Below are 72,089 nucleotides of genomic sequence, written 5' to 3' on the forward strand. Positions count from 1 at the left end.
TCGTAGCTCGTGACGTGGTCAATGTCGGCTTGATGAAGTGACCGTGCGTTGATGCCGGTGTGCTCGCTCCGTGTAATCCGTGGGGCGGCGATGTTGGTGATGATTTATCCTTCGTGATGCCCAACTCTTGTTCGGCTCGCAGAGATTATGATCCGAAGAAGTTGTGCTCGGCTCAACAAAGCGATGACGTGTCTAGCGCAGGTCGGCAGCCGCACAGCAATATTGCCGGACTGATTTGACATCAGCTTGATGGTGAAGAGTACCTCAGAGAAGGCTTAAAATTGTATGGGCACATGTTTAAGAACAACGCGCAATACCCTAGAAGAAAATTCCTTTAAAAAGGTTGTCCAATACCCCATTCATGAAGAAAGATGAATTCGGGTCGGATTCGTATTCGCGCAGAAAACAGATCCGAAAGTGATGCACTAATCGGAAGGTTCCCGGAGTTTGGACGATCGGATCAAGCTAAAATTTTGAGAGGTGGTACATATAGGAATTCCACAGCCGATCAACGGTTGGATCTCCAAAGGACGTCCGAGCTAGATGCTGGACACCACGCTCCAAACTCGTCCAAATTCCCGTCCAGATTCGACATGGCTCCAGTATATCGGAGATCGGCGGAGATTGCTCCATTGGAACGCGACGAAATTTTACAGTGTTGTTGTAGACTCAATTCCGCACAATTCCACCGAAGGAGTCGTCAAAACGATGCTCGAGGAGGTGGTGGTAGCGGATACAAATCCGCTGTTCGAAAAAACAGCACGGTCGCCCGAGGGCAATGTTGACGTTGAGCCCCCGAGCTCCATGGATGATTCCTCCATGATCATGATAGATATCATAGTTGATGTTGATGAAAGCCCTCGTCTGAACATGACGATTGGAGGCAGGGCACAATTCTTGCTCCAGCCAAGGTGACCAGTCGAGCCGGCGACGAAGACGCCGACGTCGCAGGCGAGCCATTGATCTTTTGCCGATTACACAACGAAACTCTCAATGAAAGCACCATTGCCGGTGTCAAAACCAGCATATCTCGGGTAGGGGTCCCAAGCTGTGTGTCATGGATCGATGGGTAACAGGAGACAGGGACACGATGTTTACCCAGGTTCGGGCCCTCTTAATGGAGGTAATACCCTACTTCCTGCTTGATTGATCTTGATGAATATAGAGATTACAAGAGTTGACCTACCCTGAGATCATATGTTGTGGTCTAAACCCTAAGGGTATGATGATTAATGTCATAATGGTCTATCGACTAGCCTGGCCTTGGCTTATATAATGCACCAGAGGCCTAGGATAACAAGAGTCCTAGCCGAATACGTTGGTGGAGAGGAGTCCTTGTCTTGATCACCAAGTCTTGTGGAATACTCCTTGTATGCGGCATGGGCTGCCCGCCCATGAGTGAACCGCCATGGGGGTCCTCGGCCCGATCCACCTGGTCAGGAGACGATGTGGTGAGTACCCCTAGTCCAGGACACCGTCACCCCCAAGGGCAACACTGGGTCTAGGCGAGAGCAGAGGCTATCCAGCCACCGTGCAACTCAAGCACCGGGCACAACCATCTTCCAGCCAACTAGCTCCACCGAACCGGGTTTCGGCATGCGGACATCGCCTGCGTCCTCACCTGAGTCTCAAGAGAGAGCCATTGCCATATTCAATAACCAAGTTGGGTTTTTACCTGGTAACCTGGCCGCCACCCTCAGCCTCCAGGATGAATAATGTCTTAGCTGGTCGTTCCCAAGGAGTTGGCGCCGAGAGGGCACAATGTCGCATGCACTTCCATGAGCCTGTATTCCTCGGGAAGCATGGGACATGCAATACATCAGCCTTATTAATTCCCTGTTGCATGCATAGGTTTACACTCATCTCTTATCTTCGGCAACCAGCGGCAGTTTTCTCAAAGAACCCTCTTCTTAATCATCTCCATCATCTCAGGACGTACAACACTTCCATTCCTCTCATGCTGCTCCAAAATCCATGGAGTCTCAAATATCTAAGATCTCCATGGAATACAAGGTTCGAATGATCACTAGCGATGAGTTCAAGGTCGACTACACCGGCAATGCTGCGAAGGTGCAAGAATGCCATTGCCGCATAAGTTCCATGTGCAAGAAGAGCGGCTCTAGGGAGTTTCCATGTTCAAGAAGAGCGGCTCTAGGGAGTTTTCATGTTCAAGAAGAGCGGCTTTAGGGAGTTATACATGATAGTTGGGTTCAATCTTGCAAGTAATTTATCACTATGATAAAGTGGAAAAGGCTTGGGACTGTAATACTCTGAAAGGAGGGAAAAATAATTGATAAATTTAAGAAAGAATTAGAAAGCTAAGAAGGGGGCCTATGTCGTGGCTTTGTTATGGCATATGCCCTTGTGAAAGGACTTAGGTGCGAGGTCATGGCAACGGTGATTAGCTTAAAGGGTTTGAGCAGGACGAGAGACACGAGTTTACCCTGGTTCGGCCCCTAACTGACGAGGTAAAAGCCTACTTCCTGCTTTGTGTTGTATTGATTGAGTATCGATTACAAGGGAGCGGAATCGCTTAACCTAGCTCTCGATTGATTGTAACTTCAGTTTACCCGCCGCAGTGTCTCACCTTTATATACATAGGTCGAGGCCCTGGGCTTACAAGAGTACAAGTCGGATCATTCAACGTGACCGACCCGAGTTCTAAGTCACCTTTGCCTTTCTAGGCAAGTCGCCATCGGGCGGCTCACACCTCCGGGGTATGATGCCATGTCCGGGTTTTGGGCCTTCAACAGGCCCGCCTTGTAAGCCGCCTCCAGTCTTCATATCTTATCCTTCCTGGGCCTACTTAGGCTTTCATTTATGAGTCGCAAAAAGTGTAACGCGGCCTCTCCTGGGCGGGTCACACCGCGGGGTTATATCCCCAACATTAGGCCCCAGATTGATTTGAACTTGTTCATGTCAATCTTCATCCTCTAGTTGGCGAGTCTTCTTCAATTCTTCTAAACTAGCGGGTCCACCCGCGCAATTGCGTGGCTAGAGTTGATTTTTTTAATGAATAATATGTTTTTGCTATTTTTCTTAGTAGTCTCTTAGTCAACAGAGACTTTGTTATTTCTCAGTGAATGTTATATACGTGCAGTTTTACATTGAGATCCGTTCAAAATTTTCTTTTTAGTTTTTCTTTTTTACATGTTATGTCACTTGACTAAGACTTGGTTAAGTCTTAGTCGAGGGAGACCTAGCCACAACCTTTTGTTAATCATATTGACTTGCATTTATCATTTTTTGACATTGTACAAAAGTTTATAATTATTGTCAGTTGAACACCTCCATATGCATTGTCCTCTTCATACCATTCTTTGGGTTTAAGTTACCTCCGTCTATTATTTTAGTTCTCTAAGCATTTATTTGTCTATTCCGGGACATGGCATCGCTTAACCTAGCTCTCGATTGATTGTAACTTCAGTTTACCCGCCGCAGTGTCTCACCTTTATATACACAGGTCGAGGCCCTGGGCTTACAAGAGTACAAGTCGGATCATTCAACGTGACCGACCCGAGTTCTAAGTCGCCTTTGCCTTGCTAGGCAAGTCGCCATCGGGCGGCTCACACATCCGGGGTATGATGCCATGTCCGGAATACTGGATTGTGTAGGTTTTTGTACGAAAAATCCTAGATTTAATTTTCTGAATATATTATGCGCTAACTCCATCCCTAAATATATAAGACGTTTTCGCGTTCAAACACAAAGTTAGTAGCAAAGGGCATCTTCAAAGGAGACGCTCAAAGCTCGGATATATGTCCGGATTATAGTTTCCGGGCCGTTTATGTCAACTTTAATTTGTTATCCAATGGGGACCTCATCAGTCCGCGAAGTGGTCCGGACGTCCGTTTTCTGACAAATCAGAGACAAACGTGTGGAGCTATACGGTGTCTGGACATGCACTTGACCAACAAAAAGCCACCACATGATCCTACTCTCTTTTATCTCTCTGCACATGCATGATCCCCTTTTAATTTTTAGAAAAAATTATGGCTCTCTCCCGCATCATGTCTGCGGACCACGTTCAAATATAAAATCGGACATATACCGGAGCCATTGAGATGCCCTAATAGCCTATTGTGTTAGAAATGAAAATCTAGTCTAGGATTGAAAAATCTATTTTGCATCTGTACGGCTCTAGTACCATTTATCCCTTTCACTACAGGAATCAGCTACTTTGCCGTCTGCCACGGCAGACGGCAAAGGCAAGTATGGCGGACGGCAAAGGCCTTTGCCGTCTGCCGCGGACGGCAAAAGGCTCCGGCAAAGTAGGCTACGGTAAAGAGCTTCTTTGCCGTCTGCTTTCTGAAGCGGACGGCAAAGGGGCCTTTGCCATCGGCGGCTGACGGCAAAGAAAGCCGACGGCAATAAATGTGCTGTTAGTCCGTTAGGCGGCTAACGACAGCCTTTGCCGTCCGCCGCTGATGGCAAAGACTGCAGGCTCTTTGCCATCTGCTGGCAGATGGCAAAGAGACCAAATAGGCATTAATTCTGTTTCTTCTTATATCCATACATTTTCACAGAAAATCAAACACACACACACACACACACACACACACATATATATATATATATATATATGACCAATATAGGATATCCAACACATGTTACCAATAGTAGCAAGTTTCATCCATACATATACATAGTTTCATCAATATTACACAGTTTCATCCATAGGTACCAAGTTTCACAAAGTCAAAACAAAAACTAAAGACAAGCACTCCATATCTGAAATTACAAGAAATGACCTAAAACTAAATATCTACTTTAATAAAAACTATCTTATTACTAAGATCTTCTCTGGATCTTCTTCTTTTCTTCCAACCTGCATAACAAAAACACTAAGAAAAGGAGAATGGGTTAGGAGTAGAAATGTAGCATTTCACTTGGAGAAAATTTCATTTCAGAAACATTATTACTAATTAAAAGTCAGTATAAGTCTTCATAATTTGTCTACGATAATTGTATCAGTCAAACATGCAACAAATTACTGGGAGGGGCGCTATAGCAAGGAAATCAGACACCACCATCATTATCGGTATTTTTCTACAAAATTTTAGTACGTGTATTTAGGAAATAAATGTTAAATATAGATATATACCAACCCTTATTATAAACAGAATCACATGCACGCGGATCAAAATAGGTTGCGCTCTAACTTTAAATTTCCAGCTTACTGTCCATTAGCTGTACTTGAACTTTCACCTCGCACAAATAAGTTCAATATTCCATCGTCCAACCAGGCATATGCAACATATATATAGAAAGTGAGTACATATTTTTCAAATGAAAATAGTTGCACATCATGAAAAATTGTCTACTCAGCATTTCAAGTTACAGCAAGAAATCAATGGAAATATCACCATAAGATACAAATCTAATTTATCTAATTAATTATTTCGTGAATGTTTTGAATATTCTATGTATCCTAGAATTGGCAGTGGCGGGTTCCCATAGCATATATTAATATAAAAATCACAACTTCTTCATGTACCTATACATGTTATTACATAATATTGCTAGTCTGACATAAGATTGATACTAAGCACAAACTCTCCAAGGGAAATTGAGAAACTCCACTATGTCATGTTGATATATCAGTGGAGATGGTAAAATTAGTAGTGATGAAAAAATTGGGATCTCCCTCATGCATCACCGGTCCTTAAGATTACAGTATGTGTATCTAGGAAATAACAAAAAAACATAACATAGGAGAAGTCTAGATGGATCAGTAGAAATTATGTATGAATTAGCTACCGTGTGTCGAGGCACCAACTATCAGTTCGTTGTTTTTTTGGGTGCAGTATTGAGTGTTCTAACAGTAAGCGCAGTAATTTGACAAACATGTAAAACACATCTAAAACCTCATAATCAGATAAATGTGTTTACTGTGAAGTAATAGGATGCTGTCGCTGCTGTTACAGGGAAAGCTGTAGACGTACATATTAGTAAGAAAAAAATTATCTAGCTACCATTACAGAATGTCTTCAAGGGCTGTAGACGTACTTTAAATCAGAGAAACAAATACAGGCAGTTCACAACCCAAACTCTGATGGACTAAAGAACACACAGTGGGATAGCTCTGCTCAGGATACACCTACGCATCAACTGTCAGATCAAAAACCATGCACAATTAAGCCCCATGGGTGGTGATGCATCCTAGCCGGCCGCCATTCGGTGCAGGAAAGACATCTTTGTTCATGGCGTCCATTGACCCAGATGCCATTTTTTTGGTTTCTGAATCTAGGGGATGAGTGACGATGTACCTTTTTTTTCGAGGCAACTGTCGTGCTCGCGGCAGCACGCATCGAGGTCGTCGTAGGGGTCCTCCCCTTGCACCTGCTCCACCCCACGCCGCAGAACTTGCCGTACCGGATCCCCACCGCTGCCACCCATCCATGGTCAGAGCATGCTCAGATCAGAAAGAAATCGACCGGATCAGGGGAGGACGAGGAAAGGAGGCTCACAGTCGCAGTTGAGCATCGCGCACGACCGGCTGCACGGCGGCGGCGGCGGCAGCTTGGCCGCGCACGCGGAGCCCCGGCGAGCAGGAGGAGCACGACCAAGACCGAAACCCTAGCAAGACATAACTGAAGGGGGCGACCACAAGGAGCAGAGGAAAATAAATCGATGCGGAGGAATAGACAGAGCTCATCGAGGAGCAGCCGTAGGTGTGCTGGGCGGCGCTAGAGCTCACCGGAGCGGCCGGAATCGGCCAGCGTCTGTGGCGGCGGCGCAAGGGGATCGAGAGGACCAGACATGAGCGAGAGAGATGGGCGCGTGCGTTTGTTCTAGTCTAGCCCAGCCAACGTACGTGTGTGATTTATGTGTTAGGCTAAGTCCTACCTGCAAAAAAAAAGATAGCCTCACCTCTTTGCCGTCTGCCAGAAGATGGCAAAGAGGTGGGGCTGGTGCACCGTTACACCATTGGACCCCTCCCACCTCTTTGCCGTCTGCCAGCTGATGGCAAAGATTCTTTGCCATCTGCTGGCAGACGGCAAAGAATTGGCTGATGGCAACCAGGTTCTTTGCCGTCTGTCAGTTCTTTGCCATCTGTTTTTTGTAAGCAGACGGCAAAGACCTTCTTTGCCGTCCGCTAGCCGACGGCAAAGAGTTGACAGACGGCAAAATCTCTGATTCCAGTAGTGAATTTCCCCATTCTCATTCTCCTCCGGTTCCTTTTTCTCTGTTCATGTCCTAATTGCTAGATTCTGCAAACAAAAGAGGAAGATGAGAGAAGTGGGATTTGGAGCGGAGTGCGGTGGCTGCAGGCTCCCGACGGCGGCAGGTCGTCCAGCTCGACCACACGTGCCTGCTGCTCGCCGCCGTCGTTGATTGGATGGCCATGGAGTTGGGTCCACTTGAACCTGAGCGGTGGCACTCCTCCAGGTAATCGCTCCTCTTCCTCTCCTTCTCCTTCCTTCCCAGATCTTGGTCTGCTAACCTCCAGCAATGGCATGGATTATGGAGATTTGCTATGGCTATGAGAAGGAGATGCTTATGGTCTCCTGACCTTTCTCTGTCTTTTCCGGTGTAGAATTTTTCTGTTGGAGAGAAGGATTTTGCGCCCCCAAGCAGCAGGGCTGCGAGGCAAAGCGGTCCCTGGGGAGGCCACTGAATAAAATGAGAGATTCGTTTCCCTGAGTGGCATTACTCTCTTGTTCGTGGCACTGGCCGAGAGTTGTGGCGTCGGGTTGGGCCCCCATGTTCTTCAGTGTTCTAGGATATAACTTATAGATATGTGACTTGCCATTGGTGTGCCTTGCGTTGTTTTAGGGAATTTAACCTCTATTTTTTTAGTTGACATTCTACCCAACTTTGATTATCGTCTCTTCAACACGTCCGTACTAATTACACGAATTTTCCTATAGAAAAAAGTGTTCAATATTTGTTGGATAAAAGGTGTATTATTTCTATTTATTGTTACCATATATTAGCAAGTTATATTAATAAAGATGTACCTAAGACAAAGGAAGAAGGCTTGCACGTATTAACTGAATTTGGCTCATATGTGTTAGTTGTTATGCAATACTGTAGATTTTAGTTTTTTCACATGTGTTGTAGGAGATGTCTATAACATTGAAGATTTCTCATTGTTCTCTTCAACTGAAAAGGCTGTAGGATAGAAGGTTTGTTTCCAAGAACATAAAACTCACAAAAGTGCATGTATGAATGTATTTTGAATAATTACAATTTGACATGCTTCTCATAGTACTGACTTTTGACCCTTATCTAATAACTGCCCCCCTTAGACTAATCCATGTCAAGCATTATTTCTCTATCTCAGTGAACATAAATGGTTGGCGTGGTGCTTCTCAGATCCTCCCATCCAATAAGTTTAGCAATTTTTACATACCACTGTTATTAGTGCAGAGTACATATAATATGAAAGTTCTCATTCAAATTAGCAAAATATGCTTGCCAGGTGTTATGATTTCTAGATATGTACCACAATTTTCGCAGTAACACTTTCCACTTTCCTTTGTAGTTAGTTTGTGTCAATCAGAATTGGAAAACAAAATCATAAAAAAATCACCCAAAAACTTAAAAGGTAGCATCCCGAAGAAGTTGATAGACTAATAATTCAGATATGATGATTCTATTATAACTGATATGACTCGATTGTTAGAAAAGCACTACAGGTCTGATAGTCTCGTTTTCCTCAAGAACTGGTGATATCATATCGTAGAAGAAGTTTGATCCATCGCCTGGCTTGTCTGGTTTTTATGCCTCATTCCAGTAAGTTCTTGTAATGCTCTCCTTCTGTAAAATATTTCTACGCTCCTTGTTTATTGCTATCCATCTCAATCATTTTTGGTATACTTTCTTCTCTTCCATATGTGGAGTTAGTCAAGTAAAATTGTTATGTTATATTGGTGAATAAACATGAGTCACGATTCATTTGGATAAATAATAGAAGATATTTAGATTTATCTAGTACGGCTCGAAATCTTGATCAAGCGGTATATAGATTTTACCATAAATGATTTTTTTGTCTTTACTGTTTATCAAGGCTCAAGTATATCCGGTGTTCAGATAGGTTGGCGCTTGGTTTTTTGTACTGTGCCTCATACCAATGTCTATTTTTCTGCCCGTTAAGTTCAACATGTCTGTCCGTCAGAATTAGATGCAAGTGCATGCATGTACACATGGGATGTGTTTGGCGGCTATACTTTTTAATATACTTCCCAGTAAATTGAACGATTTAGGCGTGCCTTTTGTTTTTCTTCGAAGGACCTACCCATGTTTTCTAAAGTGTGTAGATGATCTGATTTTGTACTCCTAGTAGATTGAATTACTTAGGGGTATCTTTTTTCTCGCTCAAAAGGACATGCCCACGTTTTCCTAATTTGTATGGGGGGGGGCTCGCTTTGTACGTGCCCATACTGAAATATGTCTATACGTGAATGACTATTTCCTAGTAGATTGAATTACTTAGGCTTGTACATGAATTACTTAGACCTTTTTCGTGCCTGTTTCTATTTCAGCTGTGTAGATCTGTATATATTCTTCTAGCGCTGGTTGACTTTAGGCACAACCCTATTAAATCAATCACAAATCTATTAGATTTGTTTGTAACATCATTGGACTTACTGTATGAATTTTTGCAATAATTAAATTCTAATTTGAAAAATAAGCAAACATTCCAAATAGTCTAGTTCTGGTTTCATGACCCCTAAAGGGGGCTGAGCTGAAAAAGTCTTAATCTTAGCCGCAATGGTGGAAGTCCAATTAAAATTTCAGTAATGGACATGCATTATGCACTGCTCTGTTATTAGAAGCAGTCTTTGTGGTAATATGAAGTTTGTAAAATCCTTTTTGTTATTCTTGATTCCTTTTTTTGCGGGGATTGTTATTGTTGATTCCACATGCTTCATTTGGGTGAATAATCCAATGTCATGCAAATTTGCGTATTAATTTCTTCACGGCTAGAAATATTAATTAGATTATTTAAAAGTGTAGAGTATAGACATATGTGAGCATTGCTTAACTTTATCTCCCTGTTTTGTATCGTGTCCTTGGTGGCAAACTCGGAATTGTAATCTAGACAACATTCTAATGGTCCTTTCACCTTTACCTATACATTGTATGAAGAAATAAATTAATTTCATTTCTCAATGGGCGATACTTTGTGGATTCCACAAACCTAAAAGTATTATATGCATACCCGTAAAAAAGTGTTATATGCATACATAGAATTATCATTTTCTTTCATTATTATAAGTGTATCAAATTCCTCCAGATAATAGCATGATGCTTTTAGGGGGTGTTTGGTTCCAGGGACTTTTTTGTGTTGGGACTAGAAAAAGTCCCTAGTAAACCAAACAGGGTGGGACTTTTTTGGGACTTTTTGCTAAAAGTCCTTAGAAGCACCTCCTTGAGAGTCTTTTTCAAAAAGTCCTAGGGACTAGAAAAAGTCCTAGGACTAGAGAACCAAACACCACCTTAATGTTGATAGTAACATGAACCGTCTCGCCATGTGAATGCAAACAAAATATAATTAGCATTTGCTTGTTTTAAATTGTTGATCTGTTGTATGATTGAGGTAATCCCACATTCTCTATACTTTTACTTGAATGTTCTAGTTTGTCCTGTTGTTGGTAAGCGCTAAGCTTCTTCAACACCATAGTTTTTTGGATATGAAAAGATTCTGAAATTTTTAGTCAGCTATCTATGCAACTTTTATTCTGAAAACTGAATTAATTAATTCATAATATTTGCGAACCTGATTCAGGTGAGAGGCAACTCAGAAGACCTGTCCTGACTTCATCGGGCATTGAGATGCAGTCACATCTGAGTTTTGGCATTTTTTGTCTTCAATTGAGTCGGATAGCAGATTTGTTCTGTAGTCTTCGATTCTGTTGGTGATGCTCTTGCCGGCTTTTAATCTCAACCATTATTATTCAAATCTAACGGTTCAAATAATACTAACATATGTGGATAAACGTGATAGCTTATTTGTCTTCTGTTTTAAGTATATAATAGATAGATAGATAGATAGATCTTGACCTTGAACACACCTTCATGACCTGCCACAAGAAAAGATGACGTCACATTATTAATTTCAGGAAAGTTCTCATGACGTCACGACTGATCTTTGCGTTAACCAGCCATTCCGAAAGTCGATGCACCCCTTATGTCATCATAATTATCATGCCTCCTCGATCTTCGCACATGTCGTTTCACTGTTTCACTTTCCCTTATAAATAGGCACGAGGACCTGCCTTTTCACCTTTTACCCCCATCGCCTCTGCCTCTTTCTTCTTCCTCACGACCTCAGCTGCGACCGGAGCTCTGCTGCGCCAAGCGAACCTCGCCGATCACTCCATCAAGGCCGCTTCATCGACCTGTTGGGACCAGAGATCTTGGATGCACCCGCGCTCTTCATCAACACCGTCAGGTATCATTCTTTTCCTTTTCCAGATACACATTAGGGCATCATTCTTTTCCTTTTCCAGATACACATTAGGGCATTCAAGTTCATAGAGTTCATCGCCGTTCGTTCAAGTTCATCCTAGTTCATGCATCATCTGCCTAGAAGTCGTATTTAATCCGAAAATAGAGTAGGACCAGAGCAGCAGCAGTTTTAATCTGTATTTACATCTTAGATAGATCTACTTTTTCCTCAGAATGAATATATAGTATGCTAGTTCTTCTGTCGCCGCATGTTAGTTCTAGCATTTATCCTCCTTTTTTGAGCTGTCGTAGATCCGAAAATATAGCTGTAGATTGTGAAAATGGTTTAACCCATACTTAGCAATTTTTTTAGCAAATGTATATCCATGGAAAATGGGCCCGCCCTTCACTTTATGGCGGCTTAATATTGAACTTGTATCCTACCAACATGCTGTCGGCTTAAATTGTCACAATTTAACCTGCTATACCTCAATCAATCTGAGAGTCGCCATATCCTTGACTAGGGCGGCTTATAATATCTCCATGATCCATTGTAATAATTATTCTTTGTCGGTGGAAACGACACCTATGGGATCACTTGGATCCCTTCTACGGTCAGCGGGCGCGGGGTCGTGAGAAGAGGAGGTTTAGGAGCTAGCACACAGGTCGTTTACCCAGGTTCGGGTCGCGAGGATGCGTAAAACCCTAGTCCTGCTTTGGTGGATGTATTGAGTGTTCTTGAGCTTTCGAACTAGCTATGGTGGCTGTGTAGTTCCAAAAAGCCGAATCCCTCTCCTGGTTGCCTCGAGCCTCCTTTTATAGGAAAAAGGGGTTGCCACAGTGGCACACAGGAGGTGAAAAGGCCTACAGTGCGCGAGCCTATCGCACGGCATTACGGGACAAAGTGCATTAAATGCGCTACTTAGGTGTCCATTAGCTTTATCGAGGACGGGAACGAGGCCCATCCCGTTCGTCGCCGCTCCGCCTCGCTTCGACACGCGCCCAGGCCAACGATGGATGCAGCGCCATGTAGGCAGACAGGCAGCTGAGGTGGTGCGGTGGTAGGGCCTTCACGAAGATCTGCATGCCACCATGCAGGTGCTTGCTGAGTTGGCCTGGAAGCTGCATGTTGCCACGCAGGTGCCTGCCCAGCTGGTTGGGCTGGCAGCTGCATGCGAATGGCGGCGGAGTCTTGGTTGGTGTGGGCCTAGCTGTGGCCCCGCTGACGCCCTCAGCAAGGGTCTTGCCGGGGGGCCCGGCAAGGGCCTTGCCGTGGTGTTGCTGTCGTCCCCGGCGAGGCGCTTGCCGGGGGTCTTTGTGGATTCCCTCGGCTGGGATCCTGCCGAGGGTCGCCGTCTTCTGGTCCTCATCTGATCTCACATGTTTATGATCTTGACGAAGATCTGCATGCCACCACAGAGGTGCCTCCAGAGCCCTGGGTCCAACGTAGTTAACGACGGCGTTTGGAACCCTTGGGCTCAAGGGTGGCTCACTCTGCTGGCATTGGGCAAGCTGCCCCGGCAAGGCTCTTGCCGGGGCCGCGGAGGCCATCCCGGCAAGGGTCTTGCCGGGGGAGTCCATCTCGCCCCTTTGCTTTCTTGCGTTTCTTGTCTTGGCGTTGCCTTGTTTGTCTTGTGCCTTCGGCTCCTCTCCTCTGCCCTGCTTAGTGTGGCCGTGGGCGCGGCTCCAACTGTCCGTGCACAAGTAAAGGGGTAAAAAGGAGCGCCACTACTTTTGTACACCGACAGGAGCCCCCGGGCCTGGGCCACACATAAGCGCGACACATTGTTGGGCCAGGCCCAAAAACGATGCGCGGGCAGTCGGGGCGGGAATTTACCGTAGCAATTTTTCGTCCGCCGTGCTTCCCCATTGACCCCGCATTGAACACGCGACGTGGAGGGTCGTGCGTGACGTGGGGGTCAGCGTGGGGCGGTTCCCGCACGCATGCGTCACATCGTAGTTAATAGGAAAAGAGGTGGCCCGCGCCTTCCCCGTAAAAAGGAATAACCGTGGGCGCGCTACTCATTTACCCTCCGTCCTTTCCCCAATCTTGGAACCGCCGTCCCCTTCTCCTTTCTTTGCAAGCTTTCGCCTTCGCCCGCTGCCTCCACACCTCCGCCATCCCCCATTCCTCACTTCCCGCAGCCGCCATGGCACCCAAGACCAGTAGAGGTAAGGGAGTGGCCAAGGACCACTACTAGGGAAAAGCCTAACAGCAGCGTGGGTTTTAGGCCTATCAGTAGCGCGGGCAGGAGCGCTACTGGTACGGTGCTACAGCTAAAGGTTAGCAGTAGCGTTGGTCAACCCACACTACTGCTACACCGACTTAGTAGTAGCGCTTTCTCCATGCGGCGCTACTGGTAATTACTAGTAGCTCTTCTCCCAGCCCGCGCTACTACTATTATTCCGTATTTTTTTTTATTTCATGTTGTATTCATACACCTCTATACAAGTTTTCATACAACAGCAATTTAGAGATTGTTTTTACATCATAATGAGTTATTACATCACTGGGTGAAAGAACCGTGGACTAGTTTCAAGTGGATGGACATCCACTTGAAACTAATCCGCGGTTCTTTCACGCAATGATATAATAAATATCATCATCATCATCATATCATTAACAACTTATCATCATAATACTTCATTGTCATATAACACCTCCTCATGATCATCGTTTTCATCGATGAGACATCACATAGCAAGTTGTGTTGGGGAACGTAGCAATAATTCAAAATTTTCTACGTGTCACCAAGATCAATCTAGGAGATGCTAGCAACGAGAGAGAGGGAGTGCATCTTCATACCCTTGAAGATCGCTAAGCGGAAGCGTTACAAGAACGCGGTTGATGGAGTCGTACTCGTGGCGATTCAAATCGCGGAAAATCCGATCTACCGCCGAATGGACGGCGCCTCCGCGTTCAACACACGTACAGCCCGGGGACGTCTCCTCCTTCTTGATCCAGCAAGGGGAGAGGAGAAGTTGAGGGAGAACTCCAGCAGCACGACGACATGGTGGCAATGGAGCTCGTGGTTCTCCGGCAGAGCTTCGCTAAGCACTACGGAGGAGAAGGAGGAGGTGTATGAGGAGGGAGGGCTGCGCCAGGAAAGAGGTGCGGCTGCCCTCCCACCCCTCCACTATATATAGGGGCAAGGGGAGAGGGGGAGGCGCCCTAGGGTTTCCCCTAGGGGGCGGCGGCCAAGCAGATTGGATCTCCCTAGGGAAAATCCTAGGGAGACTTGCCCCCAAGCCAGGTGGAGGCTCCCCACCTCCCCAAGTAACGTGGGAAAGGGTGTGGGGGCGCACCACCCCTTAGTGGGCTGGTTTGCCCCTTCCCCTTTGGCCCATGAGGCCCTCCAACACTTGCCGGGGCTCCCGAAATACCTTTCGGTCATGCTGGCCATAGCCTGGTACCCCCGGAACACTTTTGGACTCCAATACCCTCCGTCCAATATATCGATCTTCACCGGCGGACCATTCCGGAACTCCTCGTGATGTCCGGGATCTCATCCGGAACTCCGAACAACCTTCGGTAACCACATACTATTTCCCATAACAACTCTAGCGTCACCGAACCTTAAGTGTGTAGACCCTACGGGTTCGGGAACCATGCAGACATGACCGAGACACCTCTCCAGCCAATAACCAATAGCGGGATCTGGATACCCATATTGGCTCCCACATGTTCCACGATGATCTCATCGGATAAAACACGATGTCGGGGATTCAATCAATCCCGTATACAATTTTCTTTGTCTATCGGTATGTTACTTGCCCGAGATTCGATCGTCGGTATCCCAATACCTCGTTCAATCTCGTTACCGGCAAGTCACTTTACTCGTTCTGTAACGCATGATCCCGTGGCTAACTCATTAGTCACATTGAGCTCATTAGGATGATGCATTCCCGAGTGGGCCCAGAGATACATCTCCGTCATACGGAGTGACAATCCCAGTCTCGATTCGTGCCAACCCAACAGACACTTTCGGAGATACCTGTAGTGCATCATTATAGCCACCCAGTTACGTTGTGACGTTTGGTACACCCAAAGCATTCCTACGGTATCCGGGAGTTGCACAATCTCATGGTCTAAGGAAACGATACTTGACATTAGAAAAGCTCTTAGCAAATGAACTACACGATCTTGTGCTATGCTTATGATTGGATTGTCCATCACATCATTCTCCTAATGATGTGATCCCGTTATCAATGACATCCAATGTCCATGGTCAGGAAACCATAACCATCTATTGATCAACGAGCTAGTCAACTAGAGGCTTACTAGGGACATGTTGTGGTCTATGTATTCACACATGTATTACGGTTTCCAGTTAATACAATTATAGCATGAACAATAGAAAATCATCATGAATAAGGAAATACAATAATAACCATTTTATTATTGCCTCTAGGGCATATTTCCAACAGTCTCCCACTTGCACTAGAGTCAATAATCTAGTTCACATCACTATATGATTGTAATGAATCCAACACCCATGGGGTTTGTTCATATCTCACTTGTGAGAGGTTATTAGTCAACGGGTCTGAACCTTTTAGATCCGTGTGTGCTTTACAAATCTCTATGTCATCTTGTAGATGTACCTATCACGCGCTACTTGGAGCTATTCCAAATAACTGCTCTACTATACGAATCCGGTTTACTACTCAGAGTCATCCGGATTAGTGTCAAAGTTTGCATCGACGTAACCCTTTACGACGAACTCTTTTACCACCTCCATAATCGAGAAAATTCCTTAGTCCACTAGTTACTAAGGATAAGTTCGACCGCTGTCATGTGATACATTCCTGGATCACTATTGTACCCCTTGACTAACTCATGGCAAGGCACACTTCAGGTGCGGTACACAGCATAGCATATTGTAGAGCCTACGTCTAAAGCATAGTGGACGACCTTCGTCCTTTCTCTCTCTCCTGCCGTGGTCAGGTCTTGAGTCTTACTCAATACTCACACCTTGTAACACAGCCAAGAACTCCTTTGCTGATCTATTTTGAACTCCTTCAAAATCCTGTCACGGTATGCATTCATTTGAAAGTACTATTAAGCGTTTTCGATCTATCCTTATAGATCTTGATGCTCAATGTTCAAGTAGCTTAATCCAGGTTTTCCATTAAAAAACACTTTTCAAATAACCCTGTATGCTTTTCAGAAATTCTACATCATTTCTGATCAACAATATGTTAACAACATATATTCATCAAAAATTCTATAGTGCTCCCACTCACTTCTTTGAAAATATAAGTTTCTCATAAACTTTGTATAAACCCAAAATCTTTGATCATCTCATCAAAGCGTATATTCCAACTCCGAGATGCTTACTCCAGTCCTTAGAAGGATTGCTGGAGCTTTGCATACTTGTTAGCATCTTTCAGGATTGACAAAACCTTCTAGTTGTATCACATACAACCTTTCCTCAAGAAAATCGTCGAGGAAACAATGTTTTTTGACATCCTATCTGCAAGATTTCATAAATAATGCAGTAACTGCTAATATAATTCCAACAGACTCTTAGCATCGCTACGAGTGAGAAAATCTCATCGTAGTCAACTCCTTGAACTTGTCGGAAAACATCTTAACGACAAGTCGAGCTTTCTTAATGGTGACACTTACCATCATTGTCCGTCTTCCTTTTAAAATCCATCTTCACCCAACAGCCTTACGACCATCAAGTAGTTCTTCCAAAGTCTATACTTTATTTTATACATGGATCCTCTCTCGGATTTTATGGCCTCGAGCCATTCGTCGGAATCTGGGCCCACCATCGTTTCTCCATAGCTTGTAGGTTCATTGTTGTTTAGCAACATGACTTCCAAGACAGGATTACGTACCACTCTGTGGTAGTACGCATCCTTGTCGTCCTACGAGGTTTGGTAGTGACTTGATCCGATGTTTCATGATCACGGTCATAAGCTTCCACTTCAATTGCTGTAGGTGCCACAGGAACAACTTCTTGTGCCCTGCTACACACTAGTTGAAGTGACGGTTCAATAACCTCATCAAGTCTCCACCATCCTCCCACTCAATTCTTTCGAGAGAAACTTTTCCTCGAGAAAGGACCCGTTTATAGAAACAATCACTTTTGCTTCCGGATCTAAAATAGGAGGTATACCCAACTGTTTTGGGTATTATATGAAGATGCATTTATCCGCTTTGGGTTCGAGCTTATCAGCCTGAAACTTTTTCACATAAGCGTCGCAGCCCCAAACTTTCAAGAAACGACAGCTTAGGTTTCTCTAAACCATAGTTCATACGGTGTCGTCTCAACGGAATTGCGTGGTGCCCTATTTAAAGTGAATGCGGTTGTCTCTAATGCCTAACCCATAAACGATAGTGATAATTCGATAAGAGACATCATGGTATGCACCATATCCAATAGGGTGCAGTTATGATGTTCGGACACACCATCACACTATGGTGTTCCAGGCGGTATTAGTTGTGAAACAATTTCCACAATGTCTTAATTGTGTGCCAAACTCGTAACTCAGATATCTCTATGATCATATCATAGACATTTCATCCTCTTGTCATGACGATCTTCAACTTCACTCTGAAATTACTTGAACCTTTCAATAATTCAGACTTTAGTTTCATCAAGTAAATATTCAGCATCTAATCAAATCATCTGTGAAGTAATAACATAACGATATCCACTGCGTGCCTCAGCACTCATTGGACTGCACACATCAAATGTATTACTTCCAACAAGTTGCTCTCTTGATTCATCTTACTGAAAACGAGGCCTTTCAGTCATCTTGCCCATGTGGTATGATTTGCATGTCTCAAGTGATTCAAAATCAAGCGAGTCCAAACGATCCATCTGTATGGAGTTTCTTCATGCATATCTACCAATAGACATGGTTCGCATGTCTCAATCTTTTCAAAAATGAGTGAGTCCAAAGATCCATCAACATGGAGCTTCTTCATGCGTTTTATACCAATATGACTCAAATGGCAGTGCCACAAGTATGTGGTACTATCATTACTATGAACATGTGTATCACCACGATCGAGATTCAATAAATCATTCATTTTAGGTGCAAGACCATTGAAGGTATTACTCAAATAAACAGAGTAACCATTATTCTCCTTAAATGAATTACCGTATTGCGATAAACATAATCCAATCATGTCTATGCTCAACGCAAACACAAAATAACAATTATTTAGGTTTAACACCAATCTCGATGGTAGAGGGAGCGTGCGATGTTTGATCACATCAACCTTGGAAACACTTCGAACACATATCGTCATCTCACCTTTAGCTAGTCTCCGTTTATTCCGTAGCCTTTTATTTCGAGTTACCAACACTTAGCAACCGAACCGGTATCTAATACCCTGGTGCTACTAGGGGTACTAGTAAAGTACACATTAATATAATGTATATCCAATATACTTCTGTCGACCTTGCCTGCCTTCTCATCTACCAAGTATCTAGGGTAGTTCTGCTTCAGCGACCGTTCCCCTCATTACAGAAGCACTTAGTCTCGGGTTTGGGTTCAACCTTGGGTTTCTTCACTAGAGCAGCAACTGATTTGTCGTTTCATGAAGTATCCCTTCTTTCCCTTGCCCTTCTTAAAACTAGTGGTTCTACTAACCATCAACAATTGATGCTCCTGCTTGATTTCTACTTTCACGGTGTCAAGCATCGCGAGTTGCTCAAGGATCATCATGTCTATCCCTGATATGTTATAGTTCATCACGAAGCTCTAATAGCTTGGTGGCAGTAACTATGGAGAACCATCACTATCTCATCTGGAAGATTAACTCCCACTCGATTCAAGCGATTGTAGTACTCAAACAATCTGAGCACATGCTCAACGATTGAGCTTTTCTCCCTTACTTTGCAGGCTTAAGAAACTTGTCAGAGGTCTCATACCTCTTGACGTGGGCACTAGTCTAAAATCCCAATTTCAGTCTTTGGAACATCTCATATGTTCTACAACGTTTCAAAAACGTCTTTGGCGCCTCAATTCTAAACCGTTAGCATTACGCATTGAACTATCACGTAGTCATGAAAACGTGTATGTCAGATGTTCGCAACATCTACAGACGACGCTCGAGGTTCACACACCGAGCGGTGCATTAAGGACATAAGCCTTTTGTGCAGCAATGAGGACAATCCCCAGTATACGGACCCAGTCCGCATAATTGCTACTGTCAACTTTCAACTAAATTTTCTCTAGGAACATATCTTAAACAGTAGAACTAAAGCGTAAGCTATGACATAATTTGCAAAGACCTTTTGACTATGTTCATGACAATTAAGTTCATCTGATTATTTAATGAACTCCCACTTAGATAGACATCCCTCTAGTCATCTAAGTGATACATGATCCGAATCGACTAGACCGTGTCCGATCATCACATGAGACGGACTAGTCATCAACGGTGAACATCTCCATGTTGATCGTATCTACTATATGACTCATGTTCGACCTTTCAGTCTCTTGTGTTCCGAGGCCATGTCTGTACATGCTAGGCTCGTCAAGTCAACCTAAGTGTTTCGCGTGTGTAAATCAGGCTTACACCCATTGTATGCGAACGTTAGAATCTATCACACCCGATCATCACGTGGTGCTTCGAAACAATGAACCTTCGCAACGGTGCACAGTTAGGGGGAACACATCTCTTGAAATTTTAGTGAGGGATCATCTTATTTATGCTACCGTCGTTCTAAGCAAATAAGATGTAAACATGAGAAACATCACATGCAAATCATAAAGTGACATGATATGGCCAATATCATCTAGCGCCTTTGATCTCCATCTTCGAGGCGCGGCATGATCACCTTCGTCACCGGCATGACACCATGATCTCCATCATTGTGTCTTCATGAAGTTGTCTCGCCAACTATTACTTCTACTACTAGGGCTAACGATTAGCAATAAAGTAAAGTAATTACATGGCGTTTTTCATTGACACGCAGGTCATACAATAAATTAAGACAACTCCTATGGCTCCTGCCGGTTGTCATACTCATCGACATGCAAGTCGTGATTCCTATTACAAGAACATGATCAATCTCATACATCACATATATATAATTCATCACATCCTTTTGGCCATATCACATCACATAGCATACCCTGCAAAAACAAGTTAGACGTCCTCTAATTGTTGTTGCATGTTTTACGTGGCTGCTATGGGTTTCTAGCAAGAACGTTTCTTACCTACGCAAAAGCCACCACGGTGATATGCCAATTGCTATTTACCCTTCATAAGGACCCTCTTCATCGAATCCGATCCGACTAAAGTGGGAGAGACAGACACCCGTTAGCCACCTTATGCATCAAGTGCATGTCAGTCGGTGGAACCTGTCTCACGTAAGAGTACGTGTAAGGTCGGTCCGGGCCGCTTCATCCCACAATGCCGCCGAATCAAGATAAGACTAGTAACGGCAAGCAAATTGAACAAATCATCGCCCACAACTACTTTGTGTTCTACTCGTGCATAGAATCTACGCATAAATCTGGCTCTGATACCACTGTTGGGGAACGTAGCAATAATTTAAAATTTTCTACGTGTCACCAAGATCAATCTAGGAGATGCTAGCAACGAGAGAGAGGGAGTGCATCTTCATACCCTTGAAGATCGCTAAGCGGAAGCGTTACAAGAACGCGGTTGATGGAGTCGTACTCGCGGCGATTCAAATCGCGGAAGATCCGATCTAACGCCGAACGGACGGCACCTCCGCGTTCAACACACGTACAACCCGGGGACGTCTCCTCGTTCTTGATCGAGCAAGGGAAGAGGAGAAGTTGAGGGAGAACTCCAGCAGCACGACGGCATGGTGGCAATGGAGCTCGTGGTTCTTCGGCAGAGCTTCGCTAAGCACTACGGAGGAGGAGGAGGTGTATGAGGAGGGAGGGCTGCGCCAGGGAAGAGGTGCGGCTGCCCTCCCACCCCTCCACTATATATAGGGGCAAGGGGAGAGGGGGAGGCGCCCTAGGGTTTCCCCTAGGGGGCGGCGGCCAAGCAGATTGGATCTCCCTAGGGAAAATCCTAGGGAGACTTGCCCCCCAAGCCAAGCAGGTAGAGGCTTGTCTCCCAAGCCAGGTGGAGGCGCCCCACCTCCCCAAGTAACGTGGGAAAGGGTGTGGGGGGCGCACCACCCCTTAGTGGGCTGGTTTGCCCCTCCCCTTTGGCCCATGAGGCCCTCCAACACTTGCCGGGGCTCCCGAAACACCTTTCGGTCATGCTGGCCATAGCCTGGTACCCCCGGAACACTTCCGGACTCCAATACCCTTCGTCCAATATATCGATCTTCACCGCCGGACCATTCCGGAACTCCTTGTGATGTCCGGGATCTCATCCGGAACTCCGAACAACCTTCGGTAACCACATACTATTTCCCATAACAACTCTAGCGTCACCGAACCTTAAGTGTGTAGACCCTACGGGTTCGGGAACCATGCAGACATGACCGAGACACCTCTCCGGCCAATAACCAATAGCGGGATCTGGATACCCATATTGGCTCCCACATGTTCCACGATGATCTCATCGGATGAACCACGATGTCGGGGATTCAATCAATCCCGTATACAATTCCCTTTGTCTATCGGTATGTTACTTGCCCGAGATTCGATCGTCGGTATCCCAATACCTCGTTCAATCTCGTTACCAGCAAGTCACTTTACTCGTTCTGTAACGCATGATCCCGTGGCTAACTCATTAGTCACATTGAGCTCATTATGATGATGCATTACCGAGTGGGCCCAGAGATACATCTCCGTCATACGGAGTGACAAATCCCAGTCTCGATTCGTGCCAACCCAACAGACACTTTCAGAGATACCTGTAGTGCACCTTTATAGCCACCCAGTTACGTTGTGACGTTTCGTACACCCAAAGCATTCCTACGGTATCCGGGAGTTGCACAATCTCATGGTCTAAGGAAACGATACTTGACATTAGAAAAGCTCTTAGCAAACGAACTACACGATCTTGTGCTATGCTTAGGATTGGGTCTTGTCCATCACATCATTCTCCTAATGATGTGATCCCGTTATCAATGACATCCGATGTCCATGGTCAGGAAACCATAACCATCTATTGATCAACGAGCTAGTCAACTAGAGGCTTACTAGGGACATGTTGTGGTCTATGTATTCACACATGTATTACGGTTTCTAGTTAATACAATTATAGCATGAACAATAGACAATCATCATGAACAAGGAAATACAATAATAACCGTTTTATTATTGCCTCTAGGGCATATTTCCAACAAGCTGGTCACTAGTCATAATCACAACTACTCCTCATCATCAACTCTAACACATTGTACCACATAATAAACTTATTGTACCTCATAGGACCTACTACATTCTCTTAGGACCTACTATATTCTCTAAGGTAAAATAGCAAAAAACAAGATAGCCCTTGGCTCTCCATTATGGAGAATGGAGATTATCCTGTCTCCAATTCTTGCCTTTCGCTTAATGTTGCTTCCAAGAACCTCCTTACGAATGTCCAAACATTATTCCATTCTTTGATTAGCATGTGTTCACCGGTTTCAGAAATCCAATATGCACAGGTGAGATCCGTAGGATGACCTGGCTGTATGTTCAGAACTTCAAGGCGACCATTCTGATACATCAGATGAGGCACACAATCCATTGGGATTTTCTGTTGAAAAACATAGTAATAACTTCGTAGTTAGCAATGATGTACTAGTTTTAGAAGTATGCAAAAGATGCACGGATGTCGTAATAGTAAAAAATCTTACCAGGGTATCTCCATAGAAGTTATCGTGGTTCAACACGTGCACTAGTGGCACGTATTCACCATAATTTGGAGGAGTTCGATAATAGGTTTGTAATTCTCAAAGAAAGTACAAAATGCGATCAGATGATTTTTCTCCTTATAAGTTAATTCGGACCCATCGGTGTAGTGGGTTTTGTCTACCATCTTCCGCACATTCTTTGAAGAATGAAAATAAGCTGTCAACTATTTTGAAATAAACAATATAAATTAGTTAATAACTATGTTTGAGAAACTCACATAGCGGTAGAATCGAAAGCGTATCAACAAGGACCCAAATGTCCATATTGTTTTGCTCGGTGTCAGGATCACCAAGATCCATGGTGACAATCATACCCTCATAAAAACCATACATTTTGCAAAGTGCTTCCCAATTTTGGCAACCAAAATGGGTTACGCTCTGAGAATTGTACAGGTTTACTTCAAAATCCATATCATGATGGGTCCTTAGGTGTATTTTCTTTGTTTCAAAATTTTCATGGTCTTCAAAACCCATCCTCTCCAAGAGATAGCGTCTTGCATGGCATGGGATAAGCTAGTCGAATTGTAAAAGATGAAAATTAGACGTTGAAATAGTTGAAGTCGTGCTTAATTAGGAAAAAAACACTTGTCATCGTTGGGTACCGGTTCAACGTCGAAGGTCTCCTCGAGCTTAATGCTGAAGCGCCGATCTTCGTCCAGGTGAGGGCACCTATCGCACAGACCTCGATCGTCGTGGCACCAGCTGCACTCCCCCGGGAGACTTTCGTCATCCGAGTACGACATTTCCTACGTTCATAATTCAAAGATTAAACTTGTACAATTAAATATATGTACTAAAAAACCTAAATTAGATCATTATTTTTCGAGAAAATCCAGGCCACTCGATATTTCCTAAATATTCTAGCACAAGTCATGCCAGAATTCATGGAAAAATCCGGCATGACCTTTGCTAAAAAAGGACATATCGAGCGCCTGAAATTTGCCGGAACGGAAATTAATCAACACTCCGGAAAAACATAGGCCACTCGGAGGTGTAACCTGAACATGAAAGGCCACTTGGGCAACGACATATCCTATTTGAGCAACACAGTAATACATGTTTTTATCTACATCATATATATCTTATAGGACTCATATTGACATGGAGATTTGGCTGGCCTCACCTCGAGGTCGGAGGGGGTCGGCGACGGGGACGACGGCGGGGATGATGGAGGGGCTCCTTGATTTCTGCAAAAGCAAAAACTCTATAAGTTATCACTAATTCATCCCGAATAATTGCTTAAACTAAAAAAACAACAACAAATATGACATGTTCAACTAGTTCTATTAATCCAACTAGTTCTTACTAAATATAAACTTACTATAAATAGAAAAAAACTAGTTCTTTCTAAAAACAAAGTAGTTCAACTAGTTATATTAATTTTCTTACTAAAAATACATTAGTTCTATTAATTCAACTAGTTCAACTAGTTTATTAATTTACTGACTAAACTAGTTCAACTAAAACTAAACTAGTTCAACTACTACTAAAAATCAATATCTATGAACCCTAAATTAACATCTACTACTACTAAAAAACATCTACTAAGTAGAGAGAGGGGGTGGGGGGCTTACAGAGAGGGGAGAGACGGTGGTGGGGAGGTGCTCCGCGATGGAGGTAGGGGCGGCGAGGGCGGGCTCGGGATCGGGAGGCGGCGGTCCTGGGCGGGCTCGGGCGGCGGCGGTAAGGTCGAGGGCGGAGGCGGTGAGGTCGAGGGTGGCGACGGTGAGGTCGAAAGCGGCGGCGGGCGGTGGCGGTGAGGTTGAGGGCGGCCTCGGGCGGCGGCGGTGAGGGCAGGCTTGGGCTCGGGCGGCGGCGACAGAGGAGTAGGGGAACAGGGAGAGAAAGGAGGGACTTAGCAAAATTTTGTGCCCGCGCCGGTGGTTAAGTCGAACTAGCAGTAGCGCTCATTAGGAAACGCGCTATAGCTAATTTAGCTATAGCGCGTTTCAAAGAAAAACGCTACTGCTAATGGAAGCAGTTATTTTTTAAGAGAAAAACGCTATAATTCTAAGCAATGTAAAAACATCAAAAATATACATTGGTCATCATTGATCTTTTTGTGTAGAATCTAAATAGTCAACATGAATCCTCACAGTACCTGTATAGGTACAGCCGAGGATTCATATTGCAGCCACAAGTCCTACACATATAGTTCAATGAAGACTAAGTGCTCGAGATAGTTTAGAAGTAACATATTTAAGGTGGTAAACACCTTGTTCGCTTAGCAGTATGGGACTAAACTTAATTAGTTGCAGTGATACTTAGCAACAGCGAGTTTTGAAGAAAAACGCTGCTACTAAGTACTTTAGCAGCAGCGCGTTCAGGATAAGGGCGCTGCTACTATATCTAGCCTGGAGGCAACGCCATGGCAACTATAGTAGTAGCGCTCGTTTCACCTAGAGCGCTACTGCTACTCAGCTATTAGTAGCGCGGTTTCCTGAAGCTTGCTACTGCTAAGTAGCAGTAGCGTTTGTTTTTGAACCACGATGCTGCTAAGATTTTGTGTATAAGGTTTTCCCTAGTAGTGGACACCGGGGAGAAGGAGCCACCGGACAGCGAGTTGGCGGTGCGGCGGACGCAACACGCCTACTTCCCGTCGACGGTCGACGCGGTCGAACTCCGGAACTACTTCAAGCACCTGTGGGGGTACAAGACGGGAAGCGAGACGACGGGGCACCAGGCCACGCGCGTCATCCCCGTCGCCTTCGCCGAAGCCGGCCCAAATCGGTACCCGTTCTTCGTCGACTACTTCTCCTGCGGCCTCTGCCCCTCTTTCTCTGATTTCTTCAATGATATCATGCACACCTACGGCTTTCATCTTCTGGATTTTACGCCAAATGTCGTGGCATGCATGGCTCTCTTTGCGCACCTCTGTGAGGGCTTTGTCGGGGTGCATCCCAACACGGCGCTATTCCGCCACTACTTCTTCCCTCGGATCCAGAAGGGAGGCGCCATCTCCGGCTGTGTCGCCTGGATCCCAAGATCCAAGGGGACATACCCGGAGGGCGCCCAGAAGGAAAGGTGGGAAGAATGGCGGGGCTGGTGGTGCTGGATCGAGGAGGACGACCCCCAGGAGTTCTCCCAAGTTCGCTAGGCACCGCCGGTCCGCAGAAACAACTGGAGCAATGTCGGTGCTGACGACACGAAGTTCACAGTCGCCACCACCAGGATTCTTCGCCTCACCGAGGTCGGGCTCACCCTTGAGATGATCAGGGCGGATTTGATCCGCCGCCGAATCAATCCGCTGCACAACAAGGGGAGGCCAGCCTGGCTCTTCACGAATGCGGCCGACATCATGAGGCTTTGCCCCGGCCTTGACCACAACCTCACGGTGATGGGGCACGCCCAATTTTGCTAGCGGCTTTTCCAGCTCGACGTGAACCGCGACGGCGAGGTTGAGCGGTCCGGCAAGGCCACAAAGGCTGCCGCGTAGGCCGGCAGGGCCACCAGGGGGCCCTTGTTTAAGCTGCCGGCGGGGGTGGTCGCGCTGAGCAATAACTCGCGTCGCAACGACATCATCGCCATGATGCTGGAGTTCAACGCGCACGGCCTCGTCCCAAATTGGGCCGAGCCGGCGGAGGATCAGGTGCAGGAGTTTTTTGACACCTTGGAGGAGAAATACGTCAGCGCCGAGCCGCGGCTCGTCCAGGACACTACCCAGGCGGAGCTGGACTACATCGCCGCCAGGGCGGTGGAGGCGGAGCTCGCCAGGGAGGCCGGGAGCGCCGGCGGCGTGGAGGACAAGGCCGCGGCGGAGGCGGAGGAAAAAGAGCTCGCCCAGTGGGCGGAGTCCGCTGGGGAAGCCAGCAGCGCCGGCACCGGGGCCCCTCTCGTCGAAGATGTGGTCGATGAGTCGTTGGAAGAGGAGGCCGAGGCTGTCGACCCTCCGATCACGGGGAGAGGGCGAGTCCTGCGGCAGCCCATCTCTGGTGAGCCGGTCCGGCCTGGCAGGGCCGTACAACTGCGGCAAGCCCAGGAGACGTCCGCGCGCCAGACGAGGGCCGCGGCGGTGAAGAAAGTGGTGAAGGCCGCGGTGGCGAAGAAGAAAGCATCCGCTTCTTCTTCGTCCAAACGCGCTCAGACCCCACCTCCTTCCCCTCGTTCGGCGGACGTCGACGCGGAGGTCGTCTTCGACTTCGGGTCCCTCAGCCCACGGAGGAAGAGGAAGGCAGCAGAGGAGGAGGTGGAGGAGGAGGAGTAAGCTTCTTGTTCCCTTCCCCATTTTTGTCATCTCCGTTTCCTCAGACTGTGCCGCTTATCTTGAATTATTTCCATTTTTGCAGGGACGTGGAGACGATGACCCAGAGGGTGAAGAGGGCCAGGACCTCGACGGGGGGCCAGCCCCCGGCAGACGCTTCCGGCACACTGCTGGTGGTGTTGAGCAGTTCGGACAACAGCCCCCGTCCCAACCCCCAGCGTAAGTTCATCACTCGCCCTTTGCCAATGTGTGTTGGGGGTACGATCACTTGGTGCTGACCTTGCCGTGATTGCAGGAGGAGGACAGCAGCAGGAGGAGCCACAGAGGGCTACCCCCAACACGCCGCTCCGAGGGACGTTCCCGGCAAGGGCGCCAAGCACCGAGCCCATGCACACGGAGGAGGAGGAGGCCAACTCAGGCGCTGGTGGCTTTGCCTCGGCGCCAAATGTTGGTGGGGAGGGGACCTCTGCTTCCCAGCCCGGCACGGGTAAGCCACTGGCCTTCCGTCCCTGTTTGCTTTTTCTTCTTTCTGACCCCTGGTCTTGGCCTCGCCTCATCCCCTTCTCGGTATCTAGATCCCCCTTCGGTGGACCTAGAGGACATCGGCACCGTCATCAAGGATCTCGACAAGGATGCCGCGGTGGAGGCCAAGAAGATCGCCGCCAAAGAGGCCGCCAAGGGCGCTGCTGAGGACGCCGCAAAGGGGTCTGCCGGGGAGCCCGGCAAAGGGCCTGCCGAGGAGGCCGGCAAGGGGCCTGCCGGGGAGGCCGGCAAGTCCGCCGCCGAGGAGGAGGTGGTTGATGACCAGCCTTCCTCCTCCATTGCCTCTGGCTTCGGCAGGTATCTGAAGGTGAGCGACGACCTTTTCATCCACCTCCCAGGAACGTCGAGCTCCGGGGCACCCATCGAGGGAGAGGTGTTCGACGAGGAGGTGCTTGCCGCCGCCGGGCTCAAGGTTGTTGACGAGCCGAACACCGGTGGCGACGGTTCCCAGGAGGAGCGGCTTCTCCAGGCCATGGGCGCCAACTTTCGGAAGCTTCAGGCGCTCCACCGCGCCCGCCTGGACAAGGCCAAGTCCAGGATGGCAACGGTGGACAAAGCGGAGGCGGACCTCAAGGGACGCGTCGCCGAGACGCAAACTTGGTTCCACCAGGCTTGTGAGGAGCTGAAAGCCGCCCAGGGCGAGCTGGCCAAGCGCGACGTGGAGCTCACCATGAAGCAGGCCGACATCGAGAAGGCCCAGGAGACGGCGAAGAACCTGGCCGCCGCAGCCGAGGCCACTCGAGCCCAGCACCAGGCCACGATGAACTCCCAGGAGGAGGACCTTGCCGCTCGCGAGGAGAAGCTTGCCGCAACCCTCCGCGGCAAGGATGAGGAGCTGGAGAAGCTCGTCGTGCAGCGAACCCGGGAGCTGGAGCAGAGGCACTGGGAGGCACTCGATGCTCAGGCTCTGGTTCACGCTGGCAAGGTGAAAGAGCTGGAGGTGGAGCGGGACGGGTTGAGGGACCAGGCCCAGAAGCTGGCCAAGGAGAAGGACACGCTCAACGATGCCCTGATTGAGGCGCAGGGCGCGGTCCTCAGTAGGGCCGGGGAGCTCTCCGAGGCCAACAACTCCATTAAGGACCTCAAACTGAAGCTGGAGGGTCTCGAGGGGATGTTGTTGGAGAGGAAAGCCCGGGAGGAGACCCTGAGCAAGGATGTGGAGAACGAGAAGCAGCTGCGGAAGAATGAGACCACCGACCACAAAGACTTTGTGGAGGGTGAGAATCGCTGGATTGGCCGCCTTAAAGACGTCGCCGGCAGGATGACCATGTAGCTGGCCACCATGGGGATGCTAACTGTGAGGTACGCTCCGGATCGCAGCACAACTCCGAACGCCAGGCTGACCCTGTTCTTTGAGGGTGTTCTTGGAGCCCTGGAGCATTCCCGCTCCACCAGGGTGACTTTCCTGGCCAATGAGGCCCGGAGGCTTTGCCGGGGTGCCATGACCAAGGTTCTCACCAAGGTGGCATACTGGAATCCCAACCTCGACTTCGATGGTGCACTGGAGTGCTTGCCGGAGGGTGTGGACCTCGCGCCACTCAAGGAGCGTATCGAGCCCATCATCAGCGGCATCGACGGAATCCAGAGGGTAGAGGGCCAGCGCCGGGACTAGGCACCCCGGTTCTTATCGTCGCTGCAGGTTCAGTACCAAGACAATTTCTATCTTTAGTTAGAACCGCAGCAACAATTGATGTAAGATAACTCTGCAGTACTTTTGAATTGGTGCATGTTATTTTCCTGTTCAATCTTTCTCTCTGTATGTCCACCCTACGTTAATCGGGTAGGCTTGCCGGTGCATAACCCAGGGCACGGCGCCTCGAGGACGGATCCTCGATAGCCTGCCGGGTGTGCTTGCTGCCGGGCGAACCACCTTACCGCCCTCAACGCGGCCGCTCGAACTGTCAAGCTTGACTCGAGTCAGAATCGAGAGCGTTGCCAGTTGCGGAAGGCTACCCTGCCACTCTCGACGCGGCCGCTTGAGCTGTTGAGCGGACTCAAAACAGAACAAGGCGTTGCCGATCACGGGAGGGCCCCTTGGCGTGCAGGTTTTCCATACAACGAACGAGATCTCTGAGGGGAATAACCTTATATAGAAAAGAAATATTTAAAGTTCGGCATGACTTAGCTTTCCTGTCGCCGCACCGACGTCCTTCGTGCTTGCAGGTGGTGCCGTCCTCTTGGCCGTCTTCTTCCTTAGAAACCATGGCCACGAGGAACTGCTAAGCTGGTTTCTAAACCAGATTCTCACAACTGCGCCCCTACCTGGCGCGCCAAAGATGTCGGTGGGAACGACACCTATGGGATCACTGGGATCCCTTCTACGGTTGGCGGGCGCGGGGTCGTGAGAAGAGCAGGTTTAGGAGCTAGCACACGGGTCATTTACCCAGGTTCGGGCCGCGAGGATGCGTAAAACCCTAGTCCTGCTTTGGTGGATGTATTGAGTGTTCTTGAGCTTTCGAACTAGCTACGGTGGCTGTGTAGTTCCAAAAAGCCGAATCCCTCTCCTGGTCGCCTCGGGCCTCCTTTTATAGGAAAAAGGGGTTGCCACAGTGGCACACAGGAGGTGGAAAGGCCTACAGTGCGCGAGCCTACCGCACGGCATTACAGGACAAAGTGCATTAAATGCGCTACTTAGGTGTCCATTAGCTTTATCGAGGATGGGAACGAGGCCCGTCCCGTCCGTCGCCGCTCCGCCTCGCTTCGACACACGCCCAGGCCAGCGATGCATGCAGCGCCATGTAGGCAGGCAGGCAGCTGAGGTGGCGCGGTGGTAGGCCCTTCACGAAGATCTGCATGCCACCACGCAGGTGCTTGTTGAGTTGGCCTGGAAGCTGCATGTTGCCACGCAGGTGCCTGCCCAGCTGGTTGGCCTGGCAGTTGCATGCGAACGGCGGCGGAGTCTTGGTTGGTGTGGGCATGGCTGTGGCCCCGCTGACGCCCTCGGCAAGGGTCTTGCCGGGGGGCTCGGCAAGGGCCTTGCGGGGCGTTGCAGTCGTCCCCGGCAAGGCGCTTGCCGGCGGTCTTTGTGGATTCCCTCGGCTGGGATCCTGCCGAGGGTCGCCGCCTTCTGGTCCTCATCTGATGTCACATGTTTATGATCTTGACGAAGATCTGCATGCCACCACAGAGGTGCCTCCCGAGCCCTGGGTCCAACGTAGTTTTCGATTGCGTTTGGAACCCTTGGGCTCAAGGGTGGCTCACTCTGCTGGCATTGGGCAAGCTGCCCCGGCAAGGCTCTTGCCGGGGCCGTGGAGGCCGCCCCGGCAAGGGTCTTGCCGGGGGAGTCCACCTCGCCCCTTTGCTGTCTTGCGTTTCTTGTCTTGGCGTTGCCTTGTTTGTCTTGTGCCTTCGGCTCTTCTCCTCTGCCCTGCTTAGTGTGGCCGTGGGCGCGGCTCCGACTGTCCGTGCACAAGTAAAGGGGTAAAAAGGAGCGCCCCTACTTTTGTACACCGACATTCTTATAACCATAATCGGCTTGCTGTTGCTGAAACATCATTACAATCACTCAGGCGGCTTAACATCATAATATTAACCCGCCGTTCCTTTATTCCTTGGTCACAACTTTCTAACCCGGCCAACCATGACTAAGACTCCCACTTCCTGCGACTGGGTTGCTTCTAGAGTCTCCGAGCTCTCACTGAATGAGGATGTGGACATGGGAGTCCTGCTAGCCAAGGATGTAATCCACTGGTGGGTTCCAGGTGTTGAAACTACCCCTCAACCAAAAGAGGGTGAAGTTGTCATCTTTGTGGATCACCTTCTCCGCGGTTTTTCGCCGCCCGTGTCAAAGTTCTTTTGAGATGCTCTGCACTTTTACAACCTTCACCCCAAGATATTGGGCCCAATTCTGTCTCAAATATATGCCACTTCCAAGTGTTCTGCGAAGTGTATCTTCAAGAGGAGCCCACAGTTGACCTCTATCAAGATTACTTTTACATCAACCGCCAGACTGAGATGTCAGATGGGCCCAGCCTTGAACTCGGAGGTGTTTCTATTCAAAGGCGGAGGGATGTAACCTTTCCTTCTGCCGCACTGCCTAGCCACCCCAAGGACTTTAATTACACTTGGTTCTATTGCAGAGACACATCCCCAGCTGTAGAGAACCCCCTACCGGGTTACCGCCCTTACCGGCTCACCACCAATGGTGTGCTTCCAGCTCGATTGACTGCCGCAGAATACAGTCAATATGCCTCTACTTTTTCAAAGGTAAGAGCTTTGGTCGCCAACGTCCTAACTGGAGTTGACCTAGTCCGCTGCTGGGTTGCATGGAGGATTTTACCCCTGGGCCTACACGGCGGCTTAATGTGCGAATACGCTGGTGACACAAAGGACCCATAGCGTTTCAACCCAACACAACTAACTGACAAAGAGATCAACGACACTCTTAAGTCGTAGCTTGGAGAGTCACTGGAAAACTGCAGCAAAGCGGGTTTGAACCCTTACTGCGCTGTTAACCCGGCTCCTCCTGTAAGTTTTCAAAAACTTCACCTTGTTTATCTCTCTTGTTCCTCATATCCTTTCAACCATTACTTATGTTCATATGTATATAGGCCGACTCTCCTTTCTGGAGGAAGAAGATAAACACTTCTCAGCCCACCAAGAAGATTGTGACAGCTTTTATAGGATACGTACCACCTCGTGGTGAGATGAGCTTTTGGGGAGCAACAGTAATTACAAGTTTAGCTAGTGCCATACCAGTAGTAGGAGATACCATAGTGACTTGGCTTTGGGGTGGTTTCTCCGTGGACAATGCCACCTTAAATCGTTTTTTAGTCTCCATCATTTACTCCGCCTTATTTTAGTAGGCGCCAGTCTTCTTCATCTGGCCGCATTGCATCAATATGGATCAAATAATCCATTGGGTGTAGGGAAGCTAAGTCTCGGGGCATGAATCGCCACAAGAAAGCAACAACACAATCGCTTTTTGAGCTAGATGAGTCAGAGGTAGAACTTGACTCCCTTGGCCTTTTCTTTATGCAATTTATTGATGTTGATTCTTCTCAGGACGAGGTAGAGACAAGCCACGCTGGCGCAGTAGAGGTAATTCGTGTCTCCTCCGACTCAGAACCTTTGACAAGAAAGAAAACACAAAGGGTCATCCGGAAAGTAAGATTTTCTCATCCTCTTGCTCATTTGGACCCCAACTTTCTTTTGAAGGCACAACAACATGAGTCCAAGTGCTTGACCCGGAGCGGCGGCTCTGAAGATCTTATGGTTGGCTTATCCAACACACCGGCTCCTCGCAAGCGTCGCAATTAGGTGCCTCATAGTCCGAATCTATCCCTTGCAAAGGCTGGTCTCATGCGTCAGGCTCTGACTCCTTATAATTCCAACTATCAGGGAACACCACCATCATCTGGCGACTCAAGTGGAACCCAGATGCATGGCTTCATTGTTGCCCATGGGTAAGTATTTTCATTTGTTAATAAAGGGCTTGTTGTGATATACTTATAAACTCTGCTATTTTTTGTCATAGAGCCAAAGCCAAGACTGGCAAGAAACAGAAGGTGTGCGACTCTTCCAAAGCCCCTGAAGTATCTAAGCTGGAGAAGCAAACGATGGAAATCGCTGAGGCCCCCATCCAAGACCCCGAAGAGCCTGTCGCAACACCACAAACATACGTAGATCTAGGCCATAAAAAGTGTGTACATTGTTGGAGGGAGAAAAAAGTAGATCTAGAACATAAAGAAAGCTTTCCCCTTACTTACCTATCAAAAAAAGGAAATTTAACCACTTAATTTGGGTGAATCTATGGTGCAAATGAGGTGAGGAGGAGGAGGCAGCCGAGACCAAGCTTGATAGAGGTGGAGAGAATGAAGTGGGGAAATGAGTGTGGTAGGTGGCTGTCCAAAATATCTAGCTGCTCCCAGGTTACCAATGGCGCACCACAAAAGAATGCGCCATTAGTAACCAGGGTTACTAATGGCGCACCTGGGAGTGGTGCGCCATTACTAGTTTTGAAAAAAAAACATGTTAGTAGTGGTGCACATGTGGACAGTGCGCCATTACTAGTTAGAACTAGTAATGGCGCACTGTCCCCTGGTGCGCCACTGCTAACAATTTCTTTTTATCTTTTTTTTTTCAAAACTAGTAATGGCACACCGCACACCAGGTGCGCCATTAGTAATGAGGACATTAATGGCGCACCTGTATCTGGTGCGCCACTGCTATATAGCAGTGGCGCACCACATACATGGTGCGCCATTAATGTCCATATAAGCTATAGCCCTTTTCCTAGTAGTGAGGCCGAGAGAAGGAAGTTTGACATGATGAGAGTGATGGAGGGGATGAAGATGAAACTAGTGACCAGGAATTCGAGAAGGCCACTGACGCCCTGTGTATTGACGGGGGTGCGTCTTTGCACTCCTCTCACCGCCAACTTAAACGGTGGGCGCGTGAGGTCAATGTCGTGGAACCAGCGGCAGAGTCTCGGAAGCCGCTCAAATGTTCACGCACGGCCATAATCTTTGACGAAGAGGACTACCCTGACTGCACCAGTGCGGTAGGGTGCTTGCCGTTGTTGGTCTCTCCAACAATTCGCAACCTCAAAGTCACAAAGATGTTGGTTGACGGTGGGGCCAGGTTGAATCTGATTTCGCCAAAGGTTATCAGCAAGCTTCAGATATTAGAGGAAGAGCTAAAGGTCACGGGCACGTTTCCAGGAGTTAATCCTGGCAGGAGTCATCCTAAGGGAAAGATCACGTTGCTCCTGATGTTCGGGGGGAGTATTGAATTATCGGACTAAGAAGGTTGTGTTTGATGTGGTCGACCTCCCCCTGCCGTACAATGGGATCCTTGGACGCCCAGCTCAGGTAAAATTCATGGCGGCATCCCACTATGCCTACAACACCTTGAAGATGCCAGGACCAGTAGGAGTCATGTCCATTTCGTTAGATGAGAAGGACACGATCATTTGCATGGATAAGATGTACCGGCACGAAGTCGCGGCAGAGGCCACAGCAGCGGCAGTTCCCGCCAACGAGAACAGAGGAAAGCAGAAGGATAGCAGGGACACCGGCAAAGAATTTGGGAAGCGTACCTCTTCAGAGTGTGTTGCGCATGTTGATGACTTGCGGAGAGTTCCGACAGCAAGAAATCCAAGGTCGCTGCACCACATGTGAAGAAGGTCCCGACAGGGATGGCTGGCATTGATGGTACCTTCACTATCAGCGCCACCCTTGATGACAAATAGGAAAGTGTGCTTGTTGCCTTCCTACGGGCGAATATCGATGTGTTTGCCTGGCAACCATCTGATATCCCCGGTGTTCCCAGGGAGGTAATCGAGCACTACCTTGTTGTTTGCCCGCATGCCCGACCTGTCAAGCAGAAGGTTCGAAAGCAGGCCTTGGAGAGGCAGCCGTTCATTGTAGAGGAGATTAAGAAGCTTGAAGCAACTTGTTTGGTGAGATGAGTACTGCATCCAACGTGGTTAGCAAACCCAGTGGTGGTACATCAAGGGGGACTCCTGGGCACCGCGACCCAGGAGCCTAACTGGTCACTAGTGATCCGGACGACCCAATGGCGCCTGAGGTATACGCAGGGCCGGGCCCTGCCGACGCAGAACGCTAAGACCTACTCTCGTATCTCCTTCTCGAGAGATGTTATTACGCCAAGGGGGACTCCTGAGCATCACGACTTAGGAGCCTAATTGGTCACGTACCCGTCACCCCTTGGTCTCGCCTTGGTGATCTGGACAACCCAACGGAGGCTGAGGTATGGGCGGGGCCGGGCCCTGCCGACGTAGAGCACTAAAGCAAACGGAAAGGAAATCGCAGAACCCTAGCAAATTATTACAAAACATACCGTCTCTTAAAGTTCCAAGCATAAATTCTTACGCCTCCACGAGGCATGATACATGTTGTAGGAATAAAACAGGGGGAAGCGCTGCCCTCGAGATTCTTCCTCAGCCTTGGGAACCGCCGTCGCCCGCCTGGGGAGCCCCGTAATCAACGATGCTGCTGCCGTCCTTGCCATAAGCCGTAGTCACGGGGTCAACGGCGACAAACTTCCACAGCAGGGCTTCCACCTGATCCTTCACGACTTTGGCAGCAGCGGTGTAAAGGTTAGGGTCCACGGGCTCAAGCAAGGCACCAAAGTCGAAGTCGGGGTCCTGAAGATAGAGGTGGCTGAAGACGCGCGTCACGGGCGAGGTAGAAAGCGCGCGTGCCTCTCCCTCCACCATGGGGCCCACTCTGACGATGATGCCCTCGAGCGCAGTGACGAGCTTGAGGAGCAGCCCAGCGGGGCCTTCTTCCGGAGTCACCAACGGCTTCTTGTACCCGCTCTCGTAGAGATCTTGTAGTGCCTTGCGGGACCTCAGCTCGAGGCAGTCGAAAGCGGCATGCCTCGTAGCGGCCACCTCCTTGGCAGCGGCGAGGAGCTTCTCCCTGGTCTCCAGCCGAGCTTCGTCCTCGAAGACGAGCTTGGCGTGGGATGACTGGGCCGCCTCCACCTCCTCCTTCAGCTTCTCCAGGTGACTGAGGGAGTCCTGGACTGAGGGGTCCTCGGGCGTCCGGCCTGTTGGACATGGGCCGGACTAATGGGTTGTGAAGATACAAGACCAAAGACTCTCTCCTGTGTCCGGATGGGACTCTCCTTGGCGTGGAAGGCAAGCTTGGCAACCAGATATGAAGATTCCTTTCTCTGTAACCGACTTTGTACAACCCTAGTCCCCTCCGGTGTTTATATAAACCGGAGGGCTTAGTCCGAAAACATATACAGTCATACAGGCTAGACTTCTAGGGTTTCAGCCATTACGATCTCATGGTAGATCAACTCTTGTAATACTCATATTCATCAAGATCAATCAAGCAGGAAGTAGGGTATTACCTCCATAGAGAGGGCCCGAACCTGGGTAAACATTGTGTCCCCTGTCTTCTATTACCATTGACCTTAGACGCATAGTTTGGGTCCCCCTACCCAAGATCCGCCGGTTTTGACACCGACATTGGTGCTTTCATTGAGAGTTCCACTATGCCGTCATCAAAAGGTTTGATGGCTCCTTCGATCGTCTCCAACAATGCTGTCCATGGAGAAGTCTTCCCCCCGGACAGATCTTCGTGCTCGGCGGCTTCGCACAGGCGGGCCAACTCGCTTGGCCATTTGGAGCAAATTGATAGCTACGCCCCTGGCCGTCAGGTCAGATTCGGGAGCTTATACTACATCGCGGACATCCGCGGAGACTTGATCTTTGATGGATTCGAGACCACGACAGTCGCTCCCCTTCACTGCGATGAACATGACTTAAATCTGTCGTCGGGCCATACCCAGGAAATTGCACCGGTAACAGCTCTGGCCTTAGATCCGGAGCAGATCGCGCCATCCGAGGACGGGAAGCTCAACCCCGCCACGGAAGCCACAGAATCCGTGGCGTTGGATACGCACACAGACCTAACCTCGGGTGATGTATGTGCCACCGGAACCTCGGACTCGTTTCCATCTATAAGTTCCAAACCATGTGCATGCCCGTATGTCGAGCAGGATCGGTCATCGATCGCCGAATTCAGCACCGCGGACATCTTCCGGCACTCACCTTTAGGCGATGTGCTGAACTCATTAAAAAAATCTATCCTTAGTGGGGGACTCATAACCGAACTATATCCGGTTCGAACTAGAGGCTGATGACGGGGAATTTCGCTTCCCACCCGCCACCCACTACATAGCCACTGTCGAGGACTTAACCGACATGCTCGATTACGGCTCCGAAGACACGGTATGGATGACGATGTATATGAGGAGCATGGACAAAACCCGCCGTTTACCAGACACTAGACGGCCACTTCTTCGTACGACATATACATGGTGGATACACCTAAAGAACCTAACGACGACAACAGAGAAGATCCAGTCGAGGATAAACCTCCTGAGACACAGCCCAGACGCCGGCGTCGGCGGCGCCGCTCTAAGTCACCTCGTGCAAAAGACAGCAATACCGGCACCGGAGAAAACAATACTCCGGACGATGCCGAAGACAATGAAGACCCTGTTGGGGCAACCTCCGAACAGGATGTACGGGAAGACGGGCACGTTAGCCCTGATGAATAGGCCATACACGAAGACTCGGAGGACAGTAATGATCTTCCGCTCTCCGAGGACGAGGAGAGCCTCGGCAACGAGGATTTCATCGTGCATGAGGAACCTCTCGAGCAGGAGCGCTTTAAACGCCGGCTAATAGCCACTGCAAGGAGCTTGAAAAAGAATGAGCATCAGCTTCAAGCTGACCAAGACCTACTCAATGTTCGATGGACAGATGTCCTAGCAGCCGAAGAATACGGCCTCAAGCGCCCAACCAAGGGTTACCCAAAGCACAGATTGCTACCTCAGTTCGATGAGGAGGCGACGGAATCCGCACCATGTGGTCGGGACAATGCGGCTGACCGACCACGACATGGCCGGGATAAAGCGGCAGCTCAAGCCGAATAGTAGCCCGCCTCACCCCAACGAAAAAACAGAGATAAAACAGCTCGGGGTCATACATACGACCACCGGCACGACCTGGACAATACAGCAGGACATACCAGATTGATCTACGGATCGCGAGGACGAGCCTCGACACGCAACATCGGCTACCTATTCGGACGTGACAAGTCTAGTCACGCCCGGGCCGAAACCAGCAGACGGACTCCATCCGAGCTACGTCGCGACATGGCCCAATATAGAGGTGCCGCACACCCACTCTGCTTCACTGAGGAAGTAATGGAGCATGAATTCCCAGAAGTGTTTAAACCCGTGAATATCGAATCATACGATGGAACAACTGATCCCGCGGTGTGGATCGAGGATTTTCTTCTCCATATCCATATGGCCCGCGGAGATGACCTCCACGCCATCAAATACCTCCCGTTAAAACTCAAAGGACCAGCTCGGTATTGGTTAAACAGTCTGCCAGAAAACTCTATTGGCAGCTAGGAGGACTTGGAAGACGCCTTCCGCGACAACTTCCAAGGTACATATGTCCGGCCACCAGATGCCGATGACTTAAAACACATTGTCCAGCAGCCCGGAGAGTCAGCCAGGAAGCTCTGGACCAGGTTCTTACTTAAAAAGAACCAAATCGTCGACTGTCCGGACGCAGAAGCCCTAGCAGCCTTCAAACACAGCGTCCGGGACAAGTGGCTCGCCCACCACCTCGGTGAAGAAAAACCAAAATCCATGTCAGCCCTTACCACTCTGATGACCCACTTTTGCACGGGAGAAGATAGCTGGCTCGCTCGTAGAAGCAACAGCGCCAGCGATCCGGGCACTTCCGAAGTCCGTGACGGCAATGGCAAGCCACGACATAGCAAACACAAACGTCGTAATGATAATGAAAGAACGCACGACACAGTGGTCAACGCCGGATCCAGCGGTCCCAAACCCAGTCAACGGAAAAAACCATTCAAGGCAAACAGAGACGAACCATCCAATTTAGACAAGATATATGATCGGCCCTGCCAGATTCATGGCCACCCGGATAAACCAGCTAATCATACCAACAGAATCTGTTGGTTCTTCAAGCAGGCCGGCAAGCTCAACGCCGAACACAAGGGGAGGAGGCCGCCCGGTGATAGCGACGACGAAGAGACTCACAAACCAAATACCGGGATTCAAAAGCAATTTCCCCCCGAAGTAAAAACCGTGAACATGGTATACGTGACATACAACTCTACAAGGGAGCAGGAGAAGCACTCCCTCTAGACTGAGGATCATACTACGGCAACCTCAGCCGAAGTACAAAGCGGTCTTATTAAACCGCATACCCTGTCGGCCATTAAGCCACCGGTCTCCATTCAACATGATCGACCAATTCCGGAGCGGGACTAGCAGTGCGGCTTCCGCCATCCACCTCATATACCTGCGAAATCTGTACCGCGCATACATAACTACGCACTTAAGATACCATGGGCATCGGTGGAAGCACAATACGGACGAGCCTGCAAGCACTCCCATAACTTCTATTTCTTTTCTAACTACTCTTTCTTTTTCATTATCCTTTACCACAGGTGACACAAAGGCTGGTCATCTCATGGACTCTATCGGAGTTCGGGTTGGTACACTCACCTAGGGGCTATTTCCGTCAAGGTGTCCCCTCACCGAGGACAGGCGGCGTAGACGTGCGACAGGAGGTCCAAAATAAGTTTTTGTAGACTGCACTATTTATTTCAAGCCTGTAAAGTGCCTTTTCCCTCCGCCTTCGACCCCGGGCATGTCAAATAGCCGGGGTTGCGGCTTTGTTATCTATAAAATAACGATTGGCATATCACTCAGGTCCAAGTAAACATAATCCGCATCCAGCATTCGCTTTTTGCTAAAAGAACTGAATTTGGCTCCTGTGGTTGTTTCACACATACACCTCGGCATAACTTGCCAGGGGCTCGGTATGGGAACAAATGAGTTGCCGACAAGTCCGAACAGCTTTATAGCGTACTTCGGCGTCGCGATTTTGGCCTTATATGCATCAGCTCCGAATCATGTCTTGGGTCAATAGTTGGGTTGCCCGGCTCCTGTGCTTACTACCTTACATTTCGCTCTATTGACTAGGGTAGTAAAGGGAGAACTACTACGATTGTGTTTCCGGTTCATCTGGTCATACACCTCAGTAGAGAAAGCCGAAAACTGACTGTCATGATGCGGCGAGAGATGGTCAACCATTCGATGACTTAACAGAATCTTTCGCGATTCCCCCGTATTATACGAAGGACCTTCTTTCAGGTCATACATGTAACGCGCCACATTGGGATAACCGCGTACATAACAGGGTCTATATCGTAGATCCACCATAAAACTCCTATGGCTAAGTGAAAGTGGTAACACCCTATAGTCCGATTTCCTAATTCACCGCATTGACACCTCCTTTATGGACCAAGACGTTGGGTTAAGAGTGATCAATTGCTTTACCGAACACCCCCATATTTTCTACGAGGGGGCGGAAGCCGACGACTGGAAAACTTTTAGATTATATAAAAACGGCCGCACAGGAGGATTTAAAGCCTTTAAGCAACTCTAAAATAGCTTTATTATTTCATAATATTGTCTTTTACAATTTCAATACATCTCACTTGAATATCATGTCTTTCGAGCACTGACCCTCTATCAAGCGGGCAGCCTCTAAGACATCCGCGAAATAATGCTCTGGTGCGTGATGGTCCTTGCCCTTGGGTGGACTCTTCGCTGCAACATCGATGGCCTTCATCTTCGTCCAGTATGTCTTAACACGGGCAAAGGCCATCCGTGCACCTTCAATGCACGTTGACCGCTTAACGGCGTCGATACACGGCACTGCGTCAGCAAGTCACCGCACCAAACCAAAATAACTATCCGGAATTGGCTCGGTCGGCCACAGCTGGACCACGACGTCCTTCATGGCAGCGCCGGATATCCGGTGAAGCTCGGCCCATTGGGTCATCTGTTCGTTCAGCAACAGTGGGCGCTTTGACGCACCGAATTGCGACCAGAAAAGCTTCTCCATTGCATGCCCTTCTTGCGCTTGGTAAAACTGCGCCGCATCGGAAGCACTCTTCGGCAATTTTAATAAAGTGTCTGGAGAACCCCACACTTGATTAAGCGGGGCATAATTCGGATCGCCGAACTTAGTTTGTAATAAAAATGGTTTACCAGCCGCGATCTCCCCAGCTTGCCGGATCTTCTCCCGTGCCGCTCTAGATTCGGACCGCGCTTCTTTTGCCTCTCGTAAGGCCTTGTCAAGATCAACCGTTTTGGCTTTATTATCCTTCTCGAGAAATCCGCAGCGGCTAGCTGCATCCTTTAGTTCAAGCACCATCGAGAATATCTTCTCCTCGTATTGGTGCCGAGCAGCCAGTTCGGCCTTTAACTTGGCAGATGCCTTTTTGGCAGTAGCATTACTAATCCGGGCCTGCTCCTTGGCCCGGGCTAGCTCAGCCCGAAGGATCTCGACTGCAGCAGCACCATCTGTAGATATGTATATCTCATTATACAATTCTTCGCGTCATGCTTATGTTATAAACACGAGCATATTATGGCTGCCCCAAAAACATACCTTGCGCCTCGTCAAGCCGCCTGTTGATAAGTGTGATGTCATTATCCGGCTTATCAACCTTCTGTTGCAAATCCGCAACCTCTATAGTCCGAACATTAGCCGGGGAGGTCACAGCCTGTGTTCCAATTAATCAGATTATTTCCTGGGCATTTCTTTTGATCCTCTGATTGCCTCCCTTGGGAGGCCAATCAGAGTCTCAGGGGCTACTATCTATACATAGTTGTATTTTGTGAATAAAACACAATCAAAAATATTACAGTACAAACCTCGAAGCATCTTAGCAGGCTCATGAAGGCCTCATTCAATCCGCTTTTCACGGACAAGACCTTTTCAATCACCGTGCCCATCAAGGTACGATGTTCCTCTGAGACGGATGCATGTCGCAGCATGTTCGTCAATATATCCGGCGCTTTTGGATCTCCGGAAGCTGCTATAGGAGTACGGCCCCCTTTGAAGGGATCCGTTTATTCGTCCCTCGAGTTGTCTCCGGCTGTAAGCCGGACAGTCCGTGGCCCTTATTGTTGGCCCCCGGATCCTGGGCCACCGAAGTATCACCTTCGGGTAGTGTCTTCATCACCCCTCACACTACTTGTTGATTAGGAGAGACCCTCCGGGACGACACCTCAAAATCGTCCGCCTTATTGGGCAAGGAGACCGGTGGAGGTGCCTCGCTTTCCATCATCTCCGGAAGAAGATCTCCCGAGGAAGAGGATTGGTGAAGAAGACTATTCGCCGAGCTGCAAAAACATATATTCTAGATGTTACCTTGGTAATAGGAAAGGAACGAGATATGTTTAAAAACATCCTTGTTCACTTACGATTCGGCTAGAGGCTTGTCCTCATCGTGGGACTGTGCGAAGACGCCATCCTCCAAACCCGAGCCGCCCGACTGGGGCACCTTGCCTCGCTTAGGAGCCCTTTCCTCCCAATCTTCGGAGGCAACCCTTTTTTTTACCATGGGTCGAAGAGACGTTGACTTCTCCTTCACTTTTGCCTTCGGACGATGGAATTTTGATTCCCTCGGACACAATGCCTAATATACCTTTGGGATGGAGGCCGCCTTTGGTCCTCCCACTCTCTGCCTTGTCCTCCTTCACAGGCATCTGGTATGGTGCCGGGGCCAGCATCCTTGTTAATACAGGATCCGCTGAGTCTTCGGGGAGAGGGGCCGAACACCTAATTCGCTCCGCTTTCTTTATCCAGCCCTGGAAGAAGGTAGTTTGCTCAGTAACGTATTACGGCATACTTAACTACAAAGTGTTCGGAAATCAAGTGCTTACCGAGGTATCCGGATGGTTGCAGTCGAGGCCAATGTCCTCGGTGGTTTCCGACCACTATTTTCGTTTCCCGAAAAACAACTTCCACATCGCTTTGTGCGTAGTGCCGAAGAAGTGTTGGAGGGTTCGTGGTCCTTCCGGATTAAATTCCACATGTGGAGAGGCCTACGCTGGCATGGCAGGACTCGGCGGACTAGCATTACTTGAATCACGTTGACAAGATCGATGTCCTTCTCAAGGAGGGTTCGGATGCGGCTCTGTAGAGTCTGCACTTCATCAACTGATCCCCAGTCCAGCCCCTTATTAATCCATGATGCAAGCTATAAAGAAGGGCCGGAATGGAATGCAGGTATAGCTGCCCACTTGGTACCACAGGGTTCTGTGACGTAAAACCACTCCCGCTTCCATTTGTTGGAAGTTTCGGTGAAAGAGCCTTTTGGCCAGAGAGTGTTGGTTAGCTTGCTTACTACAGCACCGCCGCACTCCGCCTGTTCCCCGTCGACTACCTTCGGCTTCACACTAAAGGTCTTGAGCCATAAGGCGAAGTGTGGGGGTGATTCGGAGGAACGCCTCACACGTAATGATAAACGCCGAGACATGGAGGAAAGAATCTGGGGCTAGATCGTGAAAATCTAGTCTGTAATAAAACATGAGCCCCCGGACGAAGGGGTGAAGAGCGAATCCTAGCCCTCGGAGGAAGTGAGAGATAAATACGACCCTCTCGCCGAATCTGGGAGTTGGAATAACCTGTCCTTGAGCAGGACGCCTATGGGGGATCTCCGCGGTCAGGTATCTGGCCGCCCGAAGCTTCGCAATGTCCTCCTCTGTGACAGAGGAAGCCACCCATCGGCCCTGTGGGTTGGGTCCGGACATGATTGGGAAGCTTGAAGCAATGAAGTTGACCCTTGGGTGCTAGAACTCGAGGTTGGAAAGGCTGAGGAGAGGTTTGGCGTAAAAAGAGATGGCCCTTGGCTCCTTTATAAAGGCAATGGGTATCGGACGCCTCCTCCTAAGCCTGAAAACCTGCCTATTCCTAAGGAATCATCCCAATGGGACGGTTGGGTTACCCACACTTGTATTAATGAGAATCCCGCAATAAGGGGACACGATCTCTGCTTTGACAAGACGTGCCAATAAAAACCACGCCTCGAAACATGGAATGGCAGGACAAGAAACGGTTCGAAATAATGACCAGACAAGCATGATGCCACGTTACAAACAGTTGTCAGCAGATTGGACTCGTAAAATATTATACTCTCCGCGGTTGTGTGCGGTACTTGTGTTGCAGTTTCAGACACGTTCGTTGCGTCCGAAGAATATCTTGGAGTATTTGGGAAAGGTAACCCGCCCTGCAATGCCGAAGACAATCTGCACGCCGGACACCTCGTCATTGAAGCCTAGTTCAGGGGCTACTGAGGGAGTCCTGGACTGAGGGGTCCTCGGGGGTCCGGCCTGTTGGACATGGGCTGGACTAATGAGCTGTGAAGATACAAGACCGAAGACTCTCTCCCGTGTCCGGATGGGACTCTCCTTGGCGTGGAAGGCAAGCTTGGTGACCAGATATGAAGATTCCTTTCTCTGGAACCGACTTTGTACAACCCTAGTCCCCTCCGGTGTTTATATAAACCGGAGGGCTTAGTCCGGAAACATATACAGTCGTACAAGCTAGACTTCTAGGGTTTTAGCCATTATGATCTCGTGGTAGATCAACTCTTGTAATACTCATATTCATCAAGATCAATCAAGTAGGAAGTAGGGTATTACCTCCATAGAGAGGGCCCGAACCTGGGTAAACATTGTGTCCCCTGTCTCCTTTTACCATCGACCTTAGACGCACAGTTCGGGACCCCCTACCAGAGATCCGCCAGTTTTGACACCGACAGTGACCATGCTTTGTGGCCTGTTCTCAGGCTGCCTGCTCTAGCTCGGCGTCACGATCGGCTATCGCACCCTCACGGGCCTTCAGCTTCTCCTCCTGCTCCTCAAGCTGGCGGGTGCAGGTGGCCTGCTCATCGCGGATGGCTTTCAGCTCGCCCTCTGCCGCACGGCAGCGCTCCTCGGCGGCCTTTGCGTCCTTCAACGCCACATCGCAAGTGGCTGCGACTATGCCAGCCACCTTCCGGCCCTCCTCTGCGGCTGCCTCGGCCTGGCCCCAGGCCGCCCTGATGGAGGAGTCGGCTTGGAGCCACCCCGAGACCAGCTCCAGGCGCCCCGACGCCCTGCGACGGTCGGGGCCCCGAAGATCGTGCTGAAGCCGGTCCAGCATGGAGAAGGCCTCCTCCAGAGCATCGGGCATGGCAGAAGAACCACGGCCCGCTGGCGTGGTGGCTTGGGGAAGAGATGGCGCTAGTGTCAAGACTGGCGAGGCAGCAGCAGCAAGGCTGGCCGGGGGCTCTGGAGCCCTCGGGTCCTCAGCAGGCGCACTAAGGCGAGCGCCTCCGGAGTCGGCATGGCCGCACGGGCTGTCTTCTCCTGAGGTTGGGCCCGCGAGCCTCCAGAGGGCAACCCAGCCGCAGGAGTACGCGAGGCAGCCTCATCCATCTGCGTCGGAATCATCGCGACCACGGCAGGCCGCATAGCCTTGGCGGCTCCAGTATCCTCCTTCTTCCTCTTTGTCGTTAACGTCAGCCTGGCCATCAAGATAAAGAGGTTGAGTCCGCGTCAAGATCAAAGAGCAAAGGCAAGGAGATACACTTACTGGTCCTCGGCAACGTAGTCCATCTTCCTACCCAGGAGCGCGACGACCCCAAGCTTTCTGGGCATGGGCGTCACGACGCTCCCTGGGGCGGACAAGCACGCGGCGGCAGGTTGGAGCCATCGCCCCGAGGAAGTGATGTGGCCCCGCCCTTCTTCGGGGTCCCCTACTTCGACTTCCTCGAGAGGGTGCCCCTGGACCTCGTGGTGACCCCGGTGGAGCGTAGCGAGTCCCTGACTGAGTGCTCGCTGGTGTCATCATCGTCGGAAAGGGCACGGAGGAGATCGTTCTGTCATAGGGGAGAGGTCTCTCCCACCCCTTCCTAGGTCGCCTCCGAGTCCGCCTTCTCCTCCTCACCAGACTCATCGGAGGACACCGGCTCCAGCGAGCGCGGGGGCTGGGAAGGCTTCAGCAGCACGAGCCCCTGCTCATTGAAGACAGGCATGGCGGTGGCCACCTTCTCCCCGTCGTCGTGGCGGTACAGCGAGAGATGGTCTTCTGGGGGGCCGCCCTGGTCCTTCTCGAGCAAGGTGCACATGGCCTTGCTCAGCTTCTCATCGGACAGGTCACCCGGGCACAATCGGAGGTCATCTTACGCGCCCTTGAAGCACCACAGGGGGCGCGAGTGCGCCTGTAGTGGAGCCAGGCGCTGCGTCAGCAACTCCTTGACAATCATGGCCCCTGTCAGCTTCTCCGCCTTCAGGTCTGCCGTGAACTTCTCCAGCAGCTGCTCCACCCGGGGATAGGTGAGCTTCTCATGAGCCCACCGGTCCAGCTTCACCAGCATCACGGTTGGCGGCTCCAGGAGAGCGTGGGGGCACTTGCCGTCCATGAAGACCCACTTGTGCCGGAAGTCTTCCACCTTCTTCCCTGTCCTCGAGATCGCATTGCTGTTGTGGGCGTGATGAAGCGGGCACACCTGGAGCACTGGGAGCCGCCTAGCCGGAGGTAGAAGAAGTGGCGGAAGAGCGTGACGGAGGGCATCACCCCCATGAAAGCCTTGCAATAGAAGGCGAAGATTGACAGGAGGAGGACGGAGTTGGGATGAAGATGGAGGGCGTTGAGCTCGTAATGGTTGAGGATGGCATAGAAGAAGCTGGAGAAGGGGGAGAACAAGCCCATCAAAGACGCTGTGCAAGACGAAGGGGTAGAAGTTCTCCCCCCCAAGGTTTTTGGATCGGCAGAGCCAACCCGGAGCACCGTCTCCCCTCCATCATTGGCGCTGCCCGCCGTCAGCGGGAGCGCGGCAGCAAGATGCTTCTCCTTGGTGACGGATGACGCACTAAGGGCCGACTCGAAAGAGGGAGCCTGGCGCGCAGAAGGAGTGGTAGGCTTCGCCTTTTCGGTGGCCATCGGTGGCAAGCTCGGGGAAAAGATTCGGCAGATCTGGAGGCTCTCTGAGCAGAGGGAGAAAGGGATCTTGAGCAAGATGAAGGGAAGGCAATGAAGGCTCAGCGGCAGGCGCCAGCCTTTTTGTCAGCCCGAGACAGTTGCCGAGGCCGCGTGGGGAAGCGGAGACGCCCACGTCCCATCAATCGCCACACGTCGACCGAGGTCACAGGCGGTTAGGGCCCGTGGTGCTCCGCACTTGCCCTTTGGCTTCGCCTCGAAGCCAAGTCTGAGCGCGCCTTGGGCCCGGGGGCTATTGTCGGCATTCTGGAAACGGGGGTGCCCAGACTTGCCTACCTGCGGCCCACGGTGTGGCTCTATCGACGGCCTGGTATGGCCCACCTTCAGCATCAACAACTCAAGACCCTCGCGAGGGGCCAAGCCTCGCGAGGGGGACGACACCAAGACCTCCAGAAGGAGCGGCCTCCTCAGGCTGCCTCCTGAGGAGTGGAGATCTCTATGCAAGCCACACCTCATGAGGTTCAGTTGACGTGAGCCATGACGACCAAGGCGAGGCGGGCGCCAGCGAGCGCATGGCAACTGTTTCCCCTTTGGTGCTAAGGAGGCAAGCGCAGGCGTGGAGTCCCAAGGAATCAACCAAAGGTTTCCATTCCCATGCAACAGGACCAAGACCGCCAGGACGGCAGGACGGAGGTCATCGCCGAGCCCACCACAACGTCACGACCAGAGGCTTTCCAGGCGAGGACTACTTTTGTTAGAATAAGATGTACTAGTTGTCTCCCTTCGAATTTGGCCATTGTGGGATCCCTTCTCGCCTTAATTTGGGAAGAGGACCAAGGCCACTATCAAAAGGGCAGCACCACCACCATAGAGGGGATCGGATCCATTTTCTATCCTCACACCCACCAGCTCACTCGAGCACAAGAACACGCCTCCTCCTAAGGTTGTTCTCCCACTGTACTAGTTCATCACCAGCCCCTCGAAGCCAATCCACCACAAAGCAGGAGTAGGGTTTTACACTGCAAGGTGGCCCAAACCTGGGTAAACTGCTGTGTCTCGTTTCCTTCTTGTTCATCGAGCTAGGTTGTGATATTGGCAAGTAGGCGCACTGGGGAGGTTGAGTTCTTCGCACGCACCCCAGAGTTCAAACCTCACAAGTGTCTGCGAAACCCGAAATCCGACAAAGGACTCCTTGCCGGGCCAAAGATTGCCGCAGAGTTGGGAATTAAGAAGCTGGTCATTTGGGGAGATTCACAGCTTGTGGTGAGACAAGTCAACAAGGATTACCAAAGCCCATTGATGGAGGCATACATCAAGAAATGAGGAGATTGGAGGAACGCTTTGACGGATTGCAAATAGAGCACGTACCCCGTGCGGAAGACAGCATAGTTGATCATGTGTCAAAGTTTATTGCGCCGAAGATTCCTGTTGAACCAGGGACTTTTGTTCTCCATCTTACTCAGCCCTCCGAATCCCCAACAACAATGGCCCAGAAAAGGAGAAAATTGGACTCCCGTAAGCCTCTCCCGTTAGAGCCATCCACTCCTGGCAGAGACCGTGCCGGAAACAACTCCTCGCCACCTGTCGGACCGCACCCTCTAGCCGGGCCCATGGACCCCACGAACGAGGAATGTGCCCCCGCAGTTGAGGAGGTGCCGCTAGTCCTCGTTGTCGAGCCCCAGGCTCCAACTTGGGCAAGGCACATAGTCCACTTCCTCCAAACCGGAGAGCTTATCGATGACCAAGATGAAGTTGAAAGAGAAGCCCGAAGGGCCGGTATGTATCAGTTTGTCGATGACACTCTGTACAGAAGGAGGCCCAACGGTGTGAAATTGAAGTGCTTCTGCCGGGATGAAGGAAAGGAACTGTTGGCTGAGATACACAAAGGCATGTGCGGCTCCCACATTGGATCATGGGCAGTGGTTGGGAAAGCATTCCGGCAAGGATTCTATTGGCCCATGGCCCTCCAAGATGTGGTCGAGCTAGTCACCAAGTGTGAAGCCTGCCAGTTCCATTCCAAGAACATCCACCTGCATGCCCAAGCTCTTCAGACAATCCCTTTATCGTGGCCATTTTCAGTCTGGGGGCTCGATATCCTCGGCCCTTTCCCCCGAGCAATCGGGGGCTTTGAATTCTTATTCATTGCGATCGACAAGTTTACAAAGTGGCCGGAAGTGACTGCCGTGAGAAGGGTGACTGCTCAGTCAGCTATCAAGTTCTTGAAAGAATTGGTTTGCCATTTTGAGTACCGGCAAGGATCATTATAGACAACAACACCCAGTTCACGAGCCGCGCCTTCATGCAATATGTTCATGCCCTCGGATGCAAGATCTCATTTGCCTCTGTTGCGCATCCCAGGAGCAATGGGCAAGCCTAAAGGGTGAAGGCTGAAGTGCTGCAAGGAATCAAGACAAGAACCTTTGATACGCTGCGGAAGCACGGCAGGCGGTGGATCGAGGAGTTGCTGGTAGTTCTCTGGTCCCGCAGAACGACACCAGATCAAGCTACCAGGCAAACTCCCTTCTCCCTGGTCTACGGGGCAGAAGCAGTTATCCCCACGGAACTCATTTACGGGTCGCCTCGAGTGCTTGCATATGATGAAGTAGCACAATATCCGCACCGGCGTGATGACACTGTGCTACTCGAGGAGAACCGTCTCCGGGCTGCTACGCGTGCTGCACCCTATCAGCAGGCCCTGCTTCTTCATGCCCGGTGTTTTGAGGAAGGAGACCTTGTCCTTAGGTGCATTTAGTCCGCCAAGGGTACAAACAAGTTGACCCTGAAGTGGGAAGGCCCTTACCGGGTAGTACGAGTCACTAGACTTGGCGCAGTCCGTCTAGAGACCGGAGATGGCATTCAATTGCAAATTGTCGGCGTCTTGGGAACGGGGGTACCCAGGCTTGCCTGCCTGTGGCCCAGGGCATGGCTCCACCAATGGCCTGGTATGGTCCACCTTCAGCAGCAACCACTCAAGACCCTCGCGAGGGGCCAAGCCTCGCGAGGCGGACGACACCAAGACCTCCTCAGCGGCGGCCTCGCTAGGCTGGCTCCCGAGGAGCAGAGATATCTATGCAAGGGGCACCTCGCGAGGTTCACGTGACGTGAGCCATGACGACCAAGGCCAGGCGGGCGCCAGTGGGCGCAGACTACTAGTTTCCTCTTTGGTGCTGAAGGGGCAAGCATAGGTGAGGAGTCCCGAGGCATCAGGCAAAGGTTTCCATGTAGGTGCAACAAGACCAAGACCAGCAGGACGGCAGGACGGCAGGACGAAGGTCAGCGCGGAGCCCACGGCAGCGTCACGACCAGAGCCTTTTGTAGGCGAAGACCACCTTTTGTCAGGATAGCTTGTACTAGTTGTCTCCCTTCAAACATGGCCATTGTGGGATCGCTTCCCGCCTAACATTTGGGAAGAGGACCGGGGCCTCTATAAATAGGACTAGCCACCACCATAGGAGGCAATTGATCTTGGATCGGATCCACTCCACCAAGGCCATTTAACCATCTTATCGAGCTCAAGAACACCTCCCCTCAGGAGGCTGTTCATCCACTTTACTAGTTCATCCTTAGCCCACGAGGCAATCCACCACACCACACTGGATTAGGGTATTACACCACAACGGTGGCCCAAACCAGTATAAACTCTTGTGTCTCTTGTTCCTTGGGTTCGGCGAGCTAGGCCTTGAAATCGTCGCGAGAGCGAGCTAGGGAGAAAGAGATCTTCGTGCGCACCCGAGAGTTCGAACCTCAAGGGTTTGACGGAACCCGTAATCCGACATTTGGTGCGCCAGCTAGGGGTGCGCCGAAGCTTCGCTCCTCCACCAGCTTCACCTTTCCGTTCGCCCCCCATGGCCGGCGCCGCGCCCCAAATAGACCGACGCATGCCCGCGACGGCGCCATGGGGCTCAGGGCCCTCACCCCCACCTTACGACGGGTGCAGTGGCCGCACAAGTTCAGGCCGGAGATGCCACCCTGCTATGACGGCGCGGCGGATCCATCGACCTTCCTACTGGCATACGAGGAGGCCCTTTTGGAGGCTGGAGGCGACGGCAATTTCATGGCCAACTGGTTCCCCATGGCCCTCGCTGGCGCGCCACGCGCCTGGCTGCTCAACCTGCCAGGATCCTCTATGGCTTCTTGGGAGGAGTTGCGCGGCCTTTTCGTCGCACGCTTCGCGGCGCCGGCGCCAGTCGCGGCTCTCCTCGGTGGCTCACGGGCACCACCCTCTGACCGCCATGCCAAGCAGTTATTCCGCCAGATCGGCGCCGCCTCTGTACAGCAGGGAGCCCCTCCAGGATGGGCGATGCCCAAGGCCGACCTCACCTTCGACTCAGGGGAACACCCTGCTACCACTGCTGGCTCGGGCGTGCTTCCGATGCTCTGCACACCCACCATCTCCAACGTCGCCATGACCAAGACCCTCATCATCGGTGAAGCTAGCCTCAACGTGCTATCCATGGAAGCTTTCAGCTTGCTTCATGTGCCGTACGGCCGACTCCGCCCCACCAAGCCTTTCTCCGGAGTTGGTAGCGGATCCACCAGCCCCCTGGGGCAAATACGCCTCCCGGTCACCATTGGTACCCGGGACAACTACCACACCGAGATGATCGACTTCGACATCGCCCGCATTGGCCTCCCATACAACGCCATCCTCGGGTACCCTACCCTGGCTCAGTTCATGGCAGCGACCCATCCGGCCTACAACCTCATGAAGATGCCGGGCAGTAGCGGCGTCCTCACCGTGGCTAGAGATACCAAGGAGTCTCTGACGGCCCTCAAGCTCGCCTTCAGGGCCGCCGCGGCAGCGCACCCGGCCGACGAAGCCTCCCCAGGAGCTAAGGGAACCGCGCCGACGACAAAGAAGCAGTTGTTCACTCAGGATCGGGCCAAAATGAAGCTAGTACCGGTCTAGGAGGATGGATCCTCAGGAGCCACCTTCACCATAGGCGCCAACCTCGACCCGGACCAAGAGGAGGCATTGGTGAAGTTCCTGTGCGCTAACAAGGAGGTATTCTAGGAGCCCAAGCAGCTGGTAGGGGTCCCAAGGGGGTTAATCGAACACCACTTAAGGGTGTGCCCCAACGTGCGCCCTGTGAAGCAGAAGGCACGTCGACAGTCCACGGAGAAGCAGCCATTCATCGTCATTCGCGAGGTCCGGTACCCGGAATGGCTGGCGAACCCTGTCGTCATGCCCAAGAAAGGCGGGAAGGAACGCATGTGTGTCGACTTCACGAACCTCAACAAAGCCTGCCCCCAAGACCCGTTCCCGCTCCCGCGCATCGACCAGATCATCGACTCCACCACCAAGTGCGACCTGCTGTGTTTCCTGGATGCATTCTCGGGTTACCACCAAATCAAGATGGCGGTGGAGGACATTGAGAAGATGGCCTTCTTGACCCCGTGTGGGGTATACTGCTACACCTGTATGACGTTCGGGCTACGCAACACTGCGGCGACCTTCCAGCGGCTGATGCACATCGCCCTGGGCCAGCAGCTAGGGAGAAATGCTGAAGCCTACGTCGACGACATCGTAGTAAAATCTCGGGAGGCAAGAACCCTCATCCAGGACCCGGAGGATACTTTCAACAGCCTACGCCAGGTGGACCTACGGCTCAACCCGGAGAAGTGCGTGTTTGGTGTCCTCTCCGGCAAGCTACTGGGCTTCCTCGTGTCGCACATGGGGATCGAGGCCAACCCGGAGAAGTTCAAGGCGATTGAAGACACGAGCCCGCCTCAAACTCTCAAGGAAATGCAGAAGCTCGCGGACTGCGTGACCTCGCTGGGGCGCTTCATCTCCAAGCTGGGGGAGCGCACCCTGCCGTTCTTCAAGATGATGAAGAAGAAGGGCCCATTTGAGTGGACCCCAGAGGCCTACCTCATGTTTCAAGACCTCAAGAGATACTTGACCAGCCCTCCGGTGATGGTTGCACCTCGTCCCCTCGACCCCCTGGTGCTCTACCTGCCCGCCAGGCCCAACTTAGCCAGCGCGGCGTTGGTGGCTATCCAGGAGGAGCGCCTGGCCAAGAGCACGCCGCGTAATGCCGTACCCTCAGCCGGGACAGTGCGGCGTCAAGACGGCGCCGCTAAAGCCATAACGGCGCACGCGGATGATCAGGCCCCACAAGACGGCGTTTCTGGGCCTGCAGAGGCCCTTATGGGTGACCAAGCTCCTGAGGTCCCCCCACCTCAAGAGGCGCCACCACCTCCGGAGGCCACAGGCTCCATCGACGCTCCCGTCCTCGTCGAGCACCCGGTATACTTCGTCAGCACGGTGTTATGGGACGCAAGAGCACGATATCCCATGCCATAGAAGCTTTTGCTCGTGCTCCTCGTGGCCTCATGCAAGCTGCGTCATTACTTCCAAGGCCACCCAATTAAGGTCGTCTCGGCCTACCCACTGGAGCGAGTGCTCCGGAGCCCCAATGCTGCGGGAAGAGTCGCTGAGTGGAACATCGAACTGCAAGTGTTTCAGCTGGATTTCAGCACGACCAGGGTCATCAAGGGAGTCACCCTCGCCGACTTCGTGGTAGAATGGACCGACGCTCCAAAGTCCGAGGCAGGCGAGAGCCGATCCCTCTCGCCGGGAAGTGAAGCGCTAGATGGCTGGGTCATGTACTTCGACGGCGTCGTTGCATGCCAAGGCGCGGGGGTTGGTGCCATGCTCATCTCGCCCACCCAAGACAAGCTCTACTACGCCGTGCAACTCTGCTTCCAGTGGGGCGAGAAGGTCTCCAACAACATCGCGGAATACGTGGGGGTTGATCGCTGGTCTCAAGGCTGCGCCGGCCTTGGGAGTGAAACGCCTCACCATCAAGGGCGACTCTCAGCTCCTTGTCAACTTTTTCAACAAAGTGTATGAGCCAGGGGACGAGCACATGGAGGCATACCTCACGGAGGTGCGCAAGATGGAGAAGCAATTTTTGGGCCTGGAGCTGTGGCATGTGCCTCACGGCATGAACAAGGAAGCCGACACTATCGCTAAGAGGGCATCCAAGCGTCAGCCACACGAACCTGGCATCTTCAAGGAGCGGCTCTACAAGCCTTCCGCGGCCCCTCCGGCTGCGGGGCCCGCACTGCCTCGAGAGGAGCTTCCCCCGCCACCAGCCTTAGGAGCCCCAGCCTGCGGCCCGACCTTAGGAGCGCGCCTTCTCCTCGCACTCGAACCTCAGGAGGGGTGTTGGACTGAAAAGTTCAGGGCGTACCTGGGACAAGGAATACTCCCGGAGAAGGAGGAGGACGCGGAGCGCGTAGCCCGGCAGGCTACGACATACTGCATCTAGGATAGTGAGCTATACAGAAAGCGACCAAACGATGTTTCCTTGCGATGCATTTCCAGGAAGCAGGGATGCGAGCTGCTAGCCGACATACATGGCAGAGATTGTGGGCATCCCTCATCGTCGCGCACCCTGGTGGGCAAGGCGTTTCACAGCGGGTTGTACTGGCCCACGGCACTCAACGACGCAACCGAGCTGGTGAGATCCCGCGAGGCCTGCCAGTTCCATGCCAAGCAAATCCACTAGCCAGCTCAAGGCCTCCAGACTATCCCACTCTCCTGGCCATTCGCGGTCTGGGGGCTCGATATCCAAGGTCCATTCCCTCGAGCTCCCGCGGGCTACCGCTACCTCTACGTCACCATCGACAAGTTCACCAAATGGGCAGAGGTGGAAGCTGTCCGCACCATCCCAACCGGGTCCGCAGTCAAGTTCATCAAGGGCCTTGTGAGCCAGTTTGGGGTCCCTAACCACATCATCACCGACAACGGCTCCCAGTTCACTAGCAATCTCTTCAAGACATATTGTGCTAACCTTGGAACGCGGATTTGCTACGCCTCGTTGGCACATCCCAGGAGCAATGGCCAAGCCGAGCGTGCCAACGCGGAGGTCTTGAGAAGCCTCAAGACCAGGACCTTCAAGAAGAAGCTCGAGGCCTGCGGCAGGGGCTGGCACGATGAGCTCCAGTCCGTGTGGTGGTCCATCCACACCACCGCCATCGACACCCCGTTCTTCCTCGTCTACGGAGCAGAAGCGGTTCTCCCTCATGAGATCAGGCATCGCTCCGCACGGGTCCTGGCGTTTGATGAGGCGCATCAGGACGCCATGCGGGGGATGGACCTTGTGCTGGGGGAGGAACGCCGCCGCCAAACCTCGCTCCGAGCGGCAAGGTACCAGCAGGCACTGCGACGGTATCACTGCCGCAACGTCCGCTCCAGGACGCTCGAGGTGGGCGATCTCGTCCTGAGGCGGGTGCTCTCTAGGGAAGGGCTACATAAGCTCTCACCCATGTGGGAGGGCTCGTTTAGGATTGCCCGCGTTTCCACGCCTGGCGCCGCACGCTTGGAGACGTAGGACGGGATACCCATCCAGAACGCCTGGAACATCCAGCACCTCCGGAAGTTCTACCCATGAAGCAAGGCCCAGTGCTTGTGAAGGTCTCCGCTCGTGACACTCTCATGTAATAATGAGTGGGTTGTACACACCCCGGAGTCTCCGGAGTGCCGCCCTCGGGCCTCGGGGGCTCCCTCCCACGTCCTAGTGGCAGCACTTAGCTCCGCGCTGGTGAGAAGACTAGACCAGGTGCCGGACGCGGCTGTTCATTTGCTTTCTGTATTTGATTTGCCCCTTTTAATGGAATTTGAAGTTCTGGCATTTCTCAATGGCTTGGTTGAATCCCCTCTTCTCTCTGATTCTTCCCTCGATTCTTTGTTTTGCGCCAGGGAGGGCGGCAGTTGCCTGACCCTCTCCCTCGCATGCCTCGCGAGGGGGCTGGACAGGTGTGCGTGCATGCGCGCTCCCCTCGCTTCCGCGAGGCGCCCTCGATTGAGCTTGCGATCGGCGCACCCCCCTTTTAAGTCCGTGCACCACGGGTATCACGACGAACCCGTGGTGCGCTGGGCCATGATTAGGCATGCCTAAGGCCCCACGCAAGGAGGGATAAGGATTTCTTAACGAATTTTTGCAGCTTCGTGATGTCGCCCGAGTCGGCAGCAGGGAAGCCCCACCAGATGCCAGGATGGCATGCACCCTCACAAGGTGGAAGCTACCCCAGATGTATCAAGCTAAGTTGTCCCTCTACGCCTGCTTAAAGCACAGATTCCACAACACAACCTGGAGACAATAAACATAGCACAAAGCAACATAAGCACTATGGTTCATTACACGCCCACGCAGGGCCCCATACTTGTTTCTTGTAATACAGGAGGAAAGGAAAGGACAGGAAAAAGTGGCTCCTACGGTGCGGCTGCTCACGAGGATCAGCCCCCCGGGCTTAGCCGGAGCTCTCCTCGCGCTTCACTGGGGCGCGGCAACGGGACGACCCGCCACCGTCCTCGAAGCAAGCCCGACGACATGGCGACTGGTCGTAGCTGCCGCTGCTGGAGGTTTCTTCGGACGAGGAGCTGCCATTGCCGGACGAGCGACGGCCATCGCCAAGGGTGAGGTCGCCCTTATCCTCGTCACGGCTGTTGCCAAGGCCGAGATATTCGTCACCGTCGCTGTCTTTAGGGCAGCACCCGGCGCGGCGTCCGTCTTCCCCAAACACCCTCACGAAGAGGGTCGCGGCACTGTCGTACTTGAAGTGGAGGGTGCACCGCCTGCTCAGACTGCGCGTGCGTGCAAACGTCTGCCAGCCGCGGGCCAGGGCTACGTTGCCCGCGACGGAGACCTCCACCACGGCCAACGAAGCCTTGCTACAGCAGCCAGAGGCCGCCAGGAGTCAAGGTCGGCAGCTCGCCGGCAAAGGAGCGCGGAAGCTAAAGACAGGTGCCGGCCGGGTTCTCCGACCACACGACGAACTTCGGCAGCACCTCCGCCGAGTGGAAGCGCGGCCGGGGAGGCCGAGCGACCATGGCACGCCTCCCTTCGTGGGCTGGACTGCCACGTCTCGGGTGACTCCCGCCGCGCGAAGAGACGCTGCCGCGGCCGCTAGGGACGGCGCCAGACCCTGAAGAAGTTCATCTGCGCCCATGAGGGACCACAGCGGGGGTTGCGGCGTGCTTACGGGGGCGACCACGCCCCCTCTTAGGCGGTGGCGAGCCGGGCCCCTCCTGGCGAGCCTTCCCCTTCTCTGCGGCTGAGTACCTCTTTGTCGGTGCCATGGATGTCGCAGCAAGACGGTGGAGCAAAGAGGAAGAGGAAGCAGGCGGAATGGAGGAAGAGATGAGCAACGGGGGCTCCACCCCTCTCCTCATTTATAGCCAGAAGGAGGCCAACCGCCGGCCTCCAAGATCGCAGGTAATGATCGTTTCTCTTCTGCATGCAGTAGGGACTCGTCAGGTCGGACGGTTGCCGAGGCAGCGTGGGGAAGCGGAGACGCCCACGTCCTGTCAATCGCCGTGCATCAATCAAGGCCGCAGGCTGTTACGGCATGCGGCGCTCCGTACTTGCCCTTTGGCTTCGCCTCAAAGCCAAGTCCGAGCGCGCCTTGGGCCCGGGGGCTACTGTCGGCGTCCTGGGAACGGGGGTACCCAGACTTGCCTTCCTGCGGCCCAGGGCGTGGCTCCACCAACGGCCTGGTACGGCCCACCTTCAGCAGCAACCACTCAAAACCCTCGCGAGGGGCCAAGCCTCGTGAGGCGGACGACACCAAGACCTCCTCAGGGGCGGCCTCGCTAGGATGGCTCCCGAGAAGTGGAGATATCTATGCAAGGGGCACCTCGTGAGTTTCACGTGACGTGAGCCATGATGACCAAGGCTAGGCGGGCGCCAGTGGGCGCCGAGTACCAGTTTCCTCTTTGGTGCTAAAGGGGCAAGCGCAGGAGAGGAGTCCCGAGGTATCAGGCAAAGGTTTCCATATCGGTGCAACAATACCAAGACCAGCAGGACGGCAGGACGGAGGTCACCACAGAGCCCACGGCAGCGTCACCACCAGAGCCTTTGGCAGGCGAAGACCACCTTTTGTCAGGATAGCTTGTACTAGTTGTCTCCCTTCAAACTTGGCCGTTGTGGGATCCCTTCCCGCATAACATTTGGGAAGAGGACCGGGGCCTCTATAGATAGGAGTAGCCACCATCGTAGGAGGCAACTAATCGTGGATCGGATCCACTCCACCAAGGCCATCTCACCAGCTCATCAAGCTGAAGAACACCTCCCCTCAAGAGGCTTCTCATCCACTGTACTAGTTCATCCTTAGCGCACGAGGCAATCCACCACACCACACTGGAGTAGTGTATTACACCACAACGGTGGCCCGAACCAGTATAAACTCTTGTGTCTCTTGTTCCTTGGGTTCGGCAAGCTAGGCCTTGAGATCATTGTGAGAGCGAGCTAGGGAGAGAGAGATCTTCGTGCGCACCCCAGAGTTCGAACCTCAAGGGTTTGCCGGAAGCCGTAATCCAACACAAATCTCATGGAATATTGAGCATCTCCGCAAGTTCTACCCGTAAGGCGCAGCTGTCGGGCCCTTCCCGGCAACCACCCTTTTGTACAGGCCTTGCCTCAGTTGCAGTAACCCCTTGTACAAAGCCAGGCGATGACCCTGAGCAGTAGAGAAATAAACGAAGCGCTGGGGTGCCCCCGACCAAGTTGCATGCATGCATGAGCATTCCAAGAACATTGCATAAGCATTTCATGAGCATTTGCATATGCATATAGATAGGATCGCATGTTTCATCACTCCCATCTACATGAAGTCGCAGGTTCCTGCCGTGAACTTGGCCTCTACAAGGAGTTAGGAAGATGAACCAACATTGCGATCTTCGGCAAGACAAATAGATAAGTTCTACCTCTTATCCATTAGTGTTGTGTAACCTATAACTTGTGCATGAGAAAACCTCGCCACTCTTTCGAGACTTTGGTGCTCCCATCCTTGACTCGAACTTTGCTTCGGTCAGGATGGTCGCAGTGGCCTTTGATAAAAAGAAGTTGGCATGGAGCTGGTCCCTTTATTTTTTGCTTGGTAGACACAGTTCTCTGGCAAACAAAAGGGTGCCGGCAGGGTATCCTGCCGGGGAAAACTCGTTTATTTACACTAAGGAGGCATCCCACCTCTGCATGGACATATACATGCACGGGTTCCTGGCAAGGTTCATCTTTTTCATTAATATGCTAATAATGCAAGTACAAGCATTACAGAACACAAACATGGACTCGAGAGATTACATTATTTTAATTAAAATTTGGCAAATGCCTACGAAGTTATGATTGAAAAAAGATAAGTGCCCCGTAATGCCCTTTCTTGTCCCTCTCCTCCTAGGCACGACCGTCGAAGGTGAGGAGGGCAAAAGGAGCGCCTGGGGAGAAGCCCAGCCCGCCCCCTCGGGATCCAGGAGAGGTAGCCCGGCGGGAGCGGGAGAGCAGCGGGGACTGCGTCGATGGAGTGCACGGCGGAGGCGACCCATCGACCACCGCCACTAGGGCCAGCAGGACACGACAGGGCTAACAGAGCCGCAGCCCAAGAGCAAGCCTGTCGGGGTCCAGCTAGGGGACTGCTGGAGGAGCCAGGGAGCACCATCCCCACTTCTGCATCCAATTCCCCGGCAAATCACATTGCCAGGAAGGAGGTGCGGATGCAGGTGATGGTGCTGCCGCCTGTTGAAGATGGTGCAGGCGGCGCTCAACCAGAGTCAGAGTGGTCGCCCTCCCGCTCGCTACCGTCCTCATCGCCGTCACTGTTCTCCTCGTCGCTTTCACTTGAGGAGGAGCTTTCGTTGTTGGTTGAACTCTCTGTGCTGCACCCTAAGCGACCTCCTAAGCACCCGAAGATCTTGAGGGAGAGCAGGCCGCTCTCCATTAATTCGAACTGGAGAACATGCCCCTCCAAGAAGCCATGGCGCGAGCAAAAGTCTTCCAACCACGGTGGAGGTACATCATGTGAGGGGCAGAGAAGTCGACGTCAACCCACATGCCGCCATTACCACAGCCCCTCATATGCATCCTCAGAGCGCGTGGCTGTTCGAGCTCCATTTCTCGTGCAAAGGAAGTCGGGAGGCGAAGATGACCACAAAGAGGTTTGTACAGCCTGACGATGAACTCTAGAGGTTGGTCCCCGACATGGCCTTCCAATGGGGGAAAGGCCGCCGGTGGGGGCACGGCCGAGGCGCCGCCCCACCCTCTTCTTCCTCAAGCGCCATGGCGACCTCGGCCTCGTCCCCTTCCTCCTCCCCTCACGGCGGGCTCCGCCACTGCATGATCCGGAGGAGGAGGGATGTGCTGTCGAGTAGAAGCCCTCGTTGCCGCTGTTGGGGTCCCGCCGCGCCCTCGCCCTCTCACCATGACTAAAAGGGAAGGATTGAGGAAGGGAAGAAGAAGAAGCGTGTGCGGAGAAACACTGCCCCTGCCCCTTTTTATAGGAGGATGAGGCAGCGGACTGGCTTCTCACATAGGAAATGGCCGCCCCGCTCCTCCAATACGGCCTCCATGCGCCATCTGTGGCTCTAAGAATCAAGGCCGACCCTCTGCTCCAACCATCGGCATCCGGTTTTCGGCCATGGCACTCCTCCCCACGCCCTCCGCATCCACCACCTACCACGCCCAATGCATGCAGAACATGTGGCAAGTGCGTGCAAAACAGGAGGAAAGTGGAATGGCAGTTTCCACCCCGTGATCGTGGGGTGTGGGCAATCCGCTGGCCAGGACCGAAGTTTTTCCACAGCTTTGTGTACGATGTGCGGGAAGATCGGAAACTGACCCGAGCCTAAGATTGATGAAGAAGCAAAAAAAGACCTCAAGAGGCAAGCCTCTTCAGCAGCCCCGCCTATGCACTTATTAGGCCCTACCCCAACGACGCCCGGCAGCGTGTTCGGGGCAGGCCCCGGGGCTTCTGTCGGTGCAACAAACCCTGGATCTGTTGCCTAGACTGTGCACAGGCACGGGAACAGGATTGGGGCACAAACCCAAGTCAGAGTACAAGAGACCAAGAGCTTCGATGGACCAACATTCAGACCAAGAGGACCAAAGTCAAGCCAGAGAAACATGATACCATCAGGAGAAGAGCCTCCCTTGCCGGGCGGACGAGCTCGACGAGGGCAGGTGTTGGTGTGGAACGGCACCTATGGGATCACAAGAATCCCTACTACGGTTGCCGGGGCGCAGGGTTGCGAGAAGAGCAGGATTAGTAATCAGCACAAGGATCGTTTACCCAGGTTCGGGCCGCGAGGATGCGTAAAACCCTAGTCCTGCTTTGGTGGCTGTATTTCAGAGAGTTCTTGAGCTCTCGAACTAGCTATGGTGGGTGCGTGGTTCCAAAGAGCCGAATCCTCTTCCAGTAAGCCATGGGCCTCCTTTTATAGTCGAAAGGGGCTGCCACAGTGGCACACAGGAGGTGGAAAGGCGTACAGTGCTACGAGCTTATTGCTTGTATTACAGGACAAGACGCATTTAATGCGTCACTAAGGTGTCCTCTAGCTTTATCCGGGACGGGAGCGAGGCTCGTTGTAACGCCCCGAGACCGACGCTCCTGACGCCTTCCATGTTTTTCGAGTTCGTCGTGTGATTTATTGGTTTGTTGCATTTCATCATCGCATCATTTGCATTGCATCGGCGCTTCGTTGCCGTCATGTTTTAAAACTTGCATTCGCTCGTTGTTGTCGTTTCTCCCTTTGCCTGCATCACCTCTCTTAGACCCCCTCGCTTGCTCGTCCGAAACCTGTCTCGAACCCGACCCGCTCAGTCATCACCGTTGCATTCAGATCATCTCCTAACATCTATAAAACATCTCTGTTTTCTTATTTGGACTCCCTACCTATTATTTTCTCGATCGTCCGATTTTAATCGAAGGGTCCGATTACCCCTAACCAAAACCCTCTTGCTATTTAAACCGTCCAACCCTAGCCCTAGTCTGTCCAATCTCCACCAAATCCCCACGCCGCCACCACTCTCTCCCTTGGTTTCAGTGCCGAGCCAACCACCATCCATCTCCGACCTCCTCCCGTGTTTTCCGGCCATGAGCAGGAGCCCCTGCCTCGCACCTCCTGCGGGCCTCCTCACCTGCAAGCAGTCGGAGCAGCAGCTCCCCGTCGCCGGAGGAACCTCGCCTCTGCCCTTTCTTCCTTTCCCGTTTCTCTCTTCTCCCTCTCACATCTCTCGCTCTCTGCAACAGGAACATCATGGAACCCCGCAGCAGACGCTCGCCGTTGCCGCTGCTCGCCCCGCGTCCCCGAGCACCTCTCCTCTCGTTCCTGCAACGAACCCAGCCTCCTCTGCCTCGTCCCCGCACGCCTACAGTCCGTCTGCCGAGACCCCGAGCAGGTGCGCTCGGCTTTGTCTTGTCGGGACCCCGATTCCAAGTCACATCGATCTAGCCGGCAACACCTCATATCACTTTGTGGCCTCACGCACGGTATTCCCACGGGTGTCGCCTTACCATGGCCCGGGACCGTTTGCGCCTTTTGGCTCACGTATATGATAGTGTCGCTAGCATCCATATGACAGAGAACCCGGGCCGACATGACTAGTCGTGAACCCAGAGTGGCACTAACTTACGGGGACAGGCATACATGAATCAACATCGAGCATGTCGGTCAGCAGCGTGCGAATCCGGGCTGTAGCTCTGGGCTAATAGGACTCCGGATGTCACCGCGTGACATTTCCCCGAAGGGACAGACACAGGAACGAAGTGAATCACATGCCGGCCAGTCAAGTGTTCCGGAGCAGTAGTGCTGAGCTAGCAGGACTCCAGTGAACCGCGTTGTAGCGGACTACTATGGCTCATGGAAGCACAAGACTACATTTCCCCATAAGAGAGGCTACCAAGGATAAACAACTAGGTTGTCGGATCCCACACATACCAAGCATTTCAATCATACACACAATATGCTCGATATGTGCAAATACAACATGGCATCACAACAAGACTCTACGACTCAGAGTATTTATTCATTAGGCTCCGAAGAGCCAGATATTACAAACATGGGTCTCATGACCCAACATTCAGAGCATACAAGTCAAAGCACATGCGGAAGCTTAACATGTCTGAGTACAGACATCTACAAAAGAAAAAGGCTGCGAAGCCTGACTATCTACCAGATCCTGCCGAGGGCACAAGATCGTAGCTGAGGTATCAAGCTAAATGTCGAAGTCCACACGAAACTACTAGCGAGACTGACATCTCTCTGCAAAACATAAAATAAGCAAACGTGAGTACAAATGTACCCAGCAAGACTTACATCAGAACTATCTACATATGCATCGGTATCAACAAAAGGGGTGGTGGAGTTTAACTGCAGCAAGCCAGCTTTGACTCAGTGGCTAACCTGAACTACGACTACAAGCAACTCTTTTGAGGTGGCGCACACGAGTCCACATATTCACCATATCAATACACCACTATGGATCCGCTCCCGTCTCCCTACGAAAACGCCATCCATAGCACTCACACTTATCTTGCGCATTTTAGAGTATCCACTTTCACTTGTCTATGAACTGTTATAGGCAACCCAGAAGTCCTTTACCGCGGACACGGCTATTCGAATAGATCATATTAACCCTGCAGGGGTGTACTTCTTCACACACGCTCTCGCCACTTACCACCATGTACACGTCATGTACCTCGGCAACCTTCAAGCGGAAGCCTGGCGAGGGAGTCGGCCACGACCTGACTAACCACACAAGTCTCTCATCCAGGTTTATCGCCTATTCGGGTTCCATCCGCAAGGAGATCCGGCCGGGGTGTCGCTCACGGGCCCAAACGATGTGTGCAGGGTTCCCGAGCCCACCATCCGGGTGCCACTCGGTACACCAGGCCACGTGTGCCTAGTCTGTCCCAAGCCCACCTGTACCGGGTGCCACTTGGTAGACTACTAACACTACCTACAAACACTAGAAACTAGTTGCAACTCCTGGACAGAGATCAAGTTGATTATTAAGTCGAGAGGGGTCGAGTTACCGGAACCCAATGTGTGGTAGTAACTGTTCATGGATCACAAACACAGAACTCAGTTCCTAAGGACGGTTTCAATGAGACAACCCACCATGTACTCCTACATGGCCTCTCACCGCTACCTTTACCAAATCGTGTTCACACACTTAGCTCTCACACAGTAGGACATGTTCACAACTTTCCATTCCATTCCCGATGAATCAGACCCGACACAACTCTAAGCAATAGCAGGCATGACAAACAAGCATGAATGAGTAGGCACATCAGGGCTCAAACAACTCCTACTCATGCTAGTGGGTTTCATCTATTTACTGTGGCAATGACAGGTCATGCAGAGGATAAAGGGGTTCAGCTACCGCAGCAAGTAAAAGATGAATCGTTGTTGTCCTAATGCAGTAAAAGAGAGCAGGATCGAGAGAGTGGGATTGATTCGGAATGAGCAAGGGGGTTTTGCTTGCCTGACACTTCCGAAGATAGTATAGCTCTTCATCGGTGTCATCGATCGCATCGTCGAAGCAACGTCTACTGAGAGGGGACAACACCGGCAAACAGAGAAGAAACACGATCAATGCAATGCACAATATGATGCATTCTATGACATGGCAATATGAATGTGTTTTGAGCTAATGCAACTAGCAACATATTAAATGGAGTTGGTTTGAACCTTAGGTTCAAATTCAAACTTCATATGTGAGGGTTTAAATGCCTTTATATGATTTGGTCTAAACAGCAGCCATAAGTTGTTCTAACATGCATGAAAATGGTACAGATGGATAGATTGGATTTTTCTGATCATTTTTGACATATAAATCTTTTCATTTGGAGTTACGGTTGAATTACTATGAATTTTAGAAGTTTTAAACATTTTCTGGAATTTCCTGGATTATTTTAAATCCAGAAAATCAATTACTGCATCAGCATTGCGTCTGGGTGACGTCAGCAGGGTCAACAGGCCGGTCCAGGTCAAACCTGACGGCTGGGACCCACTTGTCAGTGAAACAACTAATTAACAGGGTTAAGTTAATACTAACTAAACTGTCAGTGGGGCCGGGGCCCACATGTCAGTGACTTAGTGTGTTAACTAAAAGTTAATTAGCGCTAAGCTAAAATTAGCAGGGCTCTGGGCCCACCAGTCATTGACCCATGGGAGTCAAACCCCAGGTCAAACGAGGTCAACTCGCCGGCGGTTTGACGCCGGCGACGACAGACGCGGCGGAGGGCTTCAGAAAACGCCCACAGGGCTCGGTTTTGGACGCGGTTTGCGGTTACGGAAAGCTGGGAGTCTCGCGCATCCAACAGCGGCAACCGCTCGTGCCAGAGTGGACTAAATCGACGGCGGCGGCAACTTCTGCGGCGGCCGGAGTTCAGATTTGAGCGGCGCAGGGCTGCGGTGCGCTAGGGGGGGAGCTGAGGGGTTGTGAGGCTCTCTGGGAGTGCCCTGAGCACAAGTGCAAGCTCGACTGCGTGGTGCAGTGCCTGTGGCTACGGCGGCGACTTGGTCGGCGACGGCGGGCTTCGGGCACGGCGGGGATCGATGGCTGCGGCATGAATTCGACGAGGGAGCAGGGGGGAGTGGTCAGGGGCTCATAGCGGAGACGATGGGATGGTCAGCGTGCTCGGGGAAGGCCTGGAGGCGACGAATCCTTCTGTGGCGCCCGGCGGCCGTGGTGATGAGGATGAGCTCGATCCCGGCGTTGTGGTTCTTCCGGGGATGTGGCCGTCGGCTTGAAGACGAAGAGTGATGCAGCGGAGCTTCTGAGGATGGTGGTTTGTCACGGGGGCAACGATGGGCGCGTGTGCGACTGCGGTGGCCGGCGGGGCTCTCTGTTCGGGCGAAGAACGAGGAGGGAGAGGGGAAAATGGCCAGGGGAGAAGGGGGTCAGCACGGGCCTCGTCCACGTCTCTAGGGCGCGGGGTTGGAAGGAAGGAGGCGTCGACACAGCGAAGCAGGAGGTGGCCGCTCGGGCGCGTGCGCTCGATGTCCTACCTCTGCCTACTGGCAGAGGTAGGGGACGACTGGCAGCGACCAGCTGGGCTGGACCGGCCAGGTAAGTTGGGCCAGGTGAGTTATTTCTGTTCTGTTCTGTTTGTTTTCCGTTTTATTTATTTGGCCACTGTTTTAAATTCAAACAAGATTCAAAACGAGTGCCAACTTCTCTGAAATATGTTTATGTTGCCAGATGGACTTTTCCAAAGCACATAAAACATTTCAGTGGCATTTGAAGTTATATTCTAATTATATGAATATAAATTCAAATTCAAATAGGATAACGATTTAAATTCAAAGTCCCAAAATATTCCTGAAAAATGTTCATCATTTTTGGTTGGGCTCAAAACCTTTTCCAAAATATAACCAACATTATTTAAGGCTATTTTGGAAGCATTGAATGCATTTTGAGGGTTTTCCCCCTTAATTGATTTTGAGGCTTTGAAATTCCCTCAATTCCAATTTCTTGAATTTAACAAGGTGCATGATGCTGATGCAACTAGTTACACACGAATTCTAGGGCTGTGACAACTCACCCCCACTAAACAAGAATCTCGTCCCGAGATTCAAGACGTGAGGTAAGAAGACAGAGGGAACACAAAGCTGATACAATCTTCATGACCCATTGCTTCATATTAATCTTGACGCCTTTGCTTTTGAGATCTTCATCCAGCATGACGATGACAGAAAGAGACTCTATAGGAATCGATCTTCTCGAAGATCGAACAACTGACGGTCAACTCATGGAATGAGACATAGCAATATCTCTCGAGTTGAGATGCAAGACACACATCAGGAGCAATGGAAACAAGCAGATGACAAGGGTTCAATTTGGTAGGCAACAATCCCACACTGGAGTAGGATGGTGCATGGTTTCATAGTAGCGAGGAGGTAACTGCCATGATTCCATAACGGGACACCTTAGGAAAGGTGACTCGTAGAAGTATTCCCTTAAGTAGCAAAAAGAATTACTTTTGATACAGAGATCATTGAAACTCTCTATACCAGCCTAAGGAAATTCACAAACGATCGTTTGAAGGAGTTCGAAGAAATGGCATACTCGGATCGGAAAGGAAACTATGGTTATAGAACAACTCGGCAAAAGGAAGGCACATTCCAATTGATACCGAGGATATAACCTAGTGTCTGAGCGTGCTCTCAAGAACTTGAGCATTTCCGTATTCATCAAGGTTTTACCAGCATCCGTGCTGAGGATCCTGACAACACATCATACTACCATGATGAATAATGATGGAGGATGCAGATGCAAAGGAAGATAACACTTTCTCAAATTTCACCATGACTGGGCCAAGGAAACAAAATCTGGATGATCGACCGAGAGACATTTAGCACTCCGCTTCTGATGTTCTCCTTGATGTTCTACATACCACAGTCATACGTAAAGCATTAACATGGCCATCAAGTATAGGTCGGACTTCGGGAAGACAAAGGATACATAAGGAACAACTTCTAGAATAAGTCGCACGAAATCCTCATGGAGAGAATGATCAAATTGCTTAGTCAAGATACTACAATAATAGATCTTCCGGCTAGGTGTGTCGGCCAGAACATCAACCTTGTCGGGACCTATATCATAGATCTTGGAAAAGTTCCAACCATCATATCTGCCTGAGATTCAAATCTGGTTGGGAACGGAATATTTCAGACAGCATGTCTGGAAAAGAAAATTAGCATCACAAACTGACGAGATGACGTTGCAAGATTCTCGGGAAATGAACTTTGATAGCAAGCTCCAAACATGAGCTGGTTCTGCTACATACATGTGAACACGATGTCCGAGAAAAGCATGACCACATAGTAGTCTTATGATAAAACACTACCGAGTTCAGGTGGGGAACCATCAACGAGGATATCGAAGCCTTGTGCATGAACTAGTATTCGCACAGCAACTCCTTTTCCTTGAACAAATCAATCAGTGGCTTGGTGTGCTAGGAACACATATGGAGTGGAGGAGGCCAACCTATCAAACCATAGAGCACTTCGCACGTGCATGACTAACTTGGGATGATTCCAGAGGAGGCAGAAATAAACTTTCTCGAATTCACGGCGGAAACTTGCATCGATTGCACATAAACCAGAGGAAGTCACTTCTTCCATCCAAACATATCCTTCATGAGGTAGCACGAAGAAAATGCTAACACAAGTTCCCAACACTAGCTTAATGTTCAACACGAGTCATGGAGAAGATAAGAATGTTGCCGATGGGCTCAACAACAATCCATCCAAGCTTCCATATAGATGAAATTCCACAATTAAGTGAACATGGTGATAGCCTTGGTCAGACCAAAGGATGTAATGGTGTATGCTTGAGGAATCAACCACGAGTAAGACAACATTACGAATATCATTGGTTCTAACTTGATTTGACGATGGCCCATACTCAAATCAAGGTTTGGGCAAGACGATAGGTTCAACAACTGATCACAAGGACCAATCGATGAAGAAATCATCTTTCTACAACAAACACAAGATATCCCTTTGGAATGAACTAAGTTAGGCAAGCCTTTATCTTCCAACTCTCCAAGTTGTTGTTCATCTTAACCAACTAGCTCAGGGGTATCCCACATAGATGCTTGGAGAAGGGGTGGTTTATAAGAAAACCAACTTGATCACGAGCTCAACATAACAGTCAGGTGACAACCTAGTAACACTTCCGAGAAGATATTCGAAAAATCACGAACCACCGATATGTTACTAAGCTCGAGAACAAACTTGCTTTTCAGGGCAAGAAGATGTGATCAAAAAGAGCGAGGAATTGATACAATCCTAACTTGTTGACCGAAGAGTGCACCGGAAATAAGGACTAGGTAGCACGATCAACCTTAGGATGATGATTCAATAACCAGCACGCTAAGAATGAGAGTATTGCCATTAACTACCAAGCAACGAGTTGCTCAGAGTATTGATTTCACACATCACAGTTCACTTGTCGGTATTCCGGCTGTGACAACACGGGACCGAGGAATGAATAATAATGGCGAGAAGTATCACTACGTCAAGAATTCATAAGAGGTGGTGCAATTCCCATGACACTCTTGACATAAAGATGGTAATACTCCAAGGTAGAACAGAACAAAAGCTGGATTGGCATTTTGATCTGTGGAATACAACTACTTTGACCAAATCCTAGAAATGGGTAGGGTACTAGAGTTTGTTTCTCCTAGTCATTCCGGAATAGAATGGCTTGACGGACCACAAGAATAATAGGCATCGATAACACAGATGCACAACTAGTCCTGACTATCAATTGATAGACGAAGGTCGGAATACGACTGAAGAGGGACAACTCAAAGGAACATATATCTTTCTGAGTTGTGAATGCATAGATTAGTATGTCGAGCAAAGCTCAACATCTCTTTCGGATAACCCATGCAGAAAGGTAGAACTGGCAGATTCACAATGTAGAATGGAGAACTCATCGAGAGCACTCTTCTTGTGATCTTTTGGTTCAACGAGGAGGTTCTGCCAAGGATGGTTCATGGTATTTGGAAGAATGGTATACCACGGACCTCGAGGACTATCGCAAAGGTTACTAATATGCTAAAGGTACGAGCAACACTATCAACACGAGGTAAGTAGAGTGAATCTTGGGTCAAGAACCCAATAGTAGAATACCTACTACTAAATAGCATCACGAGATGCTTTCGAGAATGGTGGCCAGAATCATCACACCGGGAACACAAAACATGGCTAGATTACTAGGTGACTCCCTAAAACACCTAGGGTCATAATAATAGCTCCAACATATATACCGAGGCAATAGAGTGCCTCAATGCACTGGTAGTGTGCTTAATCTGGCCCAAAGGGACGCAAAAACAGAGGGAAAGGATTTTGCAAATGCATCAGATTGTTTAGAAACCTGGGATGACTCGGACAGCATTACGGCTGTAAATGCTCAAAAAGGGTTTGAGACATCCTGCAAAATGGTGGCATAGCCACTTAACATCACAATAGCAGGGTTCCGAGACCAACTGCTAACACAGGAAAATACTAGGAACTAAACTGAGACTTGAATCCACCAATCCTAAGATTCTACGGATTAGTAACACGTGATCCTGATAGAAAGACAAGAATCCTAGTTCTTAATCCCCGTAGAAGAGAAGAGGTTGACTCAGAATAGAGGGCATAAGGTAAAGGAGTAAAAAGAGCCTTATGTTCCCTTCCACAATCAATTCCCTTATATAACTAAAGCATTTATAGACTCAACTTCGACCAGTTTGGCTTGGTAATCCTACAGGCAGTCAGGCTCTGATACCAAAGCTGTCGGGACCCCGATTCCAACTCACATCGATCTAGCCGGTAACACCTCATATCACTTTGTGGCCTCACGCACGGTATTCCCACGGGTGTCGCCTTACCATCCGGACCGTTTGCGCCTTTTGGCTCATGTATATGATAGTGTCGCTAGCATCCATATGACAAAGAACCCGGGCCGACATGACTAGTCGTGAACCCAGAGTGGCACTAACTTACGGGGACAGGCATACATGAATCAACAGAGCAGGTCGGTCAGCAGCGTGCGAATTCGGGCTGTAGCTCTGGGCTAACAGCACTCCGGATGTCACCGCGTGACATTTCCCCGAAGGGACAGACACAGGAACGAAGTGAATCACATGCCGGCCAGTCAAGTGATCCGGAGCAGTAGTGCTGGGCTAGCAGGACTCCGGTGAACCGGGCTGTAGCGGACTACTATGGCTCATGGAAGCACAAGACTACATTTCCCCATAAGAGAGGCTACCAAGGATAAACAACTAGGTTGTCGGATCCCACAAATACCAAGAATTTCAATCATACACAATATGCTCGATATGTGCAAATACAACATGGCATCACAACAAGACTCTACGACTCAGAGTATTTATTCATTAGGCTCCGAAGAGCCAGATATTACAAACATGGATCTCATGACCCAACATTCAGAGCATACAAGTCAAAGCACATGCGGAAGCTTAACATGTCTGAGTACAGACATCTACAAAAGAAAAAGGCTGTGAAGCCTGACTATCTACCAGATCCTGCCGAGGGCACAAGATCGTAGCTGAGGTATCAAGCTAAACGTCGAAGTCCACACGGAACTACTAGCGAGACTGACGTCTCTCTGCAAAACATAAAATAAGCAAACGTGAGTACAAATGTACCCAGCAAGACTTACATCAGAACTATCTACATATGCATCGGTATCAACAAAAGGGGTGGTGGAGTTTAACTGCAGCAAGCCAGCTTTGACTCAGTGGCTAACCTGAACTACGACTGCAAGCAACTGTTTTGAGGTGGCGCACACGAGTCCACATATTCACCATATCAATACACCACTATGGATCCGCTCCCGTCTCCCTACGAGAACGCCATCCATAGAACTCACGCTTATCTTGCGCATTTTAGAGTATCCACTTTCACTTGTCTATGAACTATTATAGGCAACCCAGAAGTCCTTTACCGCGGACACGGCTATTCGAATAGATCATATTAACCATGCAGGGGTGTACTTCTTCACACACGCTCTCGCCACTTACCACCATGTACACGTCGTGTACCTCGGCAACCTTCAAGCGGAAGCATGGCGAGGGAGTCGGCCACGACCTGACTAACCACACAAGTCTCTCGTCCAGGTTTATCGCCTATTCGGGTTCCATCCGCAAGGAGATCCGGCCGGGGTGTCGCTCACGGGCCCAAACGATGTGTGTAGGGTTCCCGAGCCCACCATCCGGGTGCCACTCGGTACACCAGGCCACGTGTGCCTAGTCTGTCCCAAGCCCACCTGTACCGGGTGCCACTTGGTAGACTGCTAACACTACCTACAAACACCAGAAACTAGTTGCAACTCCTGGACAGAGATCAAGTTGATTAATAAGTCGAGAGGGGTCGAGTTACCGGAACCCAATGTGTGGTAGTAACTGTTCATGGATCACAAACACAGAACTCAGTTCCTGAGAACGGTTTCAATGAGACAACCCACCATGTACTCCTACATGGCCTCTCACCGCTACCTTTACCAAATCGTGT

The 72,089-nt window shown here is 50.7% G+C and overlaps 1 protein-coding gene and 2 long non-coding RNA genes across 3 annotated transcripts; 2 read left to right on the plus strand and 1 right to left on the minus strand.

The window, feature by feature from the left end:
• Window positions 1-4,649: 4,649 nt before the first annotated feature.
• Window positions 4,650-6,795, minus strand: LOC123494090 (uncharacterized). The gene is made up of 2 exons (XR_006663917.2): window positions 6,471-6,795; window positions 4,650-6,388 (listed from the first exon to the last, which is right to left on the minus strand). It is a non-coding gene; the product is annotated as an uncharacterized lncRNA (long non-coding RNA).
• Window positions 6,796-7,114: 319 nt separating this feature from the next.
• LOC141023331 (uncharacterized) lies at window positions 7,115-33,785 on the plus strand. The gene is made up of 7 exons (XR_012184369.1): window positions 7,115-7,392; window positions 7,541-8,742; window positions 10,739-11,404; window positions 32,956-32,991; window positions 33,109-33,210; window positions 33,292-33,356; window positions 33,428-33,785. It is a non-coding gene; the product is annotated as an uncharacterized lncRNA (long non-coding RNA).
• On the plus strand, window positions 25,077-29,224 carry LOC120964665 (uncharacterized). Its single transcript, XM_073498549.1, has 4 exons — window positions 25,077-27,407; window positions 27,494-27,627; window positions 27,704-27,895; window positions 28,884-29,224. The coding sequence occupies exons 1-4, from the start codon at window positions 26,734-26,736 to the stop codon at window positions 29,222-29,224; spliced, it is 1,341 nt and encodes a 446-aa protein (XP_073354650.1). The 5' UTR covers window positions 25,077-26,733.
• Window positions 33,786-72,089: the final 38,304 nt, after the last annotated feature.

The sequence above is a fragment of the Aegilops tauschii genome, chromosome 5 (assembly GCF_002575655.3).
Source record: "Aegilops tauschii subsp. strangulata cultivar AL8/78 chromosome 5, Aet v6.0, whole genome shotgun sequence".
Lineage (NCBI taxonomy): Eukaryota > Viridiplantae > Streptophyta > Magnoliopsida > Poales > Poaceae > Aegilops > Aegilops tauschii.

What these genes read in the sequence shown, in the direction of transcription:
- LOC120964665 (XM_073498549.1), top strand. Translation starts at nt 26,734, where the DNA reads ATGATGCTGGAGTTCAACGCGCACGGCCTCGTCCCAAATTGGGCCGAG. An exon ending in CCCCCGTCCCAACCCCCAGC is followed by an intron (nt 27,628 to 27,703) that starts GTAAGTTCATCA and finishes CCGTGATTGCAG; the next exon opens with GAGGAGGACAGCAGCAGGAG. An exon ending in TGCTTCCCAGCCCGGCACGG is followed by an intron (nt 27,896 to 28,883) that starts GTAAGCCACTGG and finishes GCAAGGTGAAAG; the next exon opens with AGCTGGAGGTGGAGCGGGAC.